This window comes from Canis lupus, chromosome 15 (assembly GCF_048164855.1).
Source record: "Canis lupus baileyi chromosome 15, mCanLup2.hap1, whole genome shotgun sequence".
NCBI classification, from domain to species: Eukaryota; Metazoa; Chordata; class Mammalia; order Carnivora; family Canidae; genus Canis; species Canis lupus.
This window is the reverse complement of record NC_132852.1, coordinates 38,260,465-38,323,057: the sequence shown is the minus strand read 5'-3', so window position 1 is coordinate 38,323,057 and position 62,593 is coordinate 38,260,465. Positions and strand designations below refer to the sequence as shown.

At 44.9% G+C, this 62,593-nt stretch overlaps 2 protein-coding genes, 1 long non-coding RNA gene and 1 pseudogene across 6 annotated transcripts; 2 read left to right on the top strand and 2 right to left on the bottom strand.

Moving 5' to 3' along the window:
* Positions 1 to 3,268: 3,268 nt before the first annotated feature.
* Positions 3,269 to 29,810, top strand: PLAT (plasminogen activator, tissue type). Its single transcript, XM_072776636.1, has 14 exons — positions 3,269 to 3,439; positions 16,108 to 16,205; positions 17,265 to 17,307; positions 20,643 to 20,780; positions 21,039 to 21,149; positions 21,468 to 21,642; positions 22,301 to 22,392; positions 23,561 to 23,735; positions 24,422 to 24,507; positions 25,843 to 26,038; positions 26,138 to 26,274; positions 26,421 to 26,561; positions 27,407 to 27,573; positions 28,920 to 29,810. The coding sequence occupies exons 2-14, from the start codon at positions 16,131 to 16,133 to the stop codon at positions 29,076 to 29,078; spliced, it is 1,695 nt and encodes a 564-aa protein (XP_072632737.1). The 5' UTR covers positions 3,269 to 3,439; positions 16,108 to 16,130; the 3' UTR covers positions 29,079 to 29,810.
* On the bottom strand, positions 9,960 to 10,448 carry LOC140604916 (ATP synthase subunit g, mitochondrial pseudogene; annotated as a pseudogene).
* AP3M2 (adaptor related protein complex 3 subunit mu 2) lies at positions 18,817 to 60,573 on the bottom strand. Of its 4 annotated transcripts, none has more exons than XM_072776640.1 (11): positions 60,445 to 60,573; positions 57,381 to 57,431; positions 56,307 to 56,476; positions 49,861 to 50,204; positions 46,429 to 46,600; positions 42,602 to 42,739; positions 39,577 to 39,662; positions 38,597 to 38,730; positions 37,046 to 37,253; positions 36,423 to 36,567; positions 18,817 to 19,048 (listed from the first exon to the last, which is right to left on the bottom strand). In XM_072776640.1, exons 4-11 carry the CDS (start codon positions 50,131 to 50,133, stop codon positions 18,852 to 18,854), a joined length of 1,353 nt encoding a protein of 450 aa, XP_072632741.1. In that variant the 5' UTR covers positions 50,134 to 50,204; positions 56,307 to 56,476; positions 57,381 to 57,431; positions 60,445 to 60,573; the 3' UTR covers positions 18,817 to 18,851. The 4 variants fall into 4 exon arrangements, with proteins under 4 accessions (XP_072632741.1, XP_072632739.1, XP_072632738.1 ...); XM_072776638.1 differs by lacking the exon at positions 60,445 to 60,573 and adding an exon at positions 57,686 to 57,964; XM_072776637.1 differs by lacking the exons at positions 56,307 to 56,476; positions 57,381 to 57,431; positions 60,445 to 60,573 and adding an exon at positions 51,760 to 51,893.
* On the top strand, positions 50,863 to 58,550 carry LOC140604919 (uncharacterized). Its single transcript, XR_012007736.1, has 3 exons — positions 50,863 to 52,216; positions 54,069 to 54,121; positions 56,357 to 58,550. It is a non-coding gene; the product is annotated as an uncharacterized lncRNA (long non-coding RNA).
* Positions 60,574 to 62,593: the final 2,020 nt, after the last annotated feature.

Below are 62,593 nucleotides of genomic sequence, written 5' to 3'. Positions count from 1 at the left end.
ATGCACCGGGAGCCCAACTGTGGCATTCGATCCTGGGTCTCCAGGATCGCGCCCTGGGACAAAGGCAGGCACCAAACCGCTGCGCCACCCAGGGTTCCCTGTTTGTTTCTTTGCTGTTGAGTTTAATAAGTTCTTTATAGATCTTGGATACTAGCCCTTTATCTGATAGGTCATTTGCAAATATCTTCTCCCATTCTGTAGGTTGTCTTTGAGTTTTGGTGACTGTTTCTTTGGCTGTGCAGAAGCTCTTTATCTTGATGAAGTCCCAATAATTCATTTTTGCTTTTGCTTCTCTTGCCTTCATGGATGTATCTTGCAAGAAGTTGCTGTGGCCAAGTTCAAAAAGGGTGTTGCCTGAGTTCTTCTCTAGGATTTTGATGGATTCTTGTCTCACATTTAGATTTTTCATCCATTTTGAGTTTATCTTTGTGTATGGTGTAAGAGAATGGTCTAGTTTCATTCTTCTGCATGTGGATGTCCAATTTTCCCAGCACCATTTATTGAAGAGACTGTCCTTTTTCCAGTGGATAGTCTTTCCTGCTTTGTCGAATATTAGTTGACCATAGAGTTGAGGGTCCACTTCTGGATTCTCTCTTCTGTTCCATTGATCTATGTGTCTGGTTTTGTGCCAGTACCACACTGTCTTGATGACCACAGCTTTGTAGTAGAACCTGAAATCTGGCATTGTGATGCCTCCAGATATGGTTTTCTTTTTTAATATTCCCCTTGCTATTTGGGGTCTTTTCTGATTCCACACAAATCCTTTTTTTAAAAAATTTATTTGTTCATGATAGACACACAGAGAGAGAGAGAGAGAGAGGCAGAGACACAGGCAGAGGGAGAAGCAGGCTCCATGCAGGAAGCCTGACATGGGACTTGATCCCAGGACTCCAGGATAGAGCCCTGGGCCAAAGGCAGGCGCCAAACCACTCAGCCACCCAGGGATCCCCTGATTCCACACAAATCTTAAGATGATTTGTTCCAACTCTCTGAAGAAAGTCCATGGTATTTTGATAAGGATTGCATTAAACGTATAAATTGCCCGGGGTAACATTGACATTTTAACAATATTAATTCTGCCAATCCATGAGCATGGAATGTTTTTCCATCTCTTTGTGTCGTCCTCAATTTCTTTCAGAAGTGTTCTGTAGTTTTTCAGCTATAGATACTTTACCTCTTCGGTTAGGTTTATTCCTAGCTATCTTATGCTTTTGGGTGCAATTGTAAATGGGATTGACTCCTTAATTTCTCTTTCTTCAGTCTCATTGTTAGTGTATAGAAATGCCACTGATTTCTGGGCATTGATTTTGTATCCTGCCACACTGCCAAATTGCTGTATCTGTTCTAGCAATCTTGGAGTGGAGTCTCTGCCCTATGACCCAGCAATTGCACTGCTGGGGATTTACCCAAAGATACAGATGCAGTGAAATGCTGGAACACTTGCACCCTCATGTTTATAGCAGCAATGTCTACAATAGCCAAACTGTGGAAGGAGCCTCAATTGTCCACCAAAAGATGAATGGATAAAGAAGATGTGATCTATATATACAATGGAATATTACTCCACCATTAGAAACGACAAATACCCACCATTTGCTTCGACGTGGATGGAACTGGAGGGTATTATGCTGAGTGAAATAAGTCAATCAGAGAAGGACAAACATTATATGGTCTCATTCATTTGGGGAGTATAAAAAATAGTGAAAGGGAATAAAGAGGAAAGGAGAGAAAATGAGTGAAAATATTAGTGAGGGTGATAAACCATGAGAGACATCTAACTCTGGGAAACGAACAAGGGGTGGTGGAAAGGGAGGTGGGTGGGGGTTTGGGGTGACTGGGTGACGGGCATTAAGGGGGGCACTCGGCGGGATGAGTACTGGGTGTTATGCTATATGTTGGCAAATTGAACTCAAATAAAAAAAAATATATATATATATTAAAGAAAGAAAGAAAGAAAGATTTCAATAAAAATAAATAAATAAAAAATAAAGACTTTTTATACCACCTCTCCATCCCCGCTGAACCAAATTGCCATGAAAAGCATGTCCTGGCTCCATGCTCTGTACCTAACTTGGCCCTGCACTTCTCCTTTTTTATAATAGCCATTGGCAGAGCTACTGTTCCAAAAAAAAAATAGAAACACCCTTTGACTTTGAGCCCAACTACCTGATTTTCCCACCTCAAAATCAGCCCTCATTGCTTGAGTACATTCAGGATCAGAATATACGGAATCTGGCCTCCCCTAGAAGAGCCTTCTCTTGTTCTCTCTTTTCCCACTGCCTTGTCTCAGCCACACACCGACCAATGATACAGATGCCATGTATGGAGCCCTGCGATTAGACATCGTTGCTCTAATCCATGCCCGTGACCTCAGCAGTGGGAGCTCAGCACGACTACAAACCCTGGCTGAGGTCACATCCCTCATTACTGGTACGGCTGGCTCAAGCCTAAGCCTCTCCCTATACTTGCAGCTTATCAGTCATTGGTAGGTGTTAACAGGTCAAACAGGTTGCCCCGTTTCCAGGAGCGGTTACATTTAAGAGCAGACTCCAGAACGGGGGAAAGCTTCCCTCAGTTTAAGGGTTGGATAGCCAAGGAGAGGATTCAGGTGAGGCGGTGCAGAAAAAAGGTTTAGACAGAGCGTTGGCTCAACAGCCCCATCCCCACCTTTATTCCATATCCCACACGGGGAATGCTGGAGCTGAAGACCTCAGTCATCACTTTGCAGACAAGTGCAATGATTATCTCCATGATCGTGGGGCTGAGGAGTGGCAGGGCAGGTGCCTGGTGCAGATTCCAGGCTGGGGTACTTTCCACTGCCTTTGCTTACCGCCGCCCGCCAAGCCCGCACCCCAGGTGCTCCAACCCTGGCACTTCTGCTCCTGGAGGGAACCAGTCAACCTGTCCAGTTCTTCCAACCTCTTGTGCCCAGAGGCTCAGAATTCCTGGGGGAGATTCCTTCCGGAAGAACCCCTGGGGCCTCCTCCGTGTGTATTTGTTTCAAATCGTAAATTCTTGCTTCCAAGATAGGCTTACAGCCAGCTGATCCAGAGGGTCCCATTTAGGTCATAGTCTAGGGCTTTGAAGGAAAATGATTGTTAAGGTTCCGTCTAACTCCCAAATTCCTGTGATTCGATGACATCAGGATTGTGAATAATCCCGCTGGCCCTGAGCCAGGTTAGGCTGTGCTGCTTCCATCACAAACTTCCTCCCCCTCTTTAGGAAAACAGGCCGGCCCCATCGGGCACCCTGCTGGCCCTGTCCACTGGGCATCCTCCAGCCGCAGAGAAACCCGCCCACCAGGGCCCCTGACCCCACCCTCTGCCTTGAAATGTAGGCAGCCCGGAGCTGCGCGGGGGCGCTGGAGCCGAGGCCTGCGGGAGCCGCGGAGGAGGCTGCCAGGGGCGAGGAAGGACGGCGAGGAAGGCGAGCGGCGGCGGTAAGCTGAGTTCTCTGCCTCTCTGCCCGCCCGGCTCCTCTTGTCTCTCTCAAAAGTCTTTCTGGCAAACGGAGCCAAATAGAGGAATGCCTTCACGAGGGACTGACTTTGTAATTCAGGCAAAAAGCGGATTAGCTGGAATCCGAGCCCATAGGGATCCTTCTTTTTGCATCTGCATTTCATTGGGTTAGGCTGAAGCGTTTTGGAGGAGCGAGGGCGGTCAGGGGAGAGACAGGGGGAGGGTTCATTTCTTTGAAGAAGAAATCTCTGCTTGCAGGGTCAAAGGAAAAGTGAAAAGAATCAGAGAAATGCTCTGAAGAGACAATGGGAGCCCTTCATGACTAAGGGGCAAGAAAGTGGAGTCAGCTGCCCTGGCTACTGGTGGCTCTGCGAGCCCGGAGGGTCCAAGGGGGGTGTCGGGCTGCCTCCCTCCCCCAGTGAGCCCAGTAAGAAGCCCAGGCTGGGGATGGTGGGGGTTGCGCGGCGGGTCACTTGCCTTGGAGCTTGGTTACCTAGGTGGGAAGTGCTGGTGATCAAAGGGCAAAAGACAGATGGGACTGTCAGAGAAAGGCCCCCAATCCCCAACCCTCCTCCCCCCCTTCCCCACGTCCCCCTCATTTCAACTGGTCAGCTTGTTCCCAGGCGTTTTGCGCAGTGTGCAAGTGTGAGGTCCTCTGTAAGGACTTTTCAATTACAAGGAGGAACAGAACATCAATGCTCTTCTTCCTAAGGCACTCTGCAGGGAGCATATTAGGGCTTTCCAAATTTTCAGTTATTATCTGTATTTTCTTAACCTCCCTGGGAGGGAGGGCTGGAGGGAGCCAGGAAAGGAGGAAAACCCACTGAGCTCCCAGGTAACTAGCGAGAAACTTAAATGCAAAGAAGTGTGGAAATGATGATTTTTCTGGAGCTGAAGTTGGATTAATAATAGTGATCTCCGGTGGTGGATTGATGATGGAAAAAAATTAGATTGTGTGTGTGTGTGTGTGTGTGTGTGCATTTGCAACTCCATGAAGAGATCCTGCAAATACAACTCTGAAGTGGAGTCCCCTCAAAGGTGACTTCCTAGCAGTTCTTGCCCATGGGCAGGAAGACTCATCCTGGGATCTAGACACTGACTTGTCCAGAATCAATATATGACAGCGTGAGCCAGACTAGGTACCTGCAGAGATTTGTGAATATTGAAATAGAAATAGCTCCACACAACCCATCAATTTATTCTACCTGAAGTGTTCTCAGAGACACCAACCTCAAAGCTCTGCATCTCCTCAAGAATAAGTGGTAGCTTCTCTCCGACCAGTGGCTCAGTCTCTGTCCAGACTCCCTTAGACCAACCTAGTTTATTTTGTGATGCCTCCTATCAGATACTCCTGGTGTCTGTGCTACTGTCAGTGGCTTCCTCACACGCTGGCACAGTTCATGCAGCCAGGGAGTAGCTGAGGGACAGCAGTGCTTTGTGCTCACTGAGGAGGAGCTCTGGGACTCGGCTTCATTTCCCTGGGTCATAACATGTTGAGCAGAACCGTGCTCAGTACATTTCAAATTACTGTAACCAGCAGCCCAGCCATACCCAGTGACCATATTGATCTAAGGTTTTTGTAAGTGACTGGCTGGGACTGCAGAACATTTGGGGAAACTTACTGTCCAGGGGAGGCCTGTTACTAATCTGCAAATGGCAGCTTTTCTGGTTATGGGGTTTTATACCAACTGAAGGGCCCCTTTGATGAAGATCATCATTTGGAAGGAGCAGCACCAGCTTCAGGACTTCTGAAGCTTCTAAAATGTGGGCAGGTTATTTTCTATCAGAGAGCCAAGGGGGCAATATTGTTCACAGCAGTGGTGGTGAACTTAGCTCCAGTCGAAATTCAAAGTCCATACACTTCTCAGAGATACTGAGTGCCTGATGGTGAGGAAGGATTTAGGTTTTGAGTTGAAATGTTCAATTTTACTTGGTTATTTGGCATTGTGCATCTGCAGTCTCAGAATAAAATTTCTACTACTGTGAGTGAATTTCAGCTCTGCTCTGATAAGATGGCTAGGATGGACAATGAGTGACCAGAATATTCTATTCATTCATTTTTTTGGTTATTTACTTTGCATGGAAAAATTCTTTTTTTGTTGTTTTTTTGTTTAAAGATTTTATTTATTTGAGAGAGAGAGAGAGAGAGAGAGAGAGAGAATGAGTGGGGAGGAGAGGAAGAAGCAGGCTCCCCATTGAGCAGGGACCCCAATGCAGGGCTCAATCCTAGGACCCCAGGATCATGACCTGAGCCAAAGGCAGATGCTCAAGTGACTGAGCCACCCAGGTGCCCTGAAAATTTCTGTCCATACTTTCAGGCTATAAGCCTCATCTTAGCCAGCCAGCTCACAAAACTGCACGGTAGTCTCAAATCAAACCGGATAAAGGAATGAAGACAAATTTAGACTCATAGAAAGTCAGAATTAGAACCTTAGAGATCATTTGCTCTGGTCCAACCCCAAGTTCAGCCACACGGCCTCCGAATACTGGCTTAGTAGTCTACTTCCATATATAAGAATAGCATATATTCTTGGTGATCTTTTGTTACATTCTCCTGCCCGAGAAACAGATTTTTGGAGAAGAGGGTAAAGCAACAGACAAGCCTCTTGATACCTGAAAAATAACATGTACGACAGAAGGGAAAAGGAAACACATGCAGGCATGCAGCAGGCATTTCATAAACATTTTTTAAAAGATTTTATTCATTTCTTCATGAGAGACACAGAAAGAGGCAGAGACACAGGCAGAGGGAGACACAGGCTCCTCACAGGGAGCCCCATGTGGGACTTGATCCCTGGACTGGGATCATGCCCTGAGCCGAAGGCATCCCTCATAAACATTTTTTAAAGAGATGACTTGGGCAAGTTCTGGTGCCTAGTATGGTTACCCAGACAATACTAACTAACTGTTCTTCCTATAAAACTAATACAATTGTGTGTCTTTAGCAGCTGCCTAACACCATCTGTGCCAACAGCCATGATTCTGAGGGTGACTCTCGGCCAGCAGGCCCAGTTTGGCTACGTGATCCTCCTGACAACATGTATCAGTGGTTTGGAGAGGTTGGTTGGACTGATCTATAAAACCTGATTCCACCCTGAACCTTGGAAGTAACCCACTTCAAGGTCAGGCTGAACCTAGATATGAGGCTATCTTTGTATTCAAAGCCTTTTCTGTTTATTATATGGTCACAAATATTCCATTTATAACCAGACATTAGGGAATCAAAACTGAACTCGTGTCCCAGAGGCTCTTATATCCCTTGGAACTCTTGGGCTTTCCAAACCATACTTCCTCCTAGAGATGCCCTGGGAGGGAGAGCCTGGGGTGTGTGAATCATATTCCTTTAGCCAATGGACGGTGTTTGTGCTGAAGAGTAAGGGGCTCTGGCTGCTTGCTGCTATCACCCTGCACCCCAAGCAACGGTCACCTCTTGGCAATATGCTCTGTCAGGAGCACCTCTTCATTTTGTTCAACAAGCAACTTATATAACATCAGTTCCAGGAAGCCTACATTGACCAGCACCTTACCTCAACAAGAGGGAGCTAGATCTCTGTCCTCCACATTCTACTAAACCCCTTCTTCTGCTGCATTTCACCTTCTATCCCTACCTCCCTGCATACCACAGCACTGATTACATTGTACTGTGATTGCCTAATTACTTGTCTGTCTTGTTCCTAAACTATGAGTTTTTGAGGATAGAGCATATTTGTCTTTATACCATAGGGCCTGTGCCTAGTACAGGGTTGGCGCTCAATGAATGTCTGATATTGAATACATAGAGTTGTTAAATATTCACCCATGAATTCAAGAAAGGAGGAAATTAGATTGAGGTGGGGCTTGAGGGAGAGGTGGGTGCGGGGAGGATCTGATAGGTGGCATCCAAGGAGGACACTCAAAGAGGCCCTCAAGCCCCTTTGTTAGAGACCTTTGCATGAACACCTTGATGTCAGCTGAGGTCTTTGCAGGTAGGGAACAGGACACTCAGTAGGGAAGGGAAGCTAAGCCCAGTAACCTGCACTGAGTGATCTAAAAGAGAAAGACTACCAGTCTACTGGATCTCTTCTGGCTATTTACATTTTGTAAATGGAAAAGAGAAACTTGTCTTATTTTGCCTTGCCATAGCAAAGAGCCAGTGTCTGCCACCTGGGCTGCAGAGAAAAAGGGAAGTTGTTTTTTTTTTTTCTTTTTCTGGGAAGCTCCAGTTTCCTAATTTTTCTCACACAATGTCTCTGGTTTTTAAACATCCATGTGGTCTGCATCAGACAGGTCTTATCAGTAGCAACGGTCTGATCTTCCAGCTGTCTTGGGTGCTAATTCCAGTTTCCTCTGAGAGTTCAGAGTAGCCTTGATATAAGTAGGTCCAGGAAAGGCAAATTAAAAAAAAAAAAAAGATTAAAAATAGGATAAAAGGGATACCTGGGTGGCCCAGGGGTTGAGCGTCAGCCTTTGGCTCAGGGCATGACCCCGGGGTCCTAAGATCAAGTCCCACATCAAGCTCCCCATGGGGAGCCTGCTTCTGCCTCTTTCTGTGTCTCTGCCTCTCTCTGTGTGTCTCTCATGAATAAATAAATAAAATCTTTTTTAAAAAATAGGATAAAAGACATGACCTAATATCCAGGAAAGAATGGCTCCTATTAATACCGTTCTGTGCATGTAGATAAAAGGTGAGAACTTTTATATCAGTTGTGAAGAATCTGGTTGCAGGTTATCACAACATGTCGACAGGATTTAGGGAACAGTATTTGGTTACTAATGCATGACCACAATGGGGACCCCATAGAGATTAGCATCTTTCTGTCTTGGTAGCTTTTGGTTATTTTTCCAGGGAGAAGCTGTGGACTTTGGTGCTCCCATTGTTGAAGGACACTCATGACAGTCAGTACAGTTGACCTTGCTGTGCACTGGCCATTGCGTAGGGCTTTTGCCTGCTTCTTCTCTAATTGCTATAAAAATTCAGCAAGGTGGGAATGATTGGCCCATTAGAAAATCCAGAAAACCACACATAACTTGTGTGTCATGGAATTTGAAGTTGAGACTCCAGAGGTTACACTCCTTGCACTGTGACGTGCTCCCCTTTTCAAATAGCAACTCTGAGCTCACTGAAAACATTGCAGTCCCACATCAGGACACAGGAAGTAGTGGTGGAAAGAGCATCAGGTTTGAGTCCTGACACTACCTCTCACTAAGTGTCCTGCCTAAGGGCCAAGGCCCTTATGCTTTTTTGAAGTTCAGTTCTCTCATCTGTAAAAACAAGGTAATAACATTGCCTTAAATGATTCAATGGTTGTAAAAGGGTTTCATAAACTAGGCCTGGTACTCAAAGCCCATTGAGCGAGTGGCATTAATCCACAGACAGTTCTCAAAATACACTGCAACATCGCTTTCCTGTGAGCCCAGGAAAACGTGGACAGATTCAGTCATGATACAGTGAGAGCTGCTGATCAGTTTTCTGATTCATGTGTGTTGCAATCTGGAGGTAAACTGAAGAATTATCAAAGTATTTCGTATTTAATTGCCTCACGGTGATGTTTGCTCTAGGGAGTGGGAGGAACATGAGAAACTACCTTTATGCTTAAGTGAGACACTGTTTTAGATTAACATCAGATTGCAGGGTTTGTTTAGATTCAGGCTTTGGGGTTAACATTTTATTGCATTGACTAATTGAGTTAGCTTTTGCCAGCTGAACCTTGTGTTTTCTTCTCAGGGTTATAAGTTCATTCGGAAAGGGCTTCTTTTGTTCTTATCCTGAAAGGAGGCAGGATGGACTTCTATTTTCTTAGACCTACAGCCAACACTCCCTTATTTCCTCCAAATAACCAGGATTACCTGGCAGAGGGTGGACATGGAGTAGATGACACTGCTCGGCGTAGATTTTTCTGAGTAGCCAGGTTAAATTCATGTAACTTAGACACAAATTACACACCTATATTCTGAAGCTGTTTTGGAGAGTGTTTGGCCCTGAGTAACTAGTGAGATGGGTGGGAGATATTCTATTCACCTCATTGGAATGGATCAATTTATATAAGAAACAGACTCTTGGGATCCCTGGGTGGCGCAGCGGTTTGGCGCCTGCCTTTGGCCCAGGGCGCGATTCTGGAGACCCGGGATCGAATCCCACATCGGGCTCCCGGTGCATGGAGCCTGCTTCTCCCTCTGCCTGTGTCTCTGCCTCTCTCTCTCTCTCTGTGACTATCATAAAATAAATAAAAATTAAAAAAAAAAAAAAAAAAAAAAAAGAAACAGACTCTTTCACTTGGCCCCTAGTTATAAAAGCAGTTGATTAAAGAAGAGAGAAACTAAATTTTGACACACAGAAAATTAAGTATTGAAAAGTTAAGAACTGTTTACATGAGAGTTTTTGAAAATGGTTTTTATTCTGAGATCATGGCCTTTGGAAAAAGCAGAACCTGGATAGGCAAGACCAAGGCTACGGGGCTAGTGGCTCCTGTCCTGGCTCCACTGGGAGCCAGCAAAGGTGAGTTTCGGTGGGGACCAGCCACCTTTCTTTCTTTCTTTTTTCCTTTCTTTCTTTCTTTCTTTCTTTCTTTCTTTCTTTCTTTCTTTCTTTCTTTTTTATACATTATCTTATTTTATTCAAATACCAGTCTGATCACATATGGTCCAAGAACACTCAAATAATAAGCCACATAGAAAGAGATGTTAAAGATTGGTCTTCAAACATTATAGCCAATGATGCCACGCTTGCCTATGATCTCGCCGACATAAAACCATATCCACACCTCGGTGGCCACCAAACCATTCAGCAGAGCTTCCTTAACTGTGAGCTGTTTGAAGCTACCAGTTTGAGCACTCTTGACTATTTTTTTCAAGCTCTGAATAGCTGTAGGGATCTCAGCAGGGGTTGGAGGAACCAGCTCAACCCTGGCATAGTGCCAAAATGTGGCCAATCCAGACTTCGAGTAAGTCACAGGAGCGTTCACTAGCGCCGGACGGAGCCTTCTCGGTGAGGTTATGGACAAACTGGGCCATGGTTCCAGGAGGGACGTTCCACCAGCCACCTTTCTAATGCCCGGGTCCTCCTGCCATCTCACCCCCTCCCTTGCCCTGACTCTAGAGACATGCCTTTGGTCTTCCAAGAAGTTATTCTTTTGACCACTTCTTTTCTAATTTGTTGGCATCCATTCTGGGCCATAGTGGTTGAGGGGTGGAAGGAGGGTGTTGTTTGTTTTAAAGCCATGAGTCACTTTAGAGTATTGGTATTCTTGGAGACTGACTCTCTCTTACTCAGATTTCCAGAGAGAAGCTTTGCAAAGTAATAATAAATGGAGGATCTCCTTTACCAAAGATTAGGGTAGCAAACCTTGCACACGGTGTAAAATTTGATCATAGTATCAACTTACTTTTGTCTTTCTCTTGCAATGTCCCTCCTCCTCTAGCTTGCTCATATTTCTGCCTTTTTCTTTCTGGCAAGAGTAAAAACTAGAGTGCTCGAGTTCTTTTTTTTTTTTTTTTAAAGATTTTATTTATTTGTTCATGAGAGTCACACAGAAAGAGAGGCAGAGACACAGGCAGAGGGAGAAGCAGGCTCCATGCAGGGAGCCCGATGCGGGCCTGATCCCGGGACTCCAGGATCACACCCTGGGCCGAAGGCAGGCTCCAAACTGCTAAGCCACCTGGGGATCCCAAGTGCTTGAGTTCTATACCAGCTGGGGCAATTGCATGGTTTGTACCTAGAACCACAGAACTTGACTGAGGGACCATATGTGTATAGTTCTTTTATTGCAGATTACTTTCACATCTGTGGTTGTGTGTAAATCAAAGTACTTATATGCATTTATAAGTGTTTCACAGTTTACATCTATTATATCATTTGTTCCCACAACAGCAGAAACCACAGAATGTCAGCCCTGGAGTAAACCTCATGAATCTAGCCCACTCGGTCCTGCATTCCTGGGAACTGATTTTATGTCTCAAAATATAGATGCTTTGAGAAGGGCAGTGTATCAATTTTTATTCAGTCATTCTAACCTTATGTGAATGAGCATGTCAGTCCCTTTTCAGAGGGTAGATTTTTAAGGGGAAAGATGGAGAAGGTAGGATAGTAGAGGGAAAGGGTAATGCAGAGGGACATGGTGGGCTCCTGGAGGGGCTCAGTCAGTTAAATGTTCGTCTCTTGATTTCAACTCAGGTCATGATCTCAGGGTTGTGAGATTGAGCCCTGAGTCCAGGCTTGAGGTTCTCTCTCTCCCCCCTCACTCCCTCCCACCCCAACTTGCACATGCAGGCACATGTGCTGCACTCTCTCAAACAAATACATTTTTATTATTTTTTTAATTAATTAATTAATTAATTTATTTATTTATGATAGTCATACAGAGAGAGAGAGAGAGAGGCAGAGACACAGGCAGAGGGAGAAGCAGGCTCCATGCACCGGGAGCCCGACGTGGGATTTGATCCCGGGTCTCCAGGATCGCGCCCTGGGCCAAAGGCAGGCGCCAAACCGCTGCGCCACCCAGGGATCCCACAAATACATTTTTAAAAAGGGGGAGGGAACGTGTGAAGGCACTGGGGACAACAGTTCATCCACAGGTCCTTCCTCCAAGTGTCATGCTGCTGTCCCAGGGGCTTCCCCTAGTGCAGACTCAACAGCTATGAATGGGTGCCCATCACTCAGCTTCCCCCCAAGTTAGCACTGCAGAAATGAACACTGAGTTTCTGGCTGGCCTACCATTGCTTTCTCAGCCACATGGCACACTTCCTCTAGCAGAGTAACCCCCTCCATGGTTACCAGTCCATTGTTCTCATTTTTCCCTGGAACAGTCATCATTCAAGGTTGTTCAGAACAGCCGGGGAACAGAGTCACTCTATTGCCATAGCCAGCAGGACCTAACACAGCTTCCAGACAGGAAGGTCAGAGATGTTCTGGAAGCAGACGAGGCTTCTGCACATGGATGTGCAGGCTATATCCCGCACAAGGATTCCCACCCATGCATCCTTGAAATCCAGGCCAGGCTTTATTTGCCAGGCCATGTGTCCTGTTTTTTTTTAATTTGCACAGATTCTTTGTCAATATGCCAAGCTCTGTGTCTGTTGAACTCCAGCTACCAGAGAGGGTGCCTTTTGCAAATCTGCAGAAATCAACTTTGTGTGCTAGCATGGGCCTGCTACGCCTGGGGCCCTGGGACCTTGGGGACCACAGGCCTTATGGCCATTCCACCTCACTCTCACACAGCGATGTTTTTCAGTGACTTAGGGATTCCAGTCTAACAAAAGTGAAACAAAAGAAAACAAAAGAAAAACATGGTTTTTCTTTTTTCTTCCTTCTTTCCTCCCTTCCTCCCTTCCTTCCTTCCTCCCTCTTACTCCCTTGCTTTTTTAGTTCTCTAATTCTGAGAACTATGAAATAGAGCAAAAGGAAGGGAACACAGAAAAAAATAACAAGTTGTCTTGCATTTATAAAATGAGCCTTGAAGGACTTCTTACACTTACTCTTCTCATCTCACCTCCCCTCCTCACCTTAACCCCAAGGCATTCCCGCCTTCCGTGGCAGCCCGTGGCTCACAGCGTGGAAGCCTGGCACTGGCTGGCCCCACGGACTCAGTCTGAGTCCCTGTTTCTGGTATTCACTTTGTTTTTTGTCCAGGCACTGCCCCCAGACCTCTACACCCACCTCTTTAACGAAGGCAAAACAAGGACACATTTTTTTCCTCCTCTCCTCCTTCTCCCTTGTCTTTGGACTGCACTGCTTGTCTGCTGGCGGGATGACTCATTTCTTTGTCATCCTCTTACCCCATTTGGCCTGTCCGGATGCTTGCATTGTCTTTGTGCAGCAGGATGGAGCTATTGCCTTGTTTGAGATTGCCACTGACCCAGCCCGTGGCCTAGCAAGGCCCCCAAAAGTGGAGGAAGATAAAGACTGCTAGGACAGAGACTATCTCAAACTCTCCCAGGAGCAGAGGACAGAAGTAGACTCCTTTGCCCCTTATGCCCCTGAGTTGCCAAGGGTTTGCACATGGTGCAGCTGTAGGAACTGCTAGGGAAGCCCTAAGTCATGCTCTGCCCCCCATCTGGTCCTGCTTCCCCATTTATCAGGGGATGCAAATGTGTTAATGCTGCACATCATCTCACCTGGCAATTTTCCAAAATGTAGAATTGTGTTCCCGTCAGAAGAACCCAGAGGTCTTTTTTTTTTTTTAAGACCTTGAATTATTAAAGTAAAACAATATCTTGGTGGGCATCCAGAGAAAAACCAACCCCCTGATCTTGGGCTGTCGAGTTGACTGAAAAATTGAAAGGCCTGGGTGGTTTGACAGGCAACAGGAATAAGGGTTAAGTTCCCTATTGATTGGTGGCTCATTGTTTCATTCAGAATTCCTTCATAATGTCCTGAGAGCTTAGAGGTCCCCCTAATCTCAAGGTTTGGCCAAGATAATAAAGGATGGGACAAGCTTTATGCGATTGTGAAACAGGATTAACATTGGAAAGGAAGGGGAGGAATGCATTCAAGAAGATGTATTTTAAAAGGTTAATTTTAAATGGGATGAAATTAAGAAGAGAAATTTAAAAGGGCTTTGGCAAATTTTGAGAAAGAGGAAATCCAGAGCAGTTTCCTGTGATCAGAAGAGACCACTAAGTGTCCTTGTTTCTGATGGCCTCAACTTCTGAAACTTCCTCCTCTGAGTGAGAAAAGGGCCCCCAAAGAGCACAGCAAATTAGAACAGAGGCCCAGGGATCCCTGGGTGGTGCAGTGGTTTGGCGCCTGCCTTTGGCCCAGGGCGCGATCCTGGAAGACCCGGGATCGAATCCCACATCGGGCTCCCGGTGCATGGAGCCTGCTTCTCCCTCTGCCTGTGTCTCTGCGCCTCTCTCTCTCTCTGTGACTATCATAAATAAAAAATAAAAATAAAAAAAAAATAGAACAGAGGCCCAGATCTTGCCCTCTTTCAGGTTGCTTCACAATGGGGGGCAAGGGCTGTGCTGATTGGCAAGACTGCCCTCTGAGCTGTGTTTTCTTGTTGGAATCCTATTGACCAGTCCCTGCTGCTCTCTCCCCACCCCCTCCTCCATTCGCCCTGTTCACCCCTCCGCTGCCTGTCCCCAGCAGCCCCAGAAGAAGCAATGGGGCACAGAGTCCTCCCACTGCCCCCACTCATCCTTTCTTTTTCACCCTTGCTCTGAAGGGGGCCTGTGGCCAGTGAGGGGAAGGCCACTTCCAACAGGGACCTTCTTTGCAAAGAAACAAAGAAGGAGCCAGAGCCAGGCCAGGATGAAGGTCCTGGAAGCCTCTGATCTGAGAGGTCCCTGAGGATCCTTGCAATGGGGGGAGGGGTGGGACCAAACGTTGTTGTGACTGAAGGGAAATGAGTCAAGGGAAGAAATGCCCGGATTTAATTCTTGTGGATAAAGGAGTGAGTGGGCCTGCCAGACCACAAAATAAAACCCCGACCAACTAACCTAGTTTAAGCTTCTGAGGGTAAAATCACTGGGGAAAGGCACATGGAAAGTGGGAATTCTAGGTCCAGGAAGATCTTAGTCTAACTACCAAAACCCAGATGCCTCCATTCCTTTCCGCCTTTCTGCCAGTCTGCACCCTGCCCAGCCTGTCTACAAAACAAGAGACAGACGTTCCAAGGGAGAAGTGGGGAGGGTGAGAGCTGGTGCAGAGGAGCATTCCCTGTGGTGGACAAAGAGGCATGGAAATTATAAGTGGAAGAACTGAGGTGATCTGAGGTAGGTTGGCTCTGTGATGTGCTGGCAGTAGAATCCCTATGGTGTCCCCTGAAAAAGTTTCAAAGGGGACATTTCTGTGGTTCCATCTAGTTGACCGCAGGGCGGGAATTCACTTGGAGGAAACCAAGGTAGGATCCTGGGTCTCCAGACTGCTATTGGCACTAGAGATGGTCCCACTATTCAGCCCGCAGAGATCTCTGGGCAAGATGACCTCCTAGCCACCTGTGTCCATTGATGGATGAATGGATAAACAAAATGTGGTCTATACAGACAACAAAATATTACTCAGCTTTAAAAAAGGAGGAGATTCAGGGATGTCTGGGTGGCTCAGTCAGTTGAGCATCCAACTCTTGATCTCAGCCCAGGTTTGGATCTCAGGGTCGTGAGTTCAAGCCCCACATTGGGCTCCATGGTGGGTATGGAGCCTACTTTATGAAGAAAAGGTGGGGGAGGATTCTGACATATGGCTCCACATGGATGAATTTTGAGAACAGTATGCAAAGTGAAATGAGCCAGTCACAAAAGGACATGTACTACATAATTCCACCTATATGATCCCACGTCATAGTCATAAAGACAGAAAGTATTCTACTTTCTGGTGGTTGCCAGGGGAATGGGGAGTTATTGCTTAGATGGGGTACAGAGTTTCAGTTTGAGAAGATAACAAAGCTCTGGAGAGGAATGGTAGTGATGGTTGCATGACAATATGAATGCACTTAATGCCACTAAACTGGCATTTATCTGCACATAAAAATGGTTAAGATGGTAACTTTTGTGTATTTTACCACAATACAAAAATATATACAATTAAAAAAATCTTCCAGACATTTGTGGCATTTCCTTCTGTGGGACCTGATGCTAGAGGGACTGGCCATGATCAAGTCATAGGTTCTTGAACTTTGCCATGCTCCTTGATCTCTCAATCACATGATTAAGCTTTTTTCCCTTCTTCTTCCAGAATTTAAGGGACACTCTAAAGGAATGATGAATACAATGAGGAGAGAGCTAGTGTGCATGCTGCTGCTTTGTGGAGCAGCCCTCACTTTGCCCAGCCAGGTAGGTGTGCAGTTCAGGTGTGTGCCCCCACCCCTGGAGCCTGCGTGCCCTCAGTGGGCTTAGGCGCCCCAAGGTGGGGTCAGCAGTCACAGAGCATGGTCCACCCACTCCTCCCTGGGTAGGATTCTTGGGATTCAGGGTTCTGGGGGCAGAACCTTAGGCCATTCTTCTGATTTGGGTAAATAGTTCTTAATTCCACTGCACTGCCTTGGCTGCCTTCTTTGGAGCTGTTCTTAAAGAATGTGTTTGAATTCATCCAGAAAGTATTTAGAAAAGGAGGTGCACAAGCTGTGAGCCATGGAAGCTGGCGAGTTGCCCTATGCTGTTTACTATCTTTGTTTTTTTTAATTTTTATTTATTTATGATAGTCACACACAGAGAGAGAGAGAGAGAGGCAGAGACACAGGCAGAGGGAGAAGCAGGCTCCATGCTCCGGGAGCCCGACGTGGGATTCGATCCCGGGTCTCCAGGATCGCGCCCTGGACCAAAGGCAGGCGCCAAACCGCTGTGCCACCCAGGGATCCCGTGCTGTTTACTATCTAATTGGGATAGAAGCTATGCTATGGACATGCTCTCCAAATATGCCCAGCAAGCGAGGGTATCACGTCAGGCCCAATGAGCAGTACTTGCACAGTGAGACTTTAGAGAAGAGAGTTGGGGTTGGCTAAATGGAGGGGTTGGGGGAGGGCTACAACTTCACCAAACACTTGTGGCTGTTTCAGTTTAGAATAGAATTTAAAAATTTAGTTCAGTCACACTAGCCACGTTTCAAGTGCTCAGTCGCCACGTGTGACTCATGGCTGTGGTATTGGACAGCACAGGTAGGAGAGATTTTCATCACTTAGAAAGTTATTTTGGCATCACTGGTCTAGAAGGGGAGGGAGAATGAGAAAAGAAGCAGGAAGCAGATGTTGCTCCTGGGGCCAGCGACCTGAGGGGGATCCTTCGGGACAGGTGGCATCGGATTGGTGGGTGCCTGGGTGGTCTCTAGATCGACCAACTTTATTCTTAAGACACCAGCGGGTGCTGATCCTTCCTCCACCCCTGGTTGCTCTGCAGGAGATCCACATACGATTCAGAAGAGGAGCCAGATCTTACAGAGGTAAGGTGAAGCTGATGTGGAAGGGGGTCAGGGCAAGAGGCCACGGGGTCAGGGCTTAGGCGCTCAGGTGCTCTGGGCTCTGGTGGGGATTTCTCTTCCACCACACTCAGCCTACGTAAGCTGTGTAAAGGTGGAATTCTGCAGAGATGCCTGGGTCACTCGCCACTCCCACACCCATTTACTCATTCACCGAGTTAGCTAAGGCCAGCTTCTTTTTTATTTTTATTTTTTAAGATTTTATTTATTTATTCATGAGAGATACACAGAGAGGGAGGCAGAGACCCAGGCAGAGGGAGAAGCAGGCTCCCGGTGGGGAGCCTGATGCGGGACTCGATCCCAGGACCTTGGGGTCATGACCTGAGCCGAATGCAGATGCTCAACCACTGAGCCACTCAGGCGCCTCTAAGGCCAGATTCTGAGAGGATGGGAACAGGTGTGCCCTCAAGGAGTCAGACTGTTGGGGAGTCACAGAGCTGCTGGGAGCCCCTCAGCTCAATGGCCCAAAGCCCTGTTACACAGGTGAGAAAACAGAGCCAGAGACTGAGCACCTTGCCCAAGGCCACACCACAGCCAGGCTGCAGATGTGCTGGTCCTCTGTGGTCCCCATCTCACCTGAGTCCACCTGACACCTTTGTTAACTGCCATCTCTGTGCTTCCATATGTTCTGGTTGGTGAAACCAGGCTAACAACCCGGGTTACCTCACAGAAGTTCCACAGATGTGGAAAGGCTTTCATTCCATGAAACCATGCCTACAGTGGACTCTAGAAGCCTGAGGAACATCCCCATGAGCATTAGGTAGGAGTCCAAAAATAAAACATGCTGGCAGCCAGAGTGCAGTGACTCTGGTGAAGAACTCTGGACCCAGCTTCAAATCGCAAGCTACCTTCATCTTTGGCTTTGCAACACCTCTTTCAAAGTGGAAGTTTCCCCAGAGTGAGTTATGCTGTAACTTTTTTTTCTTTTTCTTTTCTTTTCTTTTCTTTTCTTTTTTCTTTTTTTTTGAGAAAGAGAGCGCATGCGCACACATGTGGGGGGGAAGGGGCAGAAGGAGGGAAGAAAGAATTTTAAGCAGGCTCCACACCCAGCTTGGGCCCCAACATGGGGCTCAACCCAAGACCCTGAGATCATGACCTGAGTCAAAACCAAGAGTTGGACGCTTAACTGAGCAACCAGGGTGCCCCAATGCTTTACTTTTTTTTTTTTTTTTAAGATTTTATTTATTTATTTGTGAGAGACACACAGAGAGGCAGAGACACAGGCAGAGGGAGAAGCAGCCCCCCTGCAGGGAGCCCGATGTGGAACTCAATCCCAGGACCCCAGGATCATGACCTGAGCCACAGGCAGACGCTCAACCACTGAACCACCCAGGTGCCCCAATGCTATACCCTTAGTGCCTTCACTGTTAGATAGCACAGCATTTCTGACAGGGTATCGTGGCCCCAGTGGACCCGCAAAAGAAAAAACATTATTTACAATGAGCATGTGTCACTTCTTTAGTTGATGAAAAGTTAAAGATTTTTTTTTTAAGTTTTTATTTATTTATTCATAGAGAGAGAGAGAGAGAGAGAGAGAGAGAGAGAGAGAGGTGGAGACACGAGCAGAGGGAGAAGCAGGCTCCATGCAGGGAGCCTGACGTGGGACTCGATCCCAGGTCTCCAGGATCACGCCCTGGGCCGAAGGCAGGCACCAAACTGCTGAGCCACCCAGGGATCCCAGTTAAAGATTTCTTAAGTTGGCATTCTGCTTTGCAAACAGAGACAAAGAGGGCAAGAATATCAATGGAGTACTTAGATCATTTTCATTATATCAAAAATCCTAGTGAGAGCAGCACATTCCTCACACAGACTAACATGTCAGTTTTCTTTCTTTTGGGCGAGCAATGCGACATTTTGGTGTGGTAATACTCAATGTGCATCAAAAGCTCTGGTAGGCAGTTATATACATGTGCATATTTTTGATGAATCAATATGGAAAATGAGGGGTGCCTGGGTGGCTCAGTCAGTTGGGTATCTGCCTTCAGCTCAGATCATAATCCCGGGACCCAGGATGGAGCCTTGAAATGGAGCACCCTGCTCAGCGGGGAGCCTGCCTTTTGTTCCATCTGCCTCTCCCTCTGCTCCTGCTCTCCCTCCCCTCCTTTCTATCAAATAAATAAAATCTTAAAATAAAAATAAAATGAAATGAAATAAAAAATCAGAGTATTACTTAGTAAATGTATTTTGTTTTGTTAAAGATTTTATTTATTCATGAGAGACAGAGAGAGAGAGAGAGAGAGAGAGGCAGAGACACAGGCAGAGGGAGAAGCAGGCTCCATGCAGGGAGCCCGATGTGGGACTCGATCCTGGGTCTCTGGGATCAGGCCCTGGGCTGAAGGCAGGTGCTAAACTGCTGAGCCACCTGGGCTGCCCCGTATTTTGTTTTTTTTTTTGTTTTGTGGTTCTAAGTGGATGAAGCATCTTATTTTTTATTTTGGGGTATTTTATATTTTCTTTTTAAAAAATTTTTATATAAATTCAGTTAATTAACATATAATGTATTATTGGTTTCAGAGGTAGAGTCAGTGATTCATCCATCTTGTATAATACCCAGTACTCATTATATCACCTACCCTCCTTAATGTCCATCACCCAGTTACCCCATCCCCTCACCCCCCTCCCCTGTAGCGACTCTCAGTTTGTTTCCTATGATTAAAAAGGTTTCTTAAGGTTTGTCTCCCTCTCTGATTTCATCTTGTTTAACTTTTCCTTCCCTTCCCCTATGATCCTATTTTGTTTCTTAAATTCCACATATGACTGCGATCTTTTGATAATTGTCTCTCAGGCTGACTTACTTCACTTAGCATAATATCCTCTGGTTCCAGGACGCCTGGGTGGCTCAGTGATGGAGTGTGGGCCTTTTGCTCAGGGCGTGATCCCAGGGTCCTGGATCGAGTCCCTCATCTGGTTCCTGCAGGGGGCCTGCTTCTCCCTCTGCCCGTGTCTCTGCCTCTCTCTGTGTGTCGCTCATGAATAAATAAAATCTTAAAAAATCCTCTAGTTCCATCTATGTGGTTGCAAATGGCAAGGCTTCATCTTTTGAAGGCAGTGTAGCATTCCATCAGTAAATGTATTTTGATAGATAAATGCTTCCAAGATGAGGGCCCATCCAAGGAGAAACAATAAAGGGGTCTCAGGTGACAGGTTGTTAGGTGCGTGCTATCCCCCAGCTGGCAGCGAGGGGAGATGAGGGATGGGTCGTGCTACAGGTGTGCGGGGCTTCCCCTTGGCCTCGGGGGCGGGGCGTCAGTGTGGGGAGCGGGCCCTGCAGCGTTGCGCCCGCCCGTCTGCCGTCACAGGGAGCTGCAGAGACGAGAAGACCCAGACGCAGTACGGGCCGAGCGAGTCGTGGCTGCGGCCGGGCCTGCGGGGCAACCGCGTGGAGTACTGCCGGTGCGCGGGCGGCCGCCCGCAGTGCCACTCGGTGCCCGTCAGAGGTACGTGCCCCCCCACCTTAGCCCGCCGCGGAGGTGCCCGCCGGGGAGAGAGCCTCTGGGGCCTGGCCTCAGTTTCCCCGTCTGTCAGAGGTGGGAGTGGCCGCGCCTACCTGGGTTTGCTGGGAGAAGGAAACGAGCTCATTCTGCAAACTGCCTAGGATAGCGCCCGGCCCGCCGAGCTCACCCTTAAAACTAACTCCTGCGGTTCCTGGAGCTACTTGGGGGGTGACTAGGGGCCTCCTGGGTTTTCCGGGACAGGTTGCAGCGAGCCGAGGTGCTTTAACGGCGGGACGTGCCGGCAGGCCCTGTATTTCGCGGATTTCGTGTGCCAGTGTCCGGAGGGGTTCCTGGGGAAACGCTGTGAAATAGGTGAGGCGGGGGCGGGGGCGGGGCGGGGGGGGGCGAGGAGAGGGGCGGAGGCCCAGACCTTCCCAGAAAGGGGAGGAAGGGCGTGTGACCCGGGCGGGGACAGGGAAGCAGCTCCGGAGGGCTGCGCCCCCGGGCAGGGCCTTGGGGGCCCCGGAGTCGCCCTGCCACGGTCCCCGGGGCCCCGGCCCCCACCTGCTCTGCGCGGGCAGCGGCTTCCGCAGCGGGCCCGCCTGGCCGCAGGAGCGCGTGGGGGCCCCGCGGGAGAACCCAGTGACGGGGGCTCACGTGTGAGGTGTCCCGTGTCCTGCGTCCCGTCAGATGCCGGTGCCACCTGCTACAAGGACCAGGGCATCAGCTACAGGGGCACGTGGAGCACGGCAGAGAGCGGGGCCGAGTGTGCCAACTGGAACAGCAGCGCGCTGGCCCTGAAGCCCTACAGTGCGCGGAGGCCCCACGCCGTCCGGCTGGGCCTCGGGAGCCACAATTACTGCAGGTGCGCCCCTGCCTTCTCGCTGGCGGCCTCCCGGGAGAGCCTGGCCTCCGGGAGGAGGCCCGCAGCGGGGAGGAAGCCTAGTGCGGGTCAGCCGGGGCTCCCCAGAGAAGCCCCCGACCTTTGCCCCCGATCAGCGGTCTGTGTCCCCCACCCGCTCCAAGCCGCCCGGCCGGGGCGCTGGAAGCCTGAGGTCCGCAGGGAGGACCTGCAAACCCGCTCGGACGCTGCCGACGGGAGGCGGAGTTCCTTCGCGACTCTGGCTCGCCAGGCGTTCCCCAGACCGCACGAGGCGACCACAGGATGGAGGATGATCTCCTTTAAGTAAAGTCCGGTTGCCGATCTGAACCACAGCTATAAAAGCTCTTCACAGCAGCACCTCCATGAGTGTCCGAGGAGATACTGGGCCAAGTTAACACCTAGAACTAACCTCACAGGCCGCCCCTTGTCGACCCGGCTCCCAGACAGGCCTCCTTAAACCATACTTGGTCTCCGAATGAAGACAATAACTAAGTCATACTTCCACCAAACACGATCCAGCTATCCCGGGCGTGCACGAAAGGGCACTGACCTCTTCCCCAAAAGAGGAGGCAAAGTCCTTGGGGCTGAGATGGAGGCTTCATTTTTCACCTCCCCTGGCCTTCCCTGGCTACTTTTTCAGAAACCCTGATGGAGACTTACGGCCCTGGTGCTACGTGTTCAAGGCAGGGAAGTACAGCACTGAGTTCTGCAGCACACCGGCCTGCCCCAAGGGTGAGTGCAGCCTCCCACCTTCCCCCAAGCAGCCGGGGAGTAGAGTCTAAAAGGACACAGCTGACAGTGTTTCTACAACTCTGGAGGCAAAACAGTAGGCTGGGGGGTGGGGGTGTGTGTGTCATCATTTTGGCTGCAGAGGGAAGAAAGGCTGCAGACTTAGGTCCTCACCCAGGCCCGGCCTCTAACAAGCTGTTTGACCTTGAACTGGTCTCTTTACCCCTCTGCCCATCCATGTCCTCGTGTACAAAGGAGAAGAAGGGCTGCTGTGGTGGTTTCTAGTCCTTCTGAGGATGGATGGAGATTCTCCCTCTTGTGATTGACAGGCCTATTTCTCAGTCTCTCTTTCTCTGAGATGTTTGAAAAATACTAAGTTATAAAAAAGCACCATGAATTCTGTGGTGCTTTTATAAATAATGATATCACAATAGTATAAAAATATGTCTTAAAGTTCTAAATATTCATATACAGTAATGTACATCCTGTCTATGGGTAAGTCTGACATACCTGTGAATTTGAGGACTCCTTACAGTAATTCTAAAGCCTCTTCTCCTGTCCCTGGAGTGGTAAATTGGGACTCAGCTGATCTAGGTGGTCTTAAAGATCGCTTTATTTATAGTGGTATATTCTGCCAATTTCAAATAGGGAGAAAGATCAGTGAAAATAGGCAGCATCCGTAGGTGCATATTCTCTCTTCCTGCTCAAGCCCAACAAACCATCCAGAGCGGTTTGAAAATCTGAAACATTAGGGCCTGCTGACATGTCCCCCCATTGAAGAATCTTGGTTCACCACAATGTGTCAAATATAAACAAGGAAATCCCCAATTACTTTCAAAGCAGCTCCAGCAATAATCGCTATTAACAGGGCCTAGACCCCTTCCTGCTGAACATGAGCAAACCCTTGGGATCCCTCGACACAGAAACCTAGGAAGCCACATCCAACTGGTGAAAGTTGCCCAGCAGATGAAAGCCATTTACCATCCCTACATACAGGGCTTGGAGGAGGAAAGAGGGGAGGTGGGATGGCGTCACATCCCTCTTACAGGGAAGCCTGGCTGCCTTCATCCTCTCAGGTCGGCAGCCCCACGCAGGCCCTGCTGCAAACCCTGATGTGCCTGCTGTTGTATTTAATTGGTTTTGTTTCAGTTTGAGATCCCTTTTGTTCCAGAAAAAAATGAGGACTGCTACTTTGGAAAAGGGTTAGCATACCGTGGCACCTACAGCTTCACTACATCTGGTACCCCCTGCCTCCCGTGGAATTCCAGGGTCCTCGCAGGCAAGTTCTACACAACATGGAAGACCAATGCCCAGGCACTGGGCCTGGGCAACCACAATTACTGTCGGTATGTAGCACAGGGTCTGTGGGGTTCATATCTGGGCAGAAGCAGGAATGGGTTGTGGGATGGAGGAAGATTTCATACCTAAGGTTCTATGAAAGACCTAGTGGGTGGGAAGGAACCATGAAGCTCAGTCACACCTCTTCACTTGCTAGAATAACACCTATTATGAAGAGTGAAGTTCACCAGTTTATCACTCTTATATAGCACCTTTTGTCTGTTTTCCTATGGACCTTTCTCCCAGTGAATCATGAGTGTCCTCACAGCACAGCTCACTGTTCCTTCCAACATCTCTGTGACATGAGAATGTTATGTTGCTGATAGAAAGACAAAATTAGGGGTACCTGTGTGGCTCAGTCAGTTGGGCATCTGTTTTCAACTCAGGTCATGGTCCCAGGGTCCTAGGACCCAGCCCCGCATTCAGCTCCCTGTTCAGGAGAGAGCCTGCTTCTCCCACTCCGGCTCCCCCTGCTTGTGTGTTCTCTCTCTCTCTCTGTCAAATAAGTGAATAAAATCTTAAAAAAAAAAAAAATTAAAGTTGTTTTTCCCTGGTGAGATCTCTGACAGAGCCAAGTTCAGAACTCAGGACCCTCTTTCTGAGCTCACTGTTTTGCCACTGGTTTATTGAGCCTCCTTCCTCTCTCACATGGCTTGTTATGTGACTGAAAATCTCAAACTCTCTTACCATCTAGGAACCCAGATGGGGATGCCAAGCCATGGTGCCACGTGCTGAAGGACCGCAAGTTGACATGGGAATACTGTGACGTGCCCCAGTGCTGTAAGGGCTAGCCTTTGGCATCTCCCGCTGCCCAGCCTCCCTTGACCATTTCCTCTGCCACTTCCTGTGTCTTCACAGCTGCCTGGTTTGGGCTGTATAGCTCCTAGATTTTCAGGAAGGCGTTGGTGGGGAGGGGCGTTTCATGACTGAAGCAATGGTAGGATGACAACACTCTGGGCAGGTGTTCACTCCCCATGCATAAGCTTGATGCAGAGGAGAAAAAAAAAGAGAGAGAGAGAGAACTTGCCAATTTCTTTTAGAATTCACTAGGCTCTAAATTTCTCTCTCCAGATGCCTTTATTAATTATTGATGATGGGTTCCTGGGGAGAATGCAGGAGGCTAGCTCACATATATGGCTCCCTAGAAAACAAAGTGCTCTCATAGCGCTCTCCTGACAATATGGTGAGAGGCAGTCTTCCTATCTTTTAGTTTACTGATGAGGAAAGCAGCTCCGAAGTCACGAGGCCTGCCCAAGCCCACTGGGCTCCGAGAGGTGGAGCTCAGTCTGATCCCACATCCTCTGACTTCACAGTCTGTACTCCTGCTGTGAACTCTTCCACCGTACTCACAGACCCCATTTAACACAAGGGAACTGGGCTGGTGGGAATGGAAGACAATGAGAAAATTCAAGTTGGCACATTTTGCTGAAAGACCTTAGTTTAGAAATTGTCTGAGAACAGATTATTACTCAATTCCTGTGAACGCACATATTTGCCAGAAGGTTTCTCAAGGGACATATTATGTACCTGGGCAGGTAAGACACAAACTACCAATGGATTCACAACGAAGGCCATGCATGGGGAGTCGTCGGTGAGCAGTATTAGTAAGCTCGCTCAGGTCCTGGTGGGCTGGGCGTGTTAGGAAAGCTCCACAAGGAGGCAGGATTTCACCTAGGCCTTGAAGGATGGGCAAAGTGGAGTAGACAGAAAAGAAATGGGGTAGACGTTCTCCAGGAGGGACCTACAGGGCTGCATTATTTCTGAAGCTGGGAGGCCAGTGCAGGAAAAAACTAGGGGTAATGAAGCGTAGCAGAAAGATCCCATTTGGAGTCAGACAAATGTGGGTTCTAATCCAGATGCTGCTGGGACCTTGGGCAAAAATTTCCCAGCCTCTCGGAAGTTCAGTGTTGTGAGGGTTAGAGAGAGTGCGTGTACAGCGGTACGCAGTATGTACAAGCCAGGGTTTTATTACCATGGAGACTGTTCTCTCTGCATAACCTGGAGAGGTGCCTGTAGAAACTGGGGCTTGCAAGAGAGGAAACGAGGGTAGGTGCTCAGGGAACACACCTGAGGACTGCAGGGCTGATCGCCCTTCTCTGCCCTTTCCTCTCCCAGCCACCTGTGGCCTGAGACACTACAAGCAGCCACAGTTTCGCATTAAAGGAGGGCTCTACGCAGACATCACCTCTCACCCGTGGCAGGCTGCCATCTTTGTCAAGAACAGGAGGTCACCAGGAGAGAGGTTTTTTTGTGGGGGAATACTGATCAGTTCCTGCTGGGTCCTGTCTGCCGCGCACTGTTTCCAGGAGAGGTAGGGACTTCAGAGACCCAGCAGGTCTCCCTAGACTTTGGGGCCCGTCAAAAGAAGCCTCACAGCAAGCAGAGCATCCTAAGGCTGTTTGTCCTTTAGGTATCCTCCCCACCAGCTGAAGGTGGTCTTGGGCAGAACATACCGAGAGGTCCCTGGAGAGAAGGAGCAGAAATTTGAAGTAGAAAAGTACATCACCCATAAGGAATTTGATGATGACACTTACAACAATGATATTGGTAAGGTGTCATGCTCCCCTGCTCCGGAGGTCACCACACGTGTATCTGCACCTCGTGCTTCCACACTCTCGCCCTCTCCTTCGTCTTCCTCCCCTCAAATCAGACGAGCATCACATGGAGTTATTCTCTTCTGGCTTTCCTGCCAGCACTGCTGAAATTGCAGTCGGATTCGCTACACTGTGCCCAGGAGAGCGACGCTGTCCGCACTGCCTGTCTCCCCGAAGCCGACCTGCAGCTGCCCGACTGGACAGAATGTGAGCTGTCTGGCTACGGAAAACACGAGGCGTGTAAGTGGAAGGAGGTCTCGGCCCCACCCTGTCTGTCTGCAGGACAGCAGGGACTAGTTATTGAGAGGAAAAAGTCACAAGAACGTTCTAGCCCCGGCTCAGGCACGGATGCTGTGTAAATGTAGGCAAGTTCCTTGCAGGCATCACCTGCCTTTCCCACTTCACAGAGGGTCACTGTGCAGGTCAAGACAGATGTGAATAGTACCAGTGCTTTGAAGGGCTTGAGATTTCAGGAAGGTTCTGATAAGGAGTAGAGTACAGTAATGAAGGGGTGTGGGGGGTTCTTGGACTCTCTGGTCAGGTAGGCCTCAGTCCAAGCTCTAGGTCTGCACCTTGTAGCAGTGTGACCCGGGACGTGGGTTTTTATTTTACACTGCTCCACACCTTGATCCCCTCACTGGTAACGTGGGTAGAACTACCTACCTCCTTAGATCACGAGAATTAAGTGACAGTGGGTCAAGCCAGTGGTTTTCAGCCCCCACGAAGACAATGGCAATGTCTGGAGGCATTTTTGAATATTACAACTCAGGATGGAGATTTATACTAGCAGTTAGTGAGTAGAAGCAAGGGAGGCTGCCAAACATGTACAATGCACAAGACAGCCCCCATCAAAAAATTATCTGGCCCCAAATGTCAATAGCGCTGCTACTGAGAAACCATGTGCTAACCTCTATACTAATTTTTGTTGGTCAAAACAATATTGACAATATTTTGCAGACTTCAACCTCATCTATGTGAAAGCTTGATACAAGTTAGCCATTAGTAGAAAAGTTGGCTTCTTCCTTCTAAAAGGTTTACAAATAACTTTCCCTAAACCCAAAAGATATTTTCCCTTCTTGTTTCAGCTTCTCCTTTCTATTCTGAGCGGCTGAAGGAGGCTCATGTCAGGCTGTACCCATCTAGCCGCTGCACATCACGGCATTTGTTTAACAAAACCATTACGAACAATATGCTGTGTGCCGGAGACACACGGAGTGGTGGAAACCAAGCAAACCTGCACGACGCCTGCCAGGTAAACATGAGGGCCTCGCTGTACTCTGAGCACACCCCAGGGTGGCCCATGTTCCTTGGCCAACAGGTTCAGAACCAAGAAAAAAGAGCCAGAACGGAATGATTTCATCTTGGTGAGGCGCTAGAGATTCTAGATGAGGGCTTCAAACAAGTAGCACAATCAAAGAAAGATCAAAGTTACCCAAACTTAAGAAATCTCAACTGCAGGAAATTTCCCCAGTGTCTACACCGGAAACTCCACCTGCTTCAGGGCTTCCTGTAAGCCCAGGCAATTGATCAACTATTGAGGTCATGGGTAAAGCAACACAAATTAAGCAGTTCTTGACTTCTGGAGGTACTGGGGGAAATTGGAACCAGCTGTGTAGATGGCCGGGGGGGGGGGGGGGGGGGGATTGCAGCTTACTGGGAAGGATGACCCAGATGATTTGTGAGAAATAAGTTTTAAAAACTCATAGCAAAAAAAATGAAAAAATAAAAAAATAAACAAAAACTCATAGCAGCCCTCATAGGAGGTTTTTCACCTGGGGAAGCAAACTAGTTCAGGTCTGTGTTGGCACCCTTATCAGTCAGTGCTTCTATTTCATAACAAGGCACCTGTAAGGGACACACACGGCCTGTGGTATTAGGACCTAAATAGTAACCACAACACCAATACTGATGAGACATTTTCAAGCCTGCAGGGGCTGGGGGTTAGAAGGAAAGCAAAAAGAAGGAAGCGGGGCTCTTGCATTGAAGACTTTGTGGGCTTTGTTCTAACAAATTAAATCGAACCCACATTTTCCCTCAGTTCCTTGACAATGTTTGTCCCTCTTTGGTTTCTTCAGAAACCTCAGCTGTACTCCTCGCTAGACAGTAAAAAGGTGGTATGCAAAGTGAAACCATGATCTGCAAGCTTCAAGTTGAAAACAAAAACAAGAAATCATTTTGATTCAATGAGACAATAACAGCCAACAAGTACCAAGAGTCCTTCAAAATGTCATACATTGTTCTCAGAGCTTTTCATGCTTTCTCCCATTTATTCCCCTAACAACCTCACAGGGTAGATAGTATGATCTCTATCTCGGAGATAAGAGTACTGAAGCACAGTTAGCCTAAGGCCACATGGTTTGTAAGTGGTAGAGTTAAAAGGAGGGTTGTGGCCTGAAACATCTGAGCAGTTATCTCCATTCTACTTTGCAATGTAGATACAACCAAATCCTCTATAGGATCAAGATCATTGAGATAAAAATTCCCCTCTCTGAAATAAGTACTTTGAAGAATACAATCTCAGCAATACAAATATTCACCCTAACTTCCGCCCAAGAGTCTGTGTTTTTTGCAACACCTGAAGTGTTTTCTGTATTGCAGGGTGACTCAGGTGGCCCCTTGGTGTGCATGAAGGACAACCGCATGACCTTGGTTGGCATCATCAGCTGGGGCATTGGCTGTGGACAGAAAGATGTTCCAGGTATATATACCAAGGTTACTAATTACCTAGACTGGATTCAAGACAACATGCAACTGTGACCAAGGACATTGAATTCCCTGAAATCATGGGAGACCCTGCTTCCTCCACTTCAGAAGACACATCAAACCGGAGTGCTTCTTCACAGAGCTGAGCCATCACACAGTGTAAGTGGGTGGCAGGGCAGGGAAAACCCACAGGAGAGGGGAGAGGATAGGTTTTCATAGGTACTTCCCATTTTTAGAAGTTTTCAGGGCTTAAGATCTGATTTCAGAATGTCTGTCAGCCAAGACGACGGATAAATGCCAACCCCTCCTGGAAAACCACCCTGGAGGGCAGAAGAGAGGTAGAACAAAAGCCCCACCTCCTGATCTGTCAACATGAGAAGCTTTGGAAGTGGGATCACAAAGATAAAAGCATGTCTCAGTAAAAAAATAACTAGGTCCTTCAGGAATGAAGGATTGCTTTAGAAATGGAATGTCTATTTATAGGTCACAAGGAAGCCGACAGGGGCCTCCTAATAAGGGATGGGCTGGCTGGCCAGATCATGTTCCTCAACACCACCTTTTAAATCAAGTATTTGGCTTTTCCCTTTCTCCACTCTACAGCTCTTGGAAAGAAATATTTTTGTGTATAGTGTAAATCTTTTTCTATTAAACTTTATAATAAAACGGAAGACTTGTATCATTTTAATAACTGATAAACTAGGCTTTAGTATATTTATATCTGTTTTTACTTTGTTGCCACACCCATGTATCATACTGTGCTGAAATAAATTGATTATTTTTCACACATTTTCCCAAATCAGAGTGGGCTTTTTTTTTAAAGATTTTATTTATTCATGAGAGACACACAGAGAGAGGCAGAGACATAGGCAGAGGGATACGTCTCCGTGTAAGTAGCCCGATGCGGGACTCGATCCCAGATCTGGGGATCTCGCCCTGAGCCGAAGGCAGACGCTCAACCACTGAGCCACCCAGGTGTCCCAGAGTGGGATAATTTTGTTACACTTGCAATATCTCATGGCTTATTTATTGTTACAGTCACATTTTTAAAAGCATTTCAAATGTTTCCTCTCATTTGTTTGGCATATACAGATTATTGTATACAATGTTTGGTTGCTATAGAGTAAAAAGGGGGAAGAAGGCAGTTCTTGGTTTGGCAGGAAAATAAGGCACTAAAGAAACACTAAGGTAGAATGGAGATGGATCACAAAACGGTGAAGAGAAACTTTTACTGAGTTTCAGTTGCAGGAAGTATGAAGGGATCTTAAGGAAAAACAGAGTTAGGTAGGGGTGAGATTTGGATTGGTGGGGAGGTGTGGGCAAGGTATCCTTGAGACCAGGAATGTCACTGCATGGAAATATAAAGATCTGGAGAGCAAAATGGGGAGTGGGAGAATGGGGAAGGATTCTGTATAGGTTGTTGGAAGTGAAGTTTATGAAGAATATAGGTAGGAATTTAGATCATGCCTTGAATGCCAAACTGAATTTTGGACTTAATTCTGTAGGCAACTCTGAGCCACTGGGACTTGTAACACAAGTGATGAATTGAGCATGCCCCAGGGAAAATGAACCTCCAGGGGGATGAAAGCAGACTGGGTAGGGAGACTATGGACAGCAACCACAGTAGAAAGAAGCAAAGGGGTACGAAGACCCCAAGCATGACCTTGCTGAAGCCTAGCAACATCCCACTGCTGCTCACACTAGAAGCCTGTACTGGTCATTTTCTTCCCATTCCATTTCCTGTTCATCTGAAAGAATTAACTCCCAGACCATGGGGTGCCTGGCTGGCTCAGTCCGAAGAGCACACAACTCTTGATTTCCAGGCTATGAGTTCAAGCCCTGTGTTGGGTGTAGAGATTACTTAAGTAAATAAAACTCAAAAGAAAAACTAAAAAGAATGAACTCCCAGACCAGTCCATGCTCGTATGTTACTTAAATAAAGCTGCTTGCTGCTTCTCTTCGACTACTTGCTTAGCTAGAGATGCAACTCTTATTCCTGGCTGCAGCCTGACAGGTATTATCACTGCCACTCCAGATCCAAGAATAAATCTGAGGATGCTTACTGTTGGATATATGCCAGCAGTTTCCTGCAGAGGAGAAAAGGTGGTTGCAGTTGGCTCTACCTCTTGAAAGGCTGTGAGAACTGCTCAGAGGTTCTTAGAAAAAAAGTACATAGTTCCAGCTCACAAAAGAGACTCTAAAGGCCAGAAGCTTGATATAGAGGGGAACAAAACCCAAACACCACTGAAATGCTCAAGCACCCAGAGCAGTTAGATAAATGCAGATCACAGAAACTGAAGTCAGATTTCTCTCAACCTTACACTGCTCACATACAAGTTCCCCCGTGCAAGTGGTGTTTTTTTTGTTTTGTTTTGTTTTTTTAAACAGAAGCACACCTCAGCCATTTGAGACAAACACCGCTCCAGGATGGCAATGGCAGGAGTCCCATCTAGTTAGTGCATCTCTGGCAGGAATTCAGTGGGTTTTACCCCCTCCCCTTTCCCTTTGCCTTTCTTCAGAGAGCCGGGTGAATGAAATGAATTCAAACAGCAAGGCCCCCTGGATGGAATCGCCAAGTCACAGGCCCCAGCATTCCTCTGGGTGAAGTCCTGGCAACTATAGACGAGATGAAGACAATTGCTCACAAGAGGTCACAGACCGAGCTACAGGGCAGAGTCCCAGCAAATGGAGCCCTTTGAATTACACTCAAATACATTCAAAGAACAACAACATATCCTTTTCTGGCATGAGTTAGGAAATTTAGGATAAAATGTCTGGAAATTAAATAGTTTATTAAATTAATTGGGGAAATTAAATAGTTCCTTATCCCCAGCTTGTTAATAAAGCATATAGACACTAACAGGTCTGAAGGACAAGAAAGATTCTCGGGTAGCTATGCAATACATTTTAGTGGTAGACTGAGAGGAACTCTGACAATGGAAACTGCTGTCCTTCTAGACCTTACATCTGGTTATCAAAAAGTGTCATAAATGTTTGGTTCCACGTTTAACTTCAAAAGCCAAAAACTCACATAATTTCCACTATTTGCAATCTTGGGGGATCGTTTAAGAGTTTCAAATTCAATTCCCCCTTTTAAAATTCTAACAATTAAAAAATTAATCCCATTGCTAACACTGAGTCACCACCTACTGGCCACAGAGGCAAGTACAAGTATTGTAAAATTCACCTGGTCAAACCACAGAACAGCCAGACCACAGGTAAAGACATGTTAATAACTAAGATAGCATGGAGTATTGATAAACACCAAACACTGTAGTTCATAATGAAAAAAGTCCTAAAGTCTTTTCATGGCCGAGGGATTTACCAAATGATGTCGGTACAAATGATGAAATAACCACCACTGACCATACTTTACAAAGACGGTCCATGACTTATCTTCCAAGAAATCTTTACTACAGTTAAGATTTCTAGGACCTTGAAGCCCTGTTTCACACCTGAACTGACCAACCCAAGATCAAGAGTGGGGAAAGCACTAGAACAGCCACTGGGAAGCTTTAATGGCTTCATTTTTTCCACACTGGGGGAAAATGACTCATCTTCACCTTTGTTCTTACCACCTTAAAAAGACATTAATACCAACATCCCCTATTTCCAGAGGTAACAAGAATCACATTATACACATGGCTTCAGGTCTACTGGTTGAAAAGACAGAAGCAGTAAGATCATCCTGAATTGTTTTATTTCTTACTGCTTCTACCTAGCACTACTGCTAGTCCTGGTAACAAAACACTTAGGACATAGAGGACTGGTAAAACTCAGCTTTATTACGATTTAAACACAGGAGATACTTCCACACATTAACCACATATGGAATTGAACAGCTGAACCAGGACACCCTGCACTACTTATGCTAACACGTGGCTGAGTGGTCATGGTGATGCTCCACGGGGCTCCAGAGGTCTGCTACACAGGTGATATATTACTTCACATGCTAAGGCTCATAGGTCCTCTACCCTAGATACTTGATTTTTCGTCAAATTCTTCCCTTGAAATTAGGATGAGCTGTCTGAGAGGTAATAGAACAGCTGGATTTATAACCTAAAAATATCCAGGGACCAAGACTGGTTGTTTCCTATCACCTAGGAAACCTTAAATCCTTCAGAGCCCACAGGAGAAGTAATTCCAAGTATTCTGGATTCCTAGGCAGAGCTGTTTCCCCTACTATGTCAGGTGTGTATATAGGACATAGTAATTCAGAACAAATTCTGGAGTGATGGGAGTATGAAACACACCTGTTTGTATACAACACAATTTATCCCAGAGGAAAACCATAAAGCAGCATTACTCTGCAGCAAAAACAAGTCCAGGAAGTAGGGAGATAAGACTAGCAAAACAAAATTGCTTAAGTATTTGGAAACAGGGCTTTAGGGAAAAATTACAGGGTTTGGAGAGTACAGGTCTTCATTTTTCTCCATGCATGAATCAGAGCATAATACCACTCCTTAAGCTATAACAATAATTTTAAAAACCTGTCTTTTATATAAATATTTAAATGGTAATAGGCATATTGAACTAGAATAAAAATTACCCATTGGGAAAGTCTGAGGTACCCCCTCAGCTACCATGTTTCTGTGTAACTGGGTTACACAGGATCAACATGGCCCATCATCTTTAATATCAGTTTTATTCAAAGGTTCAGGGTTGTTGTTTTTTTGCTTCGAAACAAAGATGGATTGGTAGATCTATATTATTAATAGATCTATTATAGAGTCAAGCACAGGAGACTCCAAGGAAATAACTTTACTGAGCAGCTTCCAGGATTAACCACGCCCCTCTTTACATTTTACTCATAAAGTAAGCTTTCTCTTTACTCAGAGTGACTGATGGAAAGCATTAGAGAGCAAGGCTTAGACTCCAGCACTTGTCTGGCTCTGAGAAGTATAAATAAGGAGTCGCTGGGCTACAGCTGTGATGCACTTCATGAAGAATGAATTGGCCATCTACACTCCAACACTGTGACACAAAATCTGGCTGTCCTACGATTATGGGACTGGTTTTTCTGAAACTGTCCTTGGGTAACAGGAAAAAGGCTGAATTCTGTAATGTAAAGTGAGTAAATTGTTTTGGGTTACGGAAAGGGGCATTTCAGGCAACCTCCACCAGGAAGAGGGAAGATCACCTTCTCACTGGAGATGACAGACCAAGTGCCAACGGCCAACAGTAGTTAGTATCTGAACACTGATCGGATATCGTCACAGTCTTCAAGGGAAAATCTGACTCTACTGGGGTTTTCTGTGTCATTACTGGACTCAAATTTAAGAAGTTTCCAGTTCACTTCTAGAAATACTAATGATTTTACATATATCAAAGTAAAGGGATCAGAAAGAAACCAACTCCACTCTTTTCCTTCCAATCCTCCATGTGAGGCCTGATTGCCTTTCCTGCCCCTTTTACTTGAGCCTGTGTCCTCAAACTTCTTCAACACTGTTTCCTTTCTTCTCCCTCATATATCAGATCCTTGACTGGCCTTTCCTTGACTAGCATTCATTTTCTTCCAAGCTTTCTTTCCTTCTTTCTCATCTTTCTAATATTTCTTTCTACCTTAGAAAACAAAAAGTCGTTCGTTGGCTTTAGATAATTAAAGCCAAGCAAGTAACAAAGGCCAGTCTTTTTCTATGGTGACCAGGTTAAAAACTGTTAAATATGGCATCAAGTGTCTCTGCCCTCCGCCACACATTTCTTCTCTCAGGACGGAGTTGGTGCTGTGTTCCAGTTCTGGCTGGTTCTCCCTGGCGACCCTTCTCTCCCTTGATTAGCTCCACACACTGAAAGCTAAGGAAAAAAGGGAGTGGGTGGGTCCAGAAGGGGGTACTGACCTAGGAGACAGGATGATATTTTTTACTTTTAGACAAGTAAGAAAGGGAAAAGGGTCCGTGACTGTTCTTTTTGCAAAACTCCCTTCAGGTTCGAACTTGGAACTTTCCAGCTTTTGTCATGTATTTTATGCCCTTAAAGGGTTTGTACTTTTCTCCATACATATCCAGACGATTCACCTTGAGTCCTGGAAGGAAGGAACACATAAGCATTGTTCAAAAGAAGCATGTGGGACATCTGGTTAAATTTGTTTTAATTCAGAGGGATTGGTGGGAAAGAGAGAGTAACAATGACCCAGAAAAGCAATAGTAATTGTCCCCGATTTATTTCACTTTTCTGAAGCTCACAGATTTTTTGCTCTTGATCCATACACTAATAAAAACTGCTCCAACAAAAAGGTATCCTATTGGAAGACTTGGAAGACCTTTTTATAAGTTGGCAAGGGCAGAAAAGTCACATGGGGACTGAAATAAGGATAAAAGAAAAATAAGACTCCTCTATGTTTTTCTCAAGTTATTAGATGGAATACATGATTTAACAATAATGAAATTAATGAATAATGATATAAAATATAACTTAATGAATGAATTAATAAATGAATGCTGCCTAAGCATTCTCAATACTAAGCAAAATACATTTTATACTATATAGGGCTTTAAAATTTGTGAAGTGTTTAAAGATGAAAGAGTTTATAATTTATTTTTATTTTTATTTTTTTTTAAGAGTTTATAATTTAAATGAATGCTAACCACTTAGACAAGTTCTGTTGGTAAAGAAAAATAGGAGCCTCATATGAAGCTGAAGTCATCTCCTACCTACTTCACACAATTGCTCTAAAGATTAAATAATAAAATAGATGAAATGAGCTTAAAACAGTCCCTGGTGCATAGTAACTGCCCCATAGGCAGTTAACTATCATCACCATCATCCTGAGACAGGTGCAGACTGCAGCAGGCTGACGTGGGTTCCACATAGTAATAAAAGCAAATATGAAAGTCCTTCTGAATCTGGGGGAAAGGAGGGGAAACTATTCTTCTCAGTCACTAGCTGAGAACGCAGAAGGCTTCCCATCCTGAAAACCCTGGGAACTCCAAAGTAACAAGCCCGGGATGACTACACACCTGCTCATCAACACTCTGTCTACACACATTGTTTCCTTCTTTTTTTTTTTTTTTTTTAAAGATTTTATTTATTTATTCATGAGAGGTAGAGAGAGAGAGAGGCAGAGACATAGGCAGAGGGAGAAGCAGGCTCCATGCAGGGAGCCCAATGTGGTGGGTCTCCAGGATCATGCTCTGGGCCAAAGGCAGGCACCAAACCGCTGAGCCACCCAGGGATCCCCACTGTTTCCTTCTTAACTGTGTCTTAGTTATGTGCAGTCAGATCACTTTGGCCACCTTCAAAGTAAGGATGATGAACATTCCCCACAAATGCTAGAGGAGATTTTACTCAAGGTTACCTATCAGGTAATGAAACCAAACTCCATAAATAGGGAGGCAGTACAAGAGTTTCTGAGATCTGTGTCCTACTTATGTTCCCATGAACATAAGGTTGTAAGTCACTCACCGGAAATGGCCAGCTGCTGTATCTTAAAGTGCAGGTTAATTGTGGGGTTCTCATCAGGTTTGGAAGCTCCAGCCTGAAGACTCATGGTCCCCTTCAAACTTGGCAGCTTTTGGGGATTTATTTTTCCTACATCCCATGACAGCATCTTCAAAGAAAAACAAAGCAGTCACAGTGGAACCCTTCATCTGAGGTGGCTGAGTTCTAACCTCAGGGCATCTGTTCATAGTATTACCAGCTGCCTCTAAAGTGGTTTTCTTTTCTTTTTTTTTTTTTTTTTAAAGATTTTTATTTATTTATTCGTGAGAGACACAGAGAGAGCCAGAGACATAGGCAGAGGGAGAAGCAGGTTCCATTCAAGGAGCCCCATATGGGACTCGATCCCAGAACCCCAGGATCACTCCCTGAGCCAAAGGCAAACACTCAACCGCTGAGCCACCCAGGCATCCCTAAAATGGTTTTCAATAGAGAAAACTATTTGTCACCACAAATTATCTCAAGGAGAAAACGATGTCCCTTTGATTAAGCTCTTTTCAATAAGGTGTAAAGTCTACATGGAGAGCTCCCGCAGAAATAATTCTATTTAACATCGGCAATTCAAAACTTCCTGTGTGTTCTCCTCCTACCTTGGTAACTGGGTCAAATGTGTGTGTCCCCTGAGATGGTGTGAGGCTCATATTTAGGACTCCTTTGGGCATCTGGCTGGTGACGATCACTCCCTCTATGGTCTTTCCCATAGTCTGCTTCGGTCCTACTGTTATTTCAAAGCGTCCAAGTGAGCTACTGTCCCGGAAACTGATGTTATGTTTAACGTACACTGGAATTGCCACCAGGCTGGAGTAGAGAGACAGAAACACCATTTCATTACTACACTGGAAAAATGGCAACATTTCTCCTTTTATAATAAGCATCCCCCCGCCCCCGCCACTGACAGCTTTTCCTTCCTTACCTAATTTATTCCTTATATTAAAAAAGAAGCACAGGAAAAAACACCAGTAATCTTTCATTTTTTTAATAAAACTAAGATGCTGTCTAGTAAGTCAACTAACTTCTAATGACTCTGAATAATATTAACAAAAATCAAAGGTATACTAAGCCTACTATGAGAAAGGCATTAGAGATAAAAATTAGGAGTCGCTGTATTTCTGTGTTTTACTTTATGACATGTGACCAGTAATTATTTGTACTTGAGAGAGTACTATTCACACCACATGGGAGTGCTTTTACTTGACTTCCTCTGATCCTCACAAAAACCCTGGGAGGTAGGGTAGGTTGTGAGACAGAACAAGAAACAGAAAAATCACAGAGTAATACCAAAGCAGTAATAGTTCTTTTTTTTTTTTTCAGTAATAGTTCTTAACATGTATTAAACACTCTCATGTACCAGTGCTATGCTAAATATTTTATCTCCATTATCTTGTTTAATCCTCCCAATAAGTATGAAGTATGTACTGCTACCGTCCTGATTTTATACATAAATAATGATGTCCTTACACTTCACTAAGATGAAGCAATTTGCCCAAGGTCATAGATCATAAGTACTGAAGACGGGGTTCAAATGTGGGCAGTCTGAGCCCAGAGCCTTTGTTCTCAAACACACAGATATTGTCCTAAATTATTTATTACAAATCACACAGGAAAATATTGGTGGCTTAGAGCTATCATGGCTCTCTCCAGTCTGTATACCTTCTATTACACACCTTCTACCAAGGGCTTCTAAAGTCCCTGCACAAAGTATTAAAGAGAATGTTCAAGACCAAAGATGACTGGACTGCTTTTTAGAGTTTTTCATAGCATCAGAGCATAGTTTAATGCTCTTTTGAGTCAGGAGGATAGAATACAGGTATACTCAGGTTCCAATCTGAGAAAAAAAGTGTTCTTGTTTAGACATATACCAACAACAAAAACAGCAGCAAACTTAATGAGTACCAACTTTGTGTTAAGCACTATTTAGATTGTTTAATCTTCAAATAAGGTCCATTTTTTGTTTTCCACTTACAGATAAGAAAACAGACACAGAAAGGTTAAACAACTCACCTGAGGTTACCCAATTAGTAAGTACAGAAGCTGGAATTTGAACCCAGGTAACTAGAGCCTGAGTCCTTAATCACTACGGATACTGTTTCCACATATACACATAGACACAGATTCTATTCTTAATTATAAGGGCCGCTTACTTCTGTGCACTGACATGGTAAGAGAGCAGGCGGAAGTTTCCATCAGGAGGGATGAAGGAGAGGATACGCTCAGATTCCCAGCGCTTGAAACGAACACAAGGATGGAAGCTGACATCATCCAACAGCCGAGGATTCTGTACTCATCAGGCAAGGAGAAGCAGGAAGTAGGAATTAAACACCCACATTTCTTTTGGGAAAGTCATTCAGATGCTTTTTTTTTTTTTTATAATAAATTTATTTTTTATTGGTGTTCAATTTGCCAACATACAGAATAACACCCAGTGCTCATCCCGTCAAGTGCCCCCCTCAGTGCCCGTCACCCATTCACCCCCACCCCCTGCCCTCCTCCCCTTCCACCACCCCTAGTTCGTTTCCCAGAGTTAGGAGTCTTTACGTTCTGTCTCCCTTTCTGATATTTCCCAAACATTTCTTCTCCCTTCCCTTATATTCCCTTTCACTATTATTTATATTCCCCAAATGAATGAGAACATATAATGTTTGTCCTTCTCCGATTGACTTACTCCACTCAGCATAATACCCTCCAGTTCCATCCACGTTGAAGCAAATGGTGGGTATTTGTTGTTTCTAATGGCTGAGTAATATTCCATTGTATACATAAACCACATCTTCTTTATCCATTCTCAGATGCTGTTTTTATTCAAACACACACACACACACAAATTCTGTAGCTACTTAGAAAATTCAAGACTGATACAAGCTTTGTGGCTGTCCTTAATTCTTTTTCTTTTTTCTTTTAAAAGGCTCCATGCCCAGCGTGGAGCCCAAAGCGGGACTGGAACTAACTACTCTTGAGATCAAGACCTGAGCTGAGATAAAGAGCTGGATGCTTAACTGAGTGAGCCATCCAGGCGTCCCTGTCCTTAATTATTTCTTACTGTTCCATTCCATTCTCACCACTGTCTATCCAGAAGCAGTTAATCTGCCATCCCGAGATTTGAACCTGTGGTTCAGGATTTTACCATGAAGGAAAGTGTAAGGTCTGGCATTCCAGTCAGCTTGACACAGGCATCAATGACCCCCTGGATCTCGGCAGTAATTGTGGAACCTGAGAGAGGAGCAAGACCAAAAGAAGGTAAGAGGTTATTCAACACATCTCTGTGCTCCACATCTCTGTGCTCCATGAACAACTTATTTGCTCCCTACTACCTTCTTTGACTTTCTTTTCCTTCTCAACTTTTCTCAGCTTTTGTCTTCCCCCTCCCACCTTCCCTCCCTTTTTTTCTTTCCTCTGTCCATCTACGCAATTCGTCTACCCCATGCCTTTGTCCATCTTTCCAAACATTTATCAACTGTATGTCAAGGATGAGATGCTATGATGAAGCAATGGGGATAAAAGATTAATAAGAGAGTTATTACCCTAAAAGTTTTCTATCTAGTACCGGAATCAAACAGGATTATCATCATAACCAGTGGTTCAGAAAACTTCAGAGTAGAAACTGCTCTCCCTAATGTGACCGATGAGCTTTGCCAATGATCGAATGGACACTTTTGGTCTTTATCTGACAGGAGCTCTCAGTGGCTTGTCATTATTGACCACTCCTTCCTTTCTCTTAACCTCACCCTGTTTTGTTTTTCTAGCTCCTCTTCCTCAGTGCTTTCTGCAGGTTTCTGTTTCTTTGCATGGCTTTTAAATGCTGTACCTTTTCACAATTCTGAACTTCTCTTTTATTTCACTCAACAGGGTCTGTTTTTTTTAAGTTTACTTAAATTCAATTAATTAACATATAGTGTATTATTGGTTTCAGAGGCAGAAGTCAGTGACTCATTCGTCTTGTATAACACCCAGTGCTCATTACATCACGTGCTCTTCTTAACACTCAACACTCAACACCTAATTACCCCATCTCCTCACCACTCCCCTCCAGTGACCCTCAATTTGTTTCCTATGATTAAGAGTCTCTTAGGTTTGTCTCTCTCTCTGATTTCATCTTGTTTTATTTTTCCTTCCCTTCCCCTATGATCCTGTTTTGTTTCTTAAATTCCACATATGACTGAGATCATATGATAATTGTCTTTTTCTGACAGACTTATTTTGCTTTGCATGATAGCTTCTAGTTCCACCCACATCATTGCAAATGGAAGGATTTCATTTTTTTTGATGGCTGAGTAGTATTCCATTGTATATATACACCACATCTTCTTTATCCATTCATCTGTCAATGGACATCTGCACTCTTTCCATAGTTTGGCTATTGTGGACATTGCTGTTATAAACATTGGGGAGTAGGTGCCCCTTTAGATCACTACCTTTGTATTTTTGCAGTAAATACCCAGTAGTGCAATTGCTGGGTCACAGAGTAGCTCTATTTTCAGCTTTTTGAGGAACCTCCATACTGTTTTCCAGAGTGGCTGCACCAGCTTGCATTCCTACCAAAAGTGTATGAGGATTCCCCTTTCTCCACATCCTTGCCAATATCTTTTGTTTCCTGAGTTATTCATTTTAGCCATTCTGACTGGTGTGAGGTGGCATCTCATTGTGGTTTTGATTTGTATTTCATTGATACCAAGTGACATGGAGCATTTTTCATGTGTCTGTTGGCCATTTGTATGTCTTCCTTGGAGAAATGTCTGCTCCTGTTTTCTGCCCATTTCTTGATTGGATTATATATTCTTTGGGTGTTGAGTTTAAGTTTTTTAAGGATTTTTGGATACTAGCCCTTTATCTGATACATCATTTGCAAGTATTTTCTCCCATTCTGTAGGATGTTTTTTAGTTTTGTTGAGTGTTTCCTTTGCTGTGCAAAAGATTTTTATCTTGATGAAGTCCCAATAGTTCATTTTTGCCTTTGTTTCCCTTGCCTTTGGAGACACATCTAATAAGAAGTTGCTGTGGCGAAGGTCAAAGAGGTTGCTGCCTGCGTTCTCTAGGATTTTGATGGATTCCTGTCTTACATTTAGGTCTTTCATCCAATTTGAGTCTATTTTTGTGTATGGTATGAAGAAATGATCCAGTTTCATCCTTCTGCAGGTTAACATGGTCTCCTTGAGTTTTTCCCACAGGTTGCTTTTTTCACTCTGTTGACTGTTTTTGCACAGAAACTTTTTAGTTTGGGGTGCCTGGGTGGCTCAGTCAGTGAAGTGTCTGCCTTCAGCCCAGGTCTTGATCCCAAAGTCCTGGTTTCGAGCCCCACGTTGGACTCCCTTATCAGTAGGAAGCCTGCTTCTCCCTCTGCCTATGTCTCTGCCTGTGTCTCTGTGTCTCTCATGAATAAGTAAACAAAATCTTAAAAAGGAAAAAAGGAAGTTTTTTATAGTTTTCTATTTATTATTTATTTATTTTAAATATTTTATTTATACATGAGACACACAGAGAGAGAGCAAGAGAGGCAGAGATGCAGGCAGAGGGAGAAGCAGGCTCCATGCGGGGAGCCTGACGTGGGACTCGATCCTGGGACCCCAGGATCATGCCCTGGGCTGAAGGCAGTGCTAAGCCACTGAGCCACCTGGGGATCCCTTTTTATAGTTTTTTATATATTGATTGTATTTATATAGTTTTTAATATATCGATTATATATCTTGCAACTTTATGGAATTTGTTTATAGTTCTAACAGTTTTTTACTGTTACTGTCTTTAGGCATTCCTCTATATATGATCGTGTCATCTGCATATTAATATTTAAGTGTATTCCCAGTACCTAGCACAGTACCTGACACAAAGTAGGTACTAAATTAAAATGATCTTGAATAAGAGATAATTCTGATACTACCAAGTATATGAAGGAGACACTTTCTTTCTAGTTCTGAAAACAGTTTAAAAGCAACTACCTGGGGATCCCTGGGTGGCTCGACAGTTTAGCGCCTGCCACTGGCTTAGGGCGTGATCCTGGAGTCCCGGGATCAAGTCCCGCATCAGGCTCCCTGCATGGAGCCTGCTTCTCCCTCTGCCTGTATCTCTGCCTCTCTCTCTCTCTCTCTCTCTCTCTCTCTCATGAATAAATAAATAAATAAAATCTTTAGGAAAAATAAATAAATAAAAGCACCTACCTGATTTATCAATGATGGCATCAATCTCTTCGATCACATCAAAATAGGCCTCATTGTTGGTGTACTTTACCCCAGTCCGTCGCCAGGGCACCACTGAGAGCTGTCCAGTAGGAAGCTGGTCACCCACATTGGTGCTTCCTACAATAATGAATTTGACTGTAATTTAATTCCAATTTAATTAAATGTAACCAATTATATAATAGTCATAGAACACTTCCCTAGAAGTTCTATGCTCCCACTACTCATGCACTCAATTGGTGGATTTAAAAAAAAAAAAAAAAAAAGAAAGATAAGTGTTTTCTCAACTTCTATCTGGATAACCAGTCTATTCTAAAAACTTGTCGCCATCTAGTCTGCTTATTTGAGCAAAATAAAGGTTAAAAAGTTACCTGAGAAATAGATATCATATTTTGGTTTTGAAAGAAACTTGAACTTGGGTCTCTCAAATTTCACAATAGCTTGTAGCTTAAATAATGTACTGGCTTTCAGTAGGGATAGTGAACTACATATTAATATAAAATTTTCATGGGTAAAAACGATATTCTAGTTTAAGGTAGGCTTTTAAGTGCATTTCTTCTAGGTATTAAAATGTACACATTTTACTACCACTATACTGAATCTTAGGAAAAGAATACAAATTAGGTCTTTCCCTGTAAATCAACTCCTTGTTTTTCCCTCCCACAAGCATCAAAAACTTTTTTAATCCAAAAGTTCTATGCTGAAATTCTGAAATATTACAACTAATTTAAAATCTATTTCCTTTTCTTGCAACCTGGATCTTTTTAATCTAAAGAAAGAAACGTTAAACACACACATATATTCAGCATGTTTGCAAAACATTTCAACTTTTCAAAAGTGACTCTCAGGTACCTTTTTCTAGATTTAAGAGAGATTCAGAAAAATGACTACATAGTATTCATAAATGATTCAGGCACTAACAAAACGTTTAAGAGTTAAATGAATCCAGAATATTGAAAAACCCAACAAATGTGTTTTCTTAAAATGAGGCACCATTTTAAAAACATGTCATCAAAAAAAATAAAAAATAAAAATAAAAACATGTCATCAAGCTATAATAATTAAAGCAGATAAAACAGGAAGCCTAAAAACAAAGAATCCACAGTGATTTAGTAAAACACAAAAATATCACTTTAAAACAGGGAAAAAGGTTACTTTAGTAATCTTAAATGCCCTAGTAAATGGCACTAAGAAAACTGGTAGGTAATTTTGGAAAAATAAACATGGAGCCTTACTTCATATTGTTAACCAAGATATTCCCAAATGGATTCAAGAATTAAGTCCAAAAGTAAAACCATAAAAGAATTAGAAGAAAATACACTTTTTTAAAAAGAAGACCCTTCCTTCTCTGAGATCAAAAAGACATTCCCCTAGGTTTTCTTCTAACAATTACAAGGTTTGTATTTAACTCTTTGACCTTGCTGGAATTTATTTTGTGTACAGAATGAATAGGGGACTTCATTTTGTTCTAAATCAAAGCTGACTGTCCTAATACAATATATTTAACAATTTGCCCCTGGCCCACGCTAAGATACATGACATCTATATATACCAAATTTCTACAAAAGCAAGGGTCCGTTTCTGAACTACCTTATCCTTTATCAGAATCATCTATTTGTCTATTACTGGGTCAATACTATGTTTTTAAAATTACCAAAACTTATTAAAATGTATCTTATATGACGCATTTTCTCTTCTGCTCTTGTTCTTTTTAAAAAATATTTATTTTCAAAACTGCCTTGGCTTTTATAACTTATCTATGAGTTTTTACTTCCTATACTACATGTATAATACAGCTTTATATTTAACAAGGCAAATCTGTCCAACAGCTTTGTAACTCTTTTTCAAAATATACCCAGCTATTCTGCATATTTATACTTCTTTAAAAGTATTTTTCTTTTTTTTCTCCCTCCTCCCCCACCCTGTATTTTTCAATTACTTTGTAAAAGTATACCATGCAAATCCTTGTTCATATATTAAGCAAGACCTAAGATGTAAGAGCTCAATGAAGCAGAATGATTAATATAACTAAATCAGAATTGAATGTGGCTAAACAAACACACCATGGACAATGATTAAATGACAAGTGACTGTGAGAAAATAATTTATTTTTATTTTTTAAAAGATTTTATTTATTTATTCATGAGAGACATAGAGAGAGAGAGGCAGAGGCACGGGCAGAGGGAGAAGCAGGCTTCATGCAGGGAGCCTGGCGTGGGACTCGATCCTGGGTCCCCAGGATCATGCTCTGGGTGGAAGGCGGTGCTAAACCGCTGAGCCACCTGGACTGCCTGAGAAAATATTTATAACAGTGGATTAAAAAATATATAGAACTACAAACTACCATGTATATTTCCAATATACATACATTAGTTTAATGTTCTTAAATGAAAGGAATTCTTTTTTTTTTTCCTTTTTTTTTTTTAAGTAGGCTCCACACTCCGCATGGAGCCCAACTCGGGGCTTAAACCCACAACCCTGAGATCAAGATCAGAGCTGAGATCAGGAGCTGGACACTTAAAGGAATAAGCCACCCAAGTGCCCCAAAAGGAATTCTTTTAAATTAGTATAAAAAAAAGAAAAACATTTCAACAACAAAAGAAAAACTGGACAAAGGACACAACTAGGTAAATTCACAATAGAGGAAGAACACTCAATAAACACTAGAATGGGTTTTAACTTCCTTAATAATAAAAAATGAGGTGTAAATAAGATATAACTAACCTATTAAATTGCCAAAGCTTTGAAAAAATTATTAATAACGATAGGGTTGGCCAGGGTGCATAGAAATTGCTACTACAGAAAGTATAAATTTTTTGGAGATCAGTTTGGCACAATGCATTAAAGTCCTTAAAATGTGCACACCCTTGGATCTAGCACTTTCATTCATAGTACTGAAAACAAATCACCTCACATGTACACAAAGACTTAAATATAAGAATGTTAATTCCTTGTTATCTGGGATGCCAGTGGTTGAGCATCTGCCTTCTGTTCAGGGCGTGATCCTGGAGTCCTAGGATCGAGTCCTGCATCTCGCGGGGAGCTTGCTTCTCCCTCTGCTATGTCTCTGCCTCTCTCTCTTGTCTCTCATAAACAAATAAATAAAATAAAATCTTAAAATGTATCATAATGGGATAATGTTCACAAAATACTGATGAAAGTTTTAAAAAATATACAAGAGTTGTTTGTAAAAAATTCCATGCATCTAATCATTATTTATCTGTCTAGAAAAGATAAAATATATGTCAAAACTGAAGTGGGATTAAGAGTTATTTTCAAGTTCTTTGTGCTTTTCTGTATCTCTGACATTTCTATAATAATCAAGTGTTTCTTCCGTAATCAGAAAAAAAAACAAACAAACACAAAAGCCCTCTTTTTAAAGAAGCATGCTTGGGGCACCTGGGTGGCTCAGTTAGTTAAGCATCTGCCTTCAGTTCAGGTCATGCTCTCACAGTCCTGGAATCAAGCTCCATGTTTGGCTCCCTGCTCAGTAGGGAGTCTGCCTCTCCCTCTTCCTCTGCTCCTCCCCCAGCTCCTGCTCACTCTTTCTCTCTCAAATAAATAAATAAAAATTTCTTTAAAGTTTTAAAAAAATAAATAAAGGCGCACACTTTATTCTGTCATTGAAATCAGGGCATTTTCCACATGAGAAAGACATATTTCAGGTCATAATCAAAGATTATAATGAGCAAAATTAAAACACCTGGACATCCGAGAGCCCCAAAGACAAGCACTCAAAACAACGCACACCCCGGGAGGAAGCCACACCCAAGATGGCAGCTTTCTGTGGGTTTCCCCTTTTTCCATACCTGTTATTGTGTTGACCACTGTTCGAAGGATAGTGGGAGGCTTGATCAGTTCTTTGAGGATGTTTGATTCGGTAGCCAATGGAAACCCATTGTCAAGCATCTCTTCCAGTACCTCATAAACCACAACCACATTATCTTTGATCACTGGCTCTGAACAGACTCCAAAATAATCCTGATGAAAATACAATATATATAATGTAAATCAGTCAGAGACTGTAATGAAGGGAAAGAATCTTCCTAGAGAATAAGGATCTAGTTAGTCCTGTCCATGTGTTTACACAGTGCTTCTAGGACATTCTTCTACAATGAGGGAATATAACTGTAGTTCTCTTAAGTGGCCCAGTTTGGTAAAAAGAACACTATATTGGCTTATAGTACTAGTGTCATTACTAACTTCTTTTACAAATTAAGAGTAAGCCATTTAACTTTTGGGGGGTTAGTTTCTTCAATTAGACAAAATATATAGAATACAAAATGGAATCTAGACTATCATATGTGCTTATGAACAAGAATTTGAAAGAAGTATGCAAAATAATAATACTTGATATGATACACGTTGGACTTGAAAATCTTTTTAACCCTTTCTGCTGTGTTATTCTTTGACATTCATACAGCAAATAAGAATTGAGAGGGAAATAAAATGAAATGAGGGAGATGACTAGCACATCAGAAAATCTCTTTGGATCATTTCTACTCTAAAATGGTAGGATTCTGGGGATCCCTGGGTGGCGCAGCGGTTTGGCGCCTGCCTTTGGCCCAGGGCGCGATCCTGGAGACCCGGGATCGAGTCCCACATCGGGCTCCCGGTGCATGGAGCCTGCTTCTCCCTCTGCCTGTGTCTCTGCCTCTCTCTCTCTCACTGTGTGCCTATCATAAATAAAAAAAAAAAAAAAAATTAAAAAAATAAAATAAAATAAAATGGTAGGATTCTAAGAATGCTTTGTGCTTTTACTAACAAAGGCTTAGATACTAAATTATCTGAGTTATGGAAAAAACACTGGATTCCAAATCAGAAGACCTAGGTGTTAACCTTAATGTCATTCACTGAAAAAGTCTTGCTAATTCAGGCCTTGATTTCTTTAATAGTACTGGACACACAGGGATGTTATAAGAACTAAGCATGATTGATTAAATGATAGTATGTGTGAAAGTACTTTGTAAACTATAAAGTGCTTTGCAAAATGTGATGCAGGATGATAAAAAGAAAGGAATGCTTGTAGTCTTTGGGTGTGCCCCTTTTAGCAGGGTCAGTCAAATCTTTTACAGGACCTCGGAGATGGTCATACAACCCTCCTTGAATTCATCCACTGAAGGGAAATTCACCCTTTTGAGAAAGCCCATTCTATTCATGGAATGCTCTGATTATTAGAAAGTTCTTTCTTTTGCTAAATTGAAATTTGCTTCCTAGATCTGCCTTACAGAACAAATTTACATAATAGCCCCACAGTTATTTGAAGACAGCTACAAGCTTTCACTTCAATGGTTTTTCTTCCAGACCAATTCTGTTTGATTCTTCCACTGTTGATGGTGTGGTATATGGTTTTTAGATAGTTCTACCACCTTGCCATTTCTTTGAACATGCTCTAGTTTTCCAATATGCTCCTAAAATTACAATATTCAAAACTGAACAGACTCCAGATGTGATCTAAATTACACAAATAATAGCAATTATCAGAGACATTCCAATATCCAAGAACACTTAAGAGGCAGGAATGTGTTCCTAAAACAAGAATTCTTTAAAAATGAGGATTTAAGGGGGAGGGGGAGCAAGACAGTTCCATCCCAAGAGTGCTTTTCTTTTGAAAAATAAACAAAACACCTCACGAGATTTTATAAATCAGACATACTGTGAACTGAGCAGTTGGAAAGTATGACAAATTACTATAGCAAAGTGTTTGCAATTCTACAGCTGGAACTCTTCCATCATATTCTAGTACTAAAAAAATAATGCAGTCAGAGAGAAAAGACACTAAAATCAGGGCATATCCATTTACTTTTAACAAATTCTTCAAAAATGACAAGCTCTGAAGCCCGACTTCCAAGCTAGCGACTTTACTATTATCCCAAATTCCTCTGTGGTTTCCACCAGATTAAACAACTTTTCTCACTTCCTGTCTTGTAATAAATTACATAATATTGCTATAGCAGTATGAAGCAAATGCTGGGTTTCACCAAAGGGGCTGTTAATCTTAGAATGGGGTAAAGTATCATATGTGGAAATCATAATGAGGCCCAATGAGAGAAGTTTAAGGTCCTAACTACTGGGTTCTTCTTTTACTTCTTCCACATACTCGGGTTTATAATTCTCAAGTTTTCACTGTGGGAAGGAACTAGTATGCCACATGAGAACTGGAAACCCAGAATCGTACACCAGCTAGTATTTGTGGGAAAAAAATTATAAAATATATTTAATTTTCTTGGGATGAAAGCTGTTCTAGACATGTGATACAGATATGAGTGCAAATGAAAGGACTCTTTGACTTGTTCTTTAATTTCATCATAATATCTGAGTCACCATCTCTTGATTCCACGATTTCTGTATTCATATGACCAATTCCAGACCTCACATCACACAGAGGTTGAACTAAAGGGCCCTTGCTTTTCACTTATTGTCTGAGTTATGCAAATAACCATAGTAGTTAGCATTTGAACAATTCTTTTAGGGGGAGGGACCCCACTGTTTGAATCCACAGTCTGGACAGACTAAAACCCTGTGCTATAATATAAATGGTGCTGACATCCTGGTATAACTTATTTATACTTCCCTTATGCCCTGCTCCCCAAGATCTTCAAATCTATTCCTGAAAGAAAAACTCAAAGTGAAAACTGTGTCTTGTAAAATGTGTCACTTAAATTCTTACAGGAACGGAAGATTTCCAACCTTATCTTAGTTTGCAACAAGAGCTCATCACTAGTACTGACACACTGTGTGGATAAGCACCCAAACCTACAATGAAGTTTGGGTTCAGAGATTACGTCTGCCAAGCAGAGTGAAACAAGCATTACTGAGTTTTTGCCTAGCTCTTGAAAATATACATATTTTTACACACTCATCACTTTTTCATGCAACTCAAAGCAATGTACTTGATAATGGCTAGCATCAAGTCCACTAAGAAAACAAAACACCCCAAAACTAAATTCATCTGATTTATGAACAAAAAATAGGGCAACTCCAATCTCCATATAACTAAAATGATTGTATACAATCATACCGAGTGGCTTTCTTATGGAACACGTTCAAAGGTATTCAATTTGCCATTTCAGATATAGCCAATTCAATAAACAGAAACAAGAATCTTCTAAGATGGGAGAGGAAGTGAGCAATCGCAGTTTTGATTTTTTAAACTGTTCCTTAATTGAAGCTGAATACAAAGAAAAAAGAATCACAAAGACATACAGTTTACATGTACGAGCTTCCTCAAATTCACACACCTGAAATGTGTCCACTACTCGGTGAAGGAACTCAATAACAAAAAGAGGAGGGACCTCTGTCTGGATCACAGCCACAAAAAAGATCTTGTGACGGTAAACACTTAGGAGATAGTGGTGAGGGGTAGGGATAACTGGAGGTACGTTTTCTGCCTCAGTAGCTCTCTCTTGCGCCTCAAAAAAGTAGTCACAAACAGATCGGCTGACCACACTTTTCCAATGTTTTTCCAGGAATATATCTCCAGAGGAGTTGATCAAGAAAAGGCTATGAATCATGGTGGAGATTGTCAGTGAGAAAGGAAAGTCTTTTTCGGTCTGAAAACCTTCAGGACAGCCAATTTTCAACCCTAAAAATAAAAGAAGGTACAGTCAGTTTCACTCAGCCAAAATACCATACCTATCTTTCAAGAGCAGACTCAAGTCTTCCTCTACGTAAGAGCCTGAAGTATCCCCCTCTAGAATTCCTAAGGATAATTATCAGCCACCTTGTCTGCAAATCATTTACTGCCCGGTTATCTTTACTATTGCCTTAATTCTAACCATTTAAAATTTGACTTAATTTTTAGATGTCTGTGTTCTCAACCGGACTGGAAGTTCCTTGAGAAAAAAGACCAGGCCTTAACATTTTTTGTTGCCTCATTGCTGTGCTCCCTGCACAGAAGAGAATATTGATGAGTTTCATGTATTTAGCCACAACTCGCACATACATGAAATGCTTACGGTTGCTTAGTCTCAACCGGTAGCCATTAGCGAAAGGCCACCACTAAGCACTTGAAATATGTCTGGTCTGAACTGAAATGTGCTGTAAGTACACACCACACTGAAGGTCTTATATTTAAGAAGGAACTTTAGATACCAATAATATAATATTAACATTAACTCAACATTGATATTTTGATATATCAGGCTAAATGAAATATATTAAAATTAACTTAACCTTTTAAAAAAACGTGGTTACTAGAAAAATGTAAAACTACAGATTTTTTTTTTTTAAAAGATTTTATTTATTTATTCATGATAGTCACAGAGAGAGAGAGAGGCTCAGAGACACAGGCAGAGGGAGAAGCAGGCTCCGTGCACTGGGAGCCCGACGCGGGACTCGATCCCGGGTCTCCAGGATCGCGCCCTGGGCCAAAGGCAGGCGCCAAACCGTTGCGCCACCCGGGGATCCCCAAAACTACAGATTTAGTTCTCTTTATACTATAATCTATTGGACAGCCGGTCAACGGCTGGAGAGCCGGCACCTCGGTCTTGGTTAGGAACAAGGTTCTGCACCGGGTGCCCTACAACAGCCCCCCTGGGGGATGCTCTCTAGGCATCTAGCCCAGCTCTGGCCACTCCCCGCGCTGGCGGCGAACCGGCCCAGGTGGTCACACCGCAGAAGCCTGCAACACCAGGACCCCAGGGCAAGCTTCATCCCTCTGCCCGCTGACAGCCGGCCGGCGGGAGGGGAAGAGGGGGTAACTGGGCTGGGAGAAGGGGGGGGTGGCTGCTAAAGGCGGTTCTCTCTGTGCTGGTCCACCTCAACCGCCTAAGAGCGAAGGATGATGGAGGCCATTTAGGGCGGGGGTGGCGGGGGGCGGATTTCAGGGGGGCGCAAGTCCAGGCGGTGACAAAGGTCGCCAGACTGCACACGTGCGTTACCATGGCAACAACGTCCCCTCCTCCCTCAGCCCCCGGAACGGCGTCGGCCGCCTCCCCAGCCGCGTACTCGCTCCCTCAGCTCTCCCCGCCGCATCCTGTAGCCTGGAGGGTGAATCCCACCGCATCCCCTAACTCTGGACCTGCCCGGCGCGCCCCCGGCCCGGACCCTCGCGCGTCCCCGCCCGCCTCCCTCAGCCCCCGGCCGGGTGCATGCACGCTCGGCCCGCAACCCCGACCAGGGTCGCCAGCCCTCCTCACCCAGCCTCGCTCCTCGAAGCGCCCACAGTCCCGACGCGCCGGCAGGCCCCGCCCCCTCGGCCGCCCCCCGCACGCGCGCCGGCGGCCGCTCGCCCGTTGATTGGCCGGCCCCTGGGCCTCACGCCAGCACCGCCCACGACCGTGGCTTCAAAACCTCTGATTGGACATCGATGATCCGCTCCTCTGATTGATAGCTGTCTGCCAGTCACTGTCTTCTTGGCTTCGAGCCCTCAATTGGCCCTTGTTGAGGCTTCAGTAATCTCCAATTGGTGCAGCTCTGTGGCTCCGCACCCTGATTGGCTGTCGTGACCAGTCCGAGGGCCCCTTGGCCTTGAATCACCCAGTCACAAAGGGGCGGCTGCAGCTGCCTGCGTAAAGATACCCGTGGAAGGTACCTAGATGGGGATGCTAAAAAGTGTGATTTCCAGGGCAGGATTTGTCAAATAGGAAATCATGGGTAAGAAAGCATGGGCAGTAATGACTCCTTTCCATTAGATAAATGCATTTAAAAAGAGACACGATGAAAAAAAAAAAAAAAAGAGAGAGAGACACGATGCCTTTTCGTTTATGTGCATCGGGTGAAGTAAAGGGCTGTAGAGTCTTATGGAGAGCTCTGGACCTGGATTCAGGAGGCCTCTTCCAGCCCCAACCAGGCCACCACCTGCCTGACCCTGGACAAGGCACTTAACCTTTCAAAAATCTCAGTTCTCAGATCTGAAAAGGAGGTACTTAGGCAGGTCACTCTGCAAATTGCATGGGAGTTCTAATGACTTTGATAATATATTTTAAGTGATTCAAATCATTGTGATCCAGAGAGTCATGAAGTAGACGTCAGACAACAAGGTTCACCTTTAGTTAAACAAAATTATTAAGTAAGACGAGGAATGGAAGGTGCCTGGCACATTTCATGTGTTCGATAAAACAGCATGTTGATGTTAATGGTAATAACGTTAATCTACACCACAAGGTTGTCACCCTGCTTGGGCTTTATTTTTCACTTTGGTGAAAGGAAGCAGAAGTGGCAACTCCTCCATAGAGAAGACTGTGATAATTGTATATTGAAGGTGATAATGGATTGTTCTTTGACATACTTGCTAAGGACAGATACTTGACTAATTTTTTAAGTAAGTAAAAGAGAAAATCCAAAATCAAAATGGCTGAATGATGTGTCTTCCTATAAGCTGAGGGGCTCTGGTGCCTGACTTCCTGGGTTTTAATCCTGATCCAACACTTACCAGCTCTGTGACCTTGAGAAAGTATTTTAACTTCTCTAAATTTCAAGTTCCTCCCTTCTCAAGTAAGGGCACTAATAGTACCAACTTCCCAGAGTTGTGAGGATTGAGTTAGAAAAGCGTCAGCGATTGTTATTACCTAAGAAGCAGCACAAGATGCAATTGCACATGGTTACTAAGCAATGTGTGTTGAAAGTGCAGAAATGCAATCACTGTTGTGGGCTGTTCTCATTCACTGCATTAATATTTACGGAGAGCCTCCTATGTATCAATCCTTGTGCTGGGTGCTGTAGATGCTGCAATGACTACCATCACAGGCATAGTGTCTATTGTCACCAAGGCTAGCTGGAGAAGACAATTGAGAAGGCAGTAATTACAAAGCAACGTGATGAGCAAGGAGTATATGGGGGGGGGTCAGGGTCGGGGGTGGTTTGCTGGTGGAGGGGGCTGGCCTAGAGTTAGGGAAATCCTATGAGAGATGAATGTAGATTCCTCCAATAAAAGGGTAGAAGGACAGAGAGAAGATTACATGTGGAAAGCTCTAGAGATAAGAGAATTAAATATGGCTCGAACTAGGATTGGAGAAAGAATGCAGGAAGATGCAGGGGGATGGAGTCCTGCATTGAGCTCTCTGCAGGGAGCCTGCTTCTCCCTCTGCCTGTGTCTCTGCCTCTCTCTGTGTGTCTCTCATGAATAAATAAATAAAATCCTTAGGGAAAAAATTATTTTGGGCAGAGAAAGTTTGAATGAAAAAAATTAGGAGTTCAGCCTTGGTCATATTAAATTAAATATATCTGATAGCCATTGAATGGCCATGTTGAGAAGCCAGCTAGATATACATGAGTCTAGGATTCAGGAGAGAGGTCTGAACTGGAGATGTACATTTGGGAGTTATCAGGATATGGATATTAAAGCCATGAGTCCAGCTGAGATGACTAAGGGAATGAGCATGGAGAAGAGGACGAGAGTCTAGTGGCATTCCAAATTTAAAGGTTCACAGAGGAGAGGAAGATCCAGATTCATTTAGTCTTCCCAACTACCCTGAAATGAATTACTGTTATGATCCCCTTTTTATAGATGAGAAAACTACAGTGAGTGCTTAAGCAATCTGCCAAATGTCAAGTAAGTAGGTAAGTAACATGGCTGGAGTTCAAGCACACAGGAAGATCTAAGCAGTCTGGTCTGGCCTCCTGCCTCTCTCATAAGCCTGGGCCCTGAGACCTATTGAAGAAATGTTAAGTAGGACAGTGAAATGCTTTCAAATTTACATTTCATAAAGACCAGGCATGTGGGATGGATTGGAGAAAGCCAAGCTTGGGGGCAGGGAGATCATTTAGACTATTGCAGTAATCCACATCAGAGTTGCTAGTGACTTCAACCAGCATGGAGGATTGGAGAAATCAGTGGACAAATTCCAGAGGCGTTTGGGAGGTAGAATGAAGGGGATTAATTAGAAAGTGAATAATAAGGAAGAATGAGGAATCCAGGATTATTCAGTTTCTGATGTGCACGGTTGTATGGATGGAAGTGTCATTTGCTGAGATGGGGATCACTGGAAGAGAGCCACAGGGGAGGGAGAGGTGGCATGAATTCATTCATAGCAATGCCAAGGGCCATATCAAGTTCAACACTCAAATATTTTTTGAATTTAATCAAATGTATCATAGAATTTGGGAGCTCATATAGTACCTTGTCATGGTGTTAAGAAGGGCCACAGGAAACCACTGACTAAAATGGCAAGTCCATTTTATACATAAACATTTCTGGGAAAAGATTTCTAAACCTGCCACTAACGAACCATCCTAGTGTTTAACAGCAATCACTGCTGAGTTTTCTTTCTTTCTTTCTTTTTTTTTTTAAGATTTATTCATTTATTTGAGAGAGAGCGCGCATGTGTACATGAGTGGGGGCCGAAGGGCAGAAGAAGAGGGAGAAGCAAGGAGCCCTGACTCCTGCTGAGCAAGGAGCCCAGTGTGGGGCTGGATCCCAGGACCCTGGGATTATGACCTGAGTCAAGATCAGGAGTCGGACACTCAACTGAGCCACCCAGTCACCCCTGAGAAATTTTTCCATTGTGAGAAGCTAATCTCAGCTATCAGGATTCCCTGAAAATTACTGGATTATTATTATTAATATTTTGTTCTAAGACAAGAGAGGCCTTGCTCACTGAGAAAGACACTTTTAAGGGCTCTGCAGTGGGGGCTCCAAGCCCCTCTCTATCTTTGACACTTCTTCCTCCTATCCATGAATGTTACCCTTGCATCAAACCTCACTACTGGTCATGCACTGAAGAAACAGAATGCCTTCTCACCCTGTCTTTGTTCTTACTGATCCCTCTTCTTGGCATGTATTCATCTCTTACTCATCCTATTTGTGGAAAATCCCTCCAGCCCTCAAGGCCTAGCCATATGTTTTTTCGTCCACGAAGTCTGTCCCAAGCTGGATGCCCCACACTAGAAGTAATTTATCCCTCTTCTGTGATTAAATAGCATTTCATAGCTCCTTTATGTAACCTACAGTGCTTTTGACACTGTGCCACACATTCATGCACCCAATCTGATCACTGCAACTGGACTGTAAACTCTGAGAACCACGGTGTGCATATATCAATGCCTAATATATATTCATTCATCTATTAAACTAATATTCATGGAGTGCTGACTATCTCCTGGACACCAAGGGTACAAAGACAATTAAAACATGTCTTTGGGAGTTTATAATCCAACGTGGAGAAAAAACTCTAAAGAAAAGAAAAGATCCCTTAAAAAAATGAAGACCAGGGATCCCTGGGTGGCGCAGCGGTTTGGCCCTTTGGCCCAGGGCGCGATCCTGGAGACCCGGGATCGAATCCCACATCGGGCTCCCGGTGCATGGAGCCTGCTTCTCCCTCTGCCTGTGTCTCTGCGCCTCTCTCTCTCTGTGACTATCATAAATAAATAAAAAATTAAAAAAAAAATTGAAGACCAGCTCCTTCAAGCCTGGTCATGGAAGGAGCCTATCCTTCTGGAAAGGAGAGCCTACAGTTAACACTCCTAACTCTCAAACAAGAGTCTTACCTTCCCCTTAGGGACTCCTGCTACTGGCTGCCCTCACCATGCTGGACTTGGGAGATTAGCATTCCTTTAGCTCTTTAATATCAGTGTAGACACACAAGTTTTAGTTTAATTTCCCACAGCAGAGCAAAGACCAGATGGATACTTATACAAAGCTTGTGTAAAGGCTTGGGGATTATAAAGGGGAAACAAAAAGAGTCACATGCAAGTAATAATGTAGCTTACAAGATGTGATGTGATGAGGGTATCCTGGGATGCATACCTGCTTCCAGATGGCAGAGCTTCTGCTTCTCTGTACCTCCTCTTGCTCAGGAACCCCAAGCAAGGCCATCTCAAGTTCATCTCAAGGTCCTGCGATCCAAACCTTGCCTGACAAGAAGCAGCAGCAGCCCTCTCCCAGCAGCCTCGGGCTGGCATCCTGGTCCTAGTCTCCTGAAGGAAGAAATCATTAACCAAATGGCTCCTCCCCTAGATGCTATTATACCCAAGGCACAACATTATTCTGTGGCTTCTTGGATGCTCCTTCCTTCTCTCTACACTCCTTGTCTAGATGACCTCAGGAGTATAAGTACTCTTTTAATTATTTAATTTAGGTTTTGTATCTCCAACCTCAACCTCTTCATAAACATACAGGCCCACATATCTTATCATGCACTTGACATCTACACTCAGGTGCCTCACAGACATCTTAAAGGGGGAAAGAGGACCTCTTGAGTTTTCTTCCCCAATCTTTTCCTTCTTCCAGTCCTACTCTCCCCCCAGTTCTCATCTTAGTAAACGGTATCACTATCTATTCAGCTACTCAAACCAATACCCACAAGGTCCTCCATTACCCTCAACCCTGCATCTAATCCAGAAACAAACCCTACTGATTCCCTCACTGAAGTATATCAGGAATCCATTCTCTATCCAAATCAGTCACAACTCCAGTCCAGACCACCACTGCCTCTCACCTGAAAGACTATAAACCACCTACACACTGGTCTCCCAGTTCCACTCTCACCTCATTCAATTCATTTTATGTACAGCAGCAAAAGTGAGTTCAAAAAAAACTATTAATGGCTATGTGCAGCTTAGACTCTTCAACGCCTTCCCAAGGCATGAAGTTCAAATGCCTTTACCACCTTGCTATAGACTCTTTGTGTCCCCTCAAAATTCATATGTTAAGTCCTAATTGCCCAATGGGATGGTATTTGGAAGTGGAGCCTGTGGGATGTGATTAGGTCCTGAGAGTGAAGTCCTCATGAATGGGATTAGTCCTTCCCAAGGACTTAACACCACTACATAGGGAACAGAGGAAAGATGGCTTTCTATGAACCAGGAAACAGGTTCTCACCAGACAGTGCATCTGCTGGAGACTTGATCTTGCACTTCTCCATCTCCAGAACTGTGAGAAATAAATATTTGTTTATATTTTAGTCATAGTCAGCCACTCTGACTATGGTACTTGTGTTACAGCAGCTTAAATGGACTAAGGCACGTCTCTTTTATCTACCAGTTTCCATCTCTCCAATTGAGTCTCTTGCTCCCCCTCTAATGTACCCTCCCCACTCCCCACTTCTAGGCCGTGGAATATGTTGTTCCCTCTGTTTGAAAAGTTTTTTTTCCCTGTTTTTAATATAGCTGGTTCCTTCTCCTTACCTTTAGGGGTAGGCAGTAGAAGAGGAAATTGTTTCATTGTATGACTGAGTGAATTATTATGCTGTATGTCCTGTAACATACAGGATACTATATACACAACTAATAAGTGTTCAAAAAGAAGTTCGCTCAATAAAACTGAATTCCTAGTCTACTTTGTTCTTATCCTAAATTGGAGCAAATGGGGATCATATTCAAGGGCCAGAATATCAGCTTCATGTCAAGGATTCAGGTTTCTCCTAGGCTGCCATTCCTCCATTCCTAGGGTGGAACTTTCACCTCATGCTCACATCTTTGTCATGGCTGCAGGCATCAAGCTGTATTCCAGGCAAAGAGAAGGAGGAAAGACAAAAAGCAAATGAACTAACAGGAAGTCAGTGCCTTTAATGAGCTTTTTCATGAGGTCCCTCTTTGCTCTCTTGTTCAGTATTGAGCTAAAAAGAGGTCCTGGGAATACTTTTAACTGGGCACATTTACTACTCCCCTTCCCAAATGGGACTCTGTTAATAGACAGGAGAATGGAAATTGGGTAGACATCTAACAGGCTGTCTACAGTCAATGGGAGTGACTAGAGCACCTACGGTCCATGAATAGATTGGATATTTTATTTTGTTTATTTTAAATATTTTATTTATGTATTCATGAGACATACAGAGAGAGGCAGAGACATAGGCAGAGGAAGAAGTAGGCTTCCCACAGGGAGTCTGATGCGGGACTCCACCCCAAGACCTGGGGATCATGCCCTGAGCAGAAGGCAGATGCTCAACCACTGAATCACCCAGGTGCCCCTAGATTGGATATTTTATTTTTATTTATTATTATTTTTTAAAGATTTTATTTATTTATTCATAAGAGGCACACACACAGAGAGACAGGCAGAGACACAGGCAGAGGGAGAAGCAGGCTCCATGCAGGGAGCTCGATGTGGGACTCAATCCCGGGTCCCCAGGATCATACCCTGGGCCAAAGGCAGGCGCTAAACCGCTGAGCCTCCGGGGCTGCCCATGATATTTTATTTTTAAAGATTTTATTTATTTATTCATGAGAGACACGCAGAGAGAGAGAGGCAGAGACACAGGCAGAGGGAGAAGCAGGCTCCATGCAAGGAGCCCAACGCGGGACTCGATCCTGGGACTCCAGGATCACGTCCTGGGCTGAAGGTAGGTGCCAAACTGCTGAGCCACCCAGGGATCCCCTAGATTGGATATTTTAAATAAAGTCTGGAATTGAAAGATTTATGGAAAGCTGACTAGAAAACAGGAAAGCTCCACCAGAGAACTTTCATGTAATCTCCACAAGATAGATAGTAATAAGAAGGGTCTGGCCAGGAGGAGGGCAATGTGGTCAGCTCTGATCTGGAAGGGCAATAGGATGGCAACTGGTCACAGGGTTGTAAATAGCCATAAACTGACCATGTGATCTTGGGCAGGTTATCTAGATAAATTGCTTGAATCAAAAGGTTACCTGTAAAATGAGACAATTGGACTACACTATCTCCAAGATCTTTCCAATTCTAAATTTCTACTAACAATGATCTTTTCTTCTTTTGCAGCAGTGAAATATCTTAAACAAATGAGAGCCTACATAGAAAACAGATAAAATAGAATGACATAGGAATCAGAACCATGGAGTTCCACTTGGCCTTGTCTTAATCCCCATGGTGGCCTCTGAACTCTCCAGAGTATATTTCTACATAGTTCCACGTGACTGTAATAAAATGATGTGGGGCGCCTGGGTGGCTCAGTGGATAAACAAGTTAAGCATCTGACTTTGGCTCAGGTCATGATCTCAGGATTCTGGGATCAGCCCTGGTCTGGCTCCCTCCTCATCAGGGAGTCTGCTTCTCCCTCTCTTCCCTCTGCCCCTCCCCCTGTTGTACATGCTTGCTCTCTCTCACTTTCTCAAATAAATAAAAAAATATTTTAAATGATGTATTTATTGGTATAAGTCAGCCTATAGATACAGCCATGAGTATTCTTTTCAGAAAAGGAAAATTGCTTTTATTTCTTAATAGCAATCTTCAACCCTTAAAAAAAAAACCATTAAGTTAACTAGGGTTATTTAGTTATTGCCAAATCATGGCACTCTATTGGAGTCTCATTTGAAATCACTGGGGAAATATTAATCAAATCTCACAGGACAACTGACAGAATTCTCTCCAAAATTTACTCAGTAATGTTGGGAAAGAAAGAAGTTTGGATTGTAAAAAAGAGTTTTCAGAGTAACATACTTCTTATTTTGTAGGTAGTTATTTAGATAAAAATTACTCTCAGAGGAAAAAACAAACCTTCACTTTGCAAATACTTATTTCCTGTGTGCCTGATGACGGGGCTGCTTCCTGTTTACCAAAAGTAATCGATGGTAATTCAAAGCAAAGAACAGAAAAATACACCTCTTGTCAGTCACCTGTTGAACTTCTTTCCCTTTTGCTTGTTACACTTTTAATATGCCCAAAGTTGTTTTTTTTTTTTTTAAATGCCCTTTGAAAACTTTAAATTATTCGAAAAAGTGAGGGTAGAAAGACCAAGAATTCTGCAGCAGGTGCCCTCCAGTTTCTTCCCTAGTATGCACCCTTTGGAGAAAAGATTTGATGAACACTGATTATTTTTCTGATCCGCACGAAAGCCTAAGCTTATCTTTATCTGCGGAATCGCCCAACATCCCTGGTTTTACTTTCTTCCCACACTGGTGACTATTAGCTTCTGCATCTTTCTCTCCACTGCTCCTTCCGGCTCCTTCTTGATGCTGCCCTCTCCCCTTACCCAGGTAACCCGCTCCACCTGCAGGCAGGCCTGGAAAGCACCGCGTGCTCCTAGAACCCCCGGGCAGGTCACAGGGTCTGGGCGCTCTTCCGGAGCCGGGATCCCAGGCGCGTGCTCAGCCAGACTTCCCTCTCACTTTTCTTTTTCTTTTTCTTTTTTTTCTTTTCTTTCTTGATTTTTAAATTTATCTATTCATGAGAGACACAGGCAGAGAGAGAAGCAGGCTCCCTGTGGGAGCCTATGTGGGACTCCATCCTGGGACCCCGGGGTCACGCCCTGGGCGGAGGGGAGACGCTCAACCACTGGGCCACACAGGCGTCCCCAATCCCTCTCACTTTTCAATCCTTATAAAGCTCCTCCACAGAAAAAAAAAAAAAAAAAAAGAAAAAAAAAAAGTCAACCGTATTACGGTATTCATGTAAGGTAATAAGAAACTTGAGAAAACATTTTGATAATACATTTTTCATTTAGAAGCTTGAGAGGTTATTTACGGTCTCCCGAGGCGTCGCCTCGCGCCCAGCCAGGTGTGCAGCCGGCGAGTCCCGCGTCCCCCAGGCCGGCGCCCCCTGCGCGGACAGCGCTGCGCTCAGCGGAGCCGGCAGAGCCCGCGCCCACCACCGGGGCCGCCCGGTCGCGCGCTCGTCGCCTCAGAAGGGGGCGCTGTCGGGTGTGAGGGGAGGAGCGCCCAGGTTTCTGAAGGGAATCCCCGGCTCCGAAGCCTGCGCGGGGCCGGGAGACTTCCGTGACTCGGGGCTGGGGCACCGGCAGCAGCGCGGCGGCAGGAGGGAGCGCGGGACCCGAGCGGAGCCGAGGCCCGGGGGCGGCGGCGCCTCGGGCTGAGCTCCGGCGTCCGGGCGGGAGGGGCCCCGGGTGCCGGGGACGCGGAGCCGCGCGCCGAGGAAGGTGGTCGGGCGGAGAAAAAGGGTGGCGGCGAGAACCCAAGGCCTTTCATCCCCCCGGAGACAAAGAGGTGCCTTCTAGTGACAACAGCTGCCAGTGCCACACGCGCCATACGGCGGGGCCGGGGGGAGGGGAGCCGGCGCCGCGCGCGTCGGAGGCGAGGACCCTCTCCGACTCCGCGTAGCCGGGTGGTTGTCATGGCGACGAGCCCCCGTCCGCAGGGCCGGCTGAAAGGCCCCATTGTTCCGGAGCGGGGCTGCCCGGCCCGCGCCTGTCTCTCAGAGACCCCTCGGAGCGCCTCCCCGCGCTCCCGCGGCGGGCGGCCGGCAGAGTCCCCGGGAGCCGAGCGCCGGGCCGCGGACCGCAGATGGCGACGCCGCCGCGGCCGCACACGCGCCGTGCGAGGAGTGAGCCGCCACCTGCCCCCGCCCCGCCGCCTCCCACGCGTGCCCCCCCCCAGAGGCCGGCGTGGGGCGGCGGAGCCCGACGGATGCGGGAGGAGAGACGGGGCGGCTCGGCTGGGACGGGCGGGGGGCGGGGCGACGCGCCCGCAGCATCCCTGGCGGGGGGCGGGGGGTCGGAGTGGGGGGGGCGGGGAGGGCCCCGCATTAGAATCCCTGGCGGGGGGCGGGGCGACGCGCCCGCAGCATCCCTGGCGGGGGGCGGGGCGCGGAGTGGGGGGGGCGGGGAGGGCCCCGCAGAATCGCTGGCCGCGCGTGCTGGAAGAAAACAGAACTACAGGGTAAAGGTGAAGTTAGAAGCACGGTTGCAGTGTTCCCTATTGGAGGAAACAACTAGAAGGAACCTGCAAGCCCTTCCCCGGGGGCGGGTTCAATCATGCGGGACGTCATCCCTCTGGGAAGATATTAAGGTGCCATTAAAAAAAGAAAAACAAAAACAAACAAAAACAAAAAAACAAGGCAGCTCTGTATGCAGAGAGGAGGGAATCTTCTGGTATAGTCTTAAGTAATCAAGCGAGGTGCGCACAGCGCAGCAGACACCGCTGTGTGTGCGTGTTTGCAGCCGAGCCCTTGCTGCTTAGTACAGCAGCTGGGATGAGAGTATGTAGTGGAGAGATGAAGATTTCGTTCTTAGAAAACTATATTGTCTTTTGTACTTTTTGATTTCTGTCCTATGTACCACGTATTATCTCTTTAAAAAAAAAACTTTTAAGGCGAACTTCAAAGTTGTATTTGCTTAAACTCTACGTGATGGGATCTGGAGCTCTCCATAAGTCATCTGAAAGCCT

What these genes read in the sequence shown, in the direction of transcription:
- PLAT (XM_072776636.1), top strand. Translation starts at nt 16,131, where the DNA reads ATGATGAATACAATGAGGAGAGAGCTAGTGTGCATGCTGCTGCTTTGT. An exon ending in CCACTCGGTGCCCGTCAGAG is followed by an intron (nt 20,781 to 21,038) that starts GTACGTGCCCCC and finishes TTTCCGGGACAG; the next exon opens with GTTGCAGCGAGCCGAGGTGC. An exon ending in CTGTGACGTGCCCCAGTGCT is followed by an intron (nt 24,508 to 25,842) that starts GTAAGGGCTAGC and finishes TTCCTCTCCCAG; the next exon opens with CCACCTGTGGCCTGAGACAC.
- AP3M2 (XM_072776640.1), bottom strand. Translation starts at nt 50,133, where the DNA reads ATGATTCATAGCCTTTTCTTGATCAACTCCTCTGGAGATATATTCCTG. An exon ending in TGCCATCATTGATAAATCAG is followed by an intron (nt 39,663 to 42,601) that starts GTAGGTGCTTTT and finishes CTCCTCTCTCAG; the next exon opens with GTTCCACAATTACTGCCGAG. An exon ending in ACAGCAGCTGGCCATTTCCG is followed by an intron (nt 19,049 to 36,422) that starts GTGAGTGACTTA and finishes TTTGCAAAGCAG; the next exon opens with AATGCCAACTTAAGAAATCT.